Raw genomic sequence first — 72,089 nt, forward strand, 5'->3', positions numbered from 1 at the left:
TGGGTGAATTTAACCACTTCCGGATGCTCCAGGATGCTTAGATTCGACACAGGTAGACCTCATAGTGGTCTGATGGACTGTCATAGAAGACAGGTTCATAAGGCATTCATAACCCACATAGGCTTCAGGTTGAATTTAGAGGTGCAGGCAATGTATTCCTATGGGGAGAGAAGTCAATGCAAACTGTTTGAAGCAAACACCTTCTTTTAACTGCTAAGGGTTAATGCCACACGGCCAAGGTTAGGCTTGCACGGATCGGGAGGACCTCAGGAACGTACCTGAGGTCGAATTGTGCTTCTCACCCTAGCAGTTCTCTCACTGTCACCCAAAACAAATGACATTTTGGGCCTACTTTTCTCATGGTCGCTGCGCTCAGACCGAGCGAGCTACGGGATATCTCGTTGAACTCTGCACGGCCTAGAGATTATGTTTATGCCCTTGCCTGCTCTCTGTGTCTTTCAGCACCACACCTTTTCACTCCATCCTTGCTGTGTGTGTGTGTGTGTATGTGAGAGCTTTTCTTTGACATCTGCTGGCGGAAATTACTGATTTACAGTTTAGGAGGGTTACCTAGTCACACATGTGAAGTTTTGGAAAGATGTGACTTTTTTAACCCTTCAAAACAGACAGTGTGACCCAATTAAAGGCACTTCCGGTTGGCACAGGAAGCTATAAGTAAACACATGTCTTTATTGACATAGCCACTTACAGAATCCTGAGTTTTAAGTCTTTAAGTTAAGAATTGACTGATCTACACAGGTTTGAATACAGTGATTTTCATAATGACAGGTTATGTGTTTCAAAACACTTTTAGGGTGAGCTAGCTTGATAGTTAACGTTTGCTTTAGTTTGCGCGCCAGCTCTGCAAATTCAGCAGGTGTGTGTGAAGGCTTCCAACAAAACGAATGACCTGCAGTGGATCAAACCATTGTGAGGCAAAGGGCGGGAGTCGCAATCTTTTGAAACTTAAAAACGCGCTATTAAGTGTCTATAATCAGCATAAGTGCTTTCATTGCGTTCATTGATGGGGTGATCCTGGAAATGAGTCACTAGTTCTGTGTGTAAATGGGCCCGTTTGATATTGTATAGAATGCTGTTTAAGTCTATTTTCTATTGTATACTGGGTTTCCCCAATGTAGTGTTTTTTGCTAAATGTGCAAGTGATTATATACATATATGACATTTGGAGTGTAGAGTGAAATGAAAGACAACCCCCCCTCTCCAAAAGTTGGGTCTGTGCTGTTGTGAGTTGAAAAGACTTGGATAAATTCATGATGAGAGGGGGTCAACTACCCCCTCTGCTGGGTAATCTAAGAAAGCAACTGGGGGAGGAAAGGGGGAGTGTACAGGGGGTTGGGGGGAAAAGAAGGGTGTGGTGTGGGTCCAAATTGTGGGTAGAGCCTATTCTAAATTTAGCTGCTCACACCAATTCTTAAAAATGAGGTCTGCTGTGGTTGTTGTTCAGTGTATCAGGTCTGTTGTGTGGAATTCATCATGTGGTATCTCCAAGAGAAATGGGCCATGTGTGGTGATGTAACCGTTAATGACTTTGAGGTTCCGTTTTCGATCTGGTGAAAGGAGGTGTGAGTGGTTAATAATGGGGATGTAAATAATTGCATTAGGGAAAAAGTGACTCTTGCTTCCTTGTGCATTGATGCATTCTGTTTGATGTTTTGTATGGGTCATTATCCATATTGTTTATGCCCACCGAGAGAACCACTATGCATGCTGGTGTCTAAATGAACCTCTGTTTTCTCCAGGACCTTTTTGAAATGGTAAAATGTTGCTCCAGGGTAACTCTCCACTTGTATGGGTTATGGGTTATGAAATGGAGGGATTCTATTAACATTTGAGTCTCCCAAGACTAGTATTGGTTTATTTCCCTTAAAATTCCAATCTGCCACCTTGCCATTTGGTGTAATACTTAAAGGCCCGTAGATGTCCTCCTAGGATCATAAATTAAACTGAGGTAAGCTCCAAGTTGCCTCTTTTTCTGGGTGGCAGTGCAGAAGTCGATGTGGTGAGAGATTCATTCAACCATAGTGTTGTTAAATATGAACATAAACGCCATATTGTGCATTTAAATGGTTTCATTGTTTTGTTAAAGGAAAGGAAAAACCTAAAAGAGGAAGTGCCAAACTAAAACCAAACAAACCATAAATATATAGAGTAGAAATAAATTATGAATAAAACCATGTTCTTCTCCATCCATTTTCCTGTCTGTTAAAACCCATTTTCTAATACAGGCCATTTGGTGTTATTGTCTGTAGGTTCTGGATCCACTCCCGTGCTGCCCACAGGTCCAGAGGCCCACAGGTCCAGCCTATATGTGACTGTAACCCTGATATGGTAAGGTGAGTGATGGGGTGCTCCTGGAAGTGGGTTATGAGTAAATTGTAGGTTGATGTGGGCACTTGGCCAATGCAAGTTCAAAACAGACAGTGTGACCCAATTAAAGGCACTTCCGGTTGGCACAGGAAGCTATACGTAAACACATATCTTGCTTGGGGTATTCTCTTACAGAATCCTGAGTTTAAAGTCTTTATGTTAAAAATTGACTGATCTAGACAGGGTTGAATGCAGTCATTTTCACATTTGCAGGTTATGTACATCAAAATACCTTTTGGGTGAATTTAACCACTTCCGGATGCTCCAGGATGCTTAGATTCGACACAGGTAGACCTCATAGTGGTCTGATGGACTGTCATAGAAGACAGGTTCATAAGGCATTCATAACCCACATAGGCTTCAGGTTGAATTTAGAGGTGCAGGCAATGTATTCCTATGGGGAGAGAAGTCAATGCAAACTGTTTGAAGTAAACACCTTCTTTTAACTGCTAAGGGTTAATGCCACACGGCCAAGGTTAGGCTTGCACGGATCGGGAGGACCTCAGGAACGTACCTGAGGTCGAATTGTGCTTCTCACCCTAGCAGTTCTCTCACTGTCACCCAAAACAAATGACATTTTGGGCCTACTTTTCTCATGGTCGCTGCGCTCAGACCGAGCGAGCTACGGGATATCTCGTTGAACTCTGCACGGCCTAGAGATTATGTTTATGCCCTTGCCTGCTCTCTGTGTCTTTCAGCACCACACCTTTTCACTCCATCCTTGCTGTGTGTGTGTGTGTGTGTGTGAGAGCTTTTCTTTGACATCTGCTGGCGGAAATTACTGATTTACAGTTTAGGAGGGTTACCTAGTCACACATGTGAAGTTTTGGAAAGATGTGACTTTTTTAACCCTTCAAAACAGACAGTGTGACCCAATTAAAGGCACTTCCGGTTGGCACAGGAAGCTATAAGTAAACACATGTCTTTATTGACATAGCCACTTACAGAATCCTGAGTTTTAAGTCTTTAAGTTAAGAATTGACTGATCTACACAGGTTTGAATACAGTGATTTTTATAATGACAGGTTATGTGTTTCAAAACACTTTTAGGGTGAGCTAGCTTGATAGTTAACGTTTGCTTTAGTTTGCGTGCCAGCTCTGCAAATTCAGCAGGTGTGTGTGAAGGCTTCCAACAAAACGAATGACCTGCAGTGGATCAAACCATTGTGAGGCAAAGGGCGGGAGTCGCAATCTTTTGAAACTTAAAAACGCGCTATTAAGTGTCTATAATCAGCATAAGTGCTTTCATTGCGTTCATTGATGGGGTGATCCTGGAAATGAGTCACTAGTTCTGTGTGTAAATGGGCCCGTTTGATATTGTATAGAATGCTGTTTAAGTCTATTTTCTATTGTATACTGGGTTTCCCCAATGTAGTGTTTTTTGCTAAATGTGCAAGTGATTATATACATATATGACATTTGGAGTGTAGAGTGAAATGAAAGACAACCCCCCCTCTCCAAAAGTTGGGTCTGTGCTGTTGTGAGTTGAAAAGACTTGGATAAATTCATGATGAGAGGGGGTCAACTACCCCCTCTGCTGGGTAATCTAAGAAAGCAACTGGGGGAGGAAAGGGGGAGTGTACAGGGGGTTGGGGGGAAAAGAAGGGTGTGGTGTGGGTCCAAATTGTGGGTAGAGCCTATTCTAAATTTAGCTGCTCACACCAATTCTTAAAAATGAGGTCTGCTGTGGTTGTTGTTCAGTGTATCAGGTCTGTTGTGTGGAATTCATCATGTGGTATCTCCAAGAGAAATGGGCCATGTGTGGTGATGTAACCGTTAATGACTTTGAGGTTCCGTTTTCGATCTGGTGAAAGGAGGTGTGAGTGGTTAATAATGGGGATGTAAATAATTGCATTAGGGAAAAAGTGACTCTTGCTTCCTTGTGCATTGATGCATTCTGTTTGATGTTTTGTATGGGTCATTATCCATATTGTTTATGCCCACCGAGAGAACCACTATGCATGCTGGTGTCTAAATGAACCTCTGTTTTCTCCAGGACCTTTTTGAAATGGTAAAATGTTGCTCCAGGGTAACTCTCCACTTGTATGGGTTATGGGTTATGAAATGGAGGGATTCTATTAACATTTGAGTCTCCCAAGACTAGTATTGGTTTATTTCCCTTAAAATTCCAATCTGCCACCTTGCCATTTGGTGTAATACTTAAAGGCCCGTAGATGTCCTCCTAGGATCATAAATTAAACTGAGGTAAGCTCCAAGTTGCCTCTTTTTCTGGGTGGCAGTGCAGAAGTCGATGTGGTGAGAGATTCATTCAACCATAGTGTTGTTAAATATGAACATAAACGCCATATTGTGCATTTAAATGGTTTCATTGTTTTGTTAAAGGAAAGGAAAAACCTAAAAGAGGAAGTGCCAAACTAAAACCAAACAAACCATAAATATATAGAGTAGAAATAAATTATGAATAAAACCATGTTCTTCTCCATCCATTTTCCTGTCTGTTAAAACCCATTTTCTAATACAGGCCATTTGGTGTTATTGTCTGTAGGTTCTGGATCCACTCCCGTGCTGCCCACAGGTCCAGAGGCCCACAGGTCCAGCCTATATGTGACTGTAACCCTGATATGGTAAGGTGAGTGATGGGGTGCTCCTGGAAGTGGGTTATGAGTAAATTGTAGGTTGATGTGGGCACTTGGCCAATGCAAGTTCAAAACAGACAGTGTGACCCAATTAAAGGCACTTCCGGTTGGCACAGGAAGCTATACGTAAACACATATCTTGCTTGGGGTATTCTCTTACAGAATCCTGAGTTTAAAGTCTTTATGTTAAAAATTGACTGATCTAGACAGGGTTGAATGCAGTCATTTTCACATTTGCAGGTTATGTACATCAAAATACCTTTTGGGTGAATTTAACCACTTCCGGATGCTCCAGGATGCTTAGATTCGACACAGGTAGACCTCATAGTGGTCTGATGGACTGTCATAGAAGACAGGTTCATAAGGCATTCATAACCCACATAGGCTTCAGGTTGAATTTAGAGGTGCAGGCAATGTATTCCTATGGGGAGAGAAGTCAATGCAAACTGTTTGAAGTAAACACCTTCTTTTAACTGCTAAGGGTTAATGCCACACGGCCAAGGTTAGGCTTGCACGGATCGGGAGGACCTCAGGAACGTACCTGAGGTCGAATTGTGCTTCTCACCCTAGCAGTTCTCTCACTGTCACCCAAAACAAATGACATTTTGGGCCTACTTTTCTCATGGTCGCTGCGCTCAGACCGAGCGAGCTACGGGATATCTCGTTGAACTCTGCACGGCCTAGAGATTATGTTTATGCCCTTGCCTGCTCTCTGTGTCTTTCAGCACCACACCTTTTCACTCCATCCTTGCTGTGTGTGTGTGTGTGTGTGAGAGCTTTTCTTTGACATCTGCTGGCGGAAATTACTGATTTACAGTTTAGGAGGGTTACCTAGTCACACATGTGAAGTTTTGGAAAGATGTGACTTTTTTAACCCTTCAAAACAGACAGAGCTCCGAGGCTTTCAAGAACCAAAAGACTGGAAACCATTTTTTTTATATAGAGAGAGGAGACAGCAATGTTTTAATGAGGAAATACGCTTTTTTTTTATTCAAAGGCTGTCATGAGGACTCGTGTGATACAAAAAAAGTTACTGTGTAACCTGGGTTGCAATTCATTTCGCTTCAACATTGCGTGACGGTTTGTACTGAATTACACGATTCCTCAGCCTTTGACAGACGTTTGCTCCCGTTTGGTGGATGTGACCTGATCAATGTGTGTGACAATCTAAAATTGCAAACCATAACCCATATATACAACTCTCCTTCAGTGGCCTCCAACTGCTCTTAAATACAAGTAAAACTAAATGCATGCTCTTCAACCGATTGCTGCCTGTACCTGCCCGCCCGTCCAGCATCACTACTCTGGACGGTTCTGACTTAGAATATGTGGACAACTACAAATACCTAGGTGTCTGGTTAGACTAAACTCTCCTTCCAGACTCGCATAAAACATCTCCAATCCAAAGTTAAATCTAGATTTGGCTTCCTATTTTGCAACAGCATCCTTCGCTCATGCTGCCAGACATACCCTCGTAAGTCTGACTATCCTACCGATCCTTGACTTCGGCGGTGTCACAAAATAGCCTGCAACACTCTACTCAGCAAATTGGATTCGGCCTATCACAGTGCCATCCGTTTTGTCACCAAAGCCCCATATAATAACCACCACTGAGACCTGTACGCTCTCGTTGGCTGGCCCTCGCTTCATACTCGTCGCCAAACCCACTGGTTCCAGGTCATCTACAAGACCCTGCTAGGTAAAGTCCCGTTTTATCTCTGCTCGCTGGTCACCATAGCTGCACCCACCAGTAGCACCCACCAGTGGCCTATTTATTGCCTTTACCTCCCTTCTCACCTCATTTGCTCACATTGTATATAGACTTATATTTCTACTGTATTATTGACTGTATGTTTGTTTTACTCCATGTATAACTCTGTTATGTGTCGAACTGCTTTGCTTTATCTTGCCCAGGTCGCAGTTGTAAATGAGAACTTGTTCTCAACTTGCCTACCTGGTTAAATAAAGGTGAAATTAAATACAAATATATCACTGCCCTTTGGGCCAGCATAATCACAATGGGTTCCAATCGGTCGTTCAATAAAATACGTTTGCAACCCTGTTACCTGCTATCCATTTGAAATCACAAAAATAAGTCAAACATTTAGCTTGCTCTACATATAAAAGCCTAAGCTACCATTTATATATATTTTTTTACACTGGAATGGGTAGTTCATGTTTTTCTTTTTATTAATAAAGATTAGACCATTTCAAAACATACAAGTATGGCAATGATAACAATATGAATGGCTGCAAACATTCAGTCTTATAACTGTATCAATAGCCTCAGGAGGAATATTTAGTATTCTACATTACCAAAAGTATGTGGACACCTGCTTGTCAAACATCTCATTCCAAAGTCATGGACATTAATATGGAGTTGGTCCACCCTTCGCTGCTATAACAGCCACCACTCTTCTGGCAAGGATTTCCATTAGATGTTGGAACATTGCTGCGGAGACTTTCTTCCATTCAGCCACGAGCATTAGTGAGGCCTTGTGCCTGGTGGCATTGTCATGCTAAAACAGGAAAGGGCCTTCCCCAAACTGTTGCTACAAAGTTGGAAGCACAGAATCGTCTAAAGAAACCAATGAAATACAGCACCAGACCTCTATTCCTCCTCCATGAACGGTGCAGGTAGCGTTCTCCTTGCATCCACTAAACCCAGATTTGTCTACTCCAGAGTCCAATGGTGGCAAGCTTTACACCACGCCAGCCGACGCTTGGCATTGCGAACGGTGATCTTAGGCTTGTGTATGGCTGCTCGGCCATGGAAACCCATTTCATAAAGCTCCCGACGAACAGTTCTTGTGCTGATGTTGCTTCCAAAGGCAGTTTGGAACTCGGTAGAGTGGATTTCTTTTTTTACATGCTTCAGCACTCGGCGGTCCCGTTCTGTGAGTTTGTGTGGCCTACCACTTTGCGGCTGAGACGTTGTTGATCCTAGACATTGCCACTTCACAATAACATCACTTACAGTTGACCGGGGCAGCTCTAGCAGGGTAGAAATTTGACGAACCGACTCTCTGGAAAGGTGGCATCCTATGACGGTGCCACTTTGAAAGTCACTGAGCTCTTCTTTAAGGCCATTCTACTGCCAATGTTTGTCTATGGAGATTGCATGGCGGTGTGCTCGATTTTATACACCTGTCAGCAATGGGTGTGGCTGAAATAGCCAAATCCACTAATTTGAAGGGGTGTCCACATACACTATATATATAAAAGTATCTTTAATATCCTCATCTCCAGTTAATAGGCACATATTCAGACAAGTATGACATCCCTGGCTGCAAAAAATAATTATTTATACATTATTCCATTCAAGATTTAACTGGCATTGATTGGCTGCAAGGCTCAATTCAATGAAATAATACTGTGAATCATCCTCAGAGAATAAATCAAGAAATGTCAGAAGAATGACACTTGTGCAAATTATGAATGTGCTGCATGCTTTTTTTGCAAAGCTTTGTTTCAATTGCTTCTTCAATCCAGTCCGATCTGTAGATTTTGGTACATTTCCAAATAAACACTGATAGGATAAACCTTCTTCGATGCTGATGAGCACTGCCTCTGACTGATGGTTCCTTTGAACAAATCATATTCTAACATAAAAAGGTCCCTTTTTTTAGTCACTGTACAACGTTAAACCAAGCTTGACATTTTTACACAAATTAAACAATATGGCTATAGAGAGAACAGGTTATAGTAGCGATTTAAAAAAAACAACACTTGTCCATTGATTGCTTGACCTCACAGGCAAGAACATTGCCTTGACTTGCTAATGATAGGTTATGCAAGTTTCCCCAGCTTCAAAGATGTTCCATTAGCCTTTTTGTGTTGACACAGGTAGTGCCATTCTCAGTCTCTTGAAATGTTTAAGTTGACACTTCACATTTACTAACATCCATTTTTGTACATTCATAGGTGTCTTTAGCTGAGCTGTGAAATGTAACAAGATTGTGTAAACTGGTTTTAATCATGTTAGTAACGACGTGTACCGCAGTTCTTGTATTTATATTTAAAAATAAAAAATGCGAGGAGTTCTGATTTAGAGTACCCAAGATGGCCGCCTAACGAAAAGCCATTCAATTTTCAGTATTGCTCTGGGTCTTGTAGGCCTGCTTGCGGAGGTGATTCTCGATCTCCTCGCGGAACACCAGCATGCCCAGGTGGGAATGAGAAGCCTCGTTCATGGCTTTGGACTGGATGCACATGCGATACTGTTCTGGAGTCAGCTCGTCTGCACACTGCTTCTCGTGCCACAGGTGGAAGAGGCCAGATACCGGCGTACGCGTCACAATCAGGTCGCTCCGCAGGTACTTCCTGTACAAGTGGACATCTTCCACACCCCAACCTTTCACTTCCAGGTCAAAACCTCCTAGAAAATACAATTGAGGGGTAAAATATAAATTGTCACAGTAAAAATATGTAGCAAGCACACATAATACTTATCAGTCAACACTGCTTACCTATATTGAGGAAGTCCGAGCGGTACTGACATGTCATTCCAAAGCCAAAATCTCTCCAGAATCCAGCATCTTTCTTGTGAATCTATACGGAAAGTACACTTGTCATTGGCGAGTTGACTAATGTCAACATTAAGTAACAATTAAATAAAAAAAATATATAGACAGTACCAGTCAAAGGTTTGCACACACCTACTCATTCCAGAGTTTCTTTATTTGTTAAATTTTCTACATTATTGAATACTAGTGAAGACAAAAACTATGAAATATCATGTAGTAACTAAAAGTGTTAAACAAATGACAGCTTTGCATACTCTTGGCATTCTCTCAACCAGCTTCATGAGGTAGTCACCTGGAATGCTTTTCCAACAGTCTTAAAGGAGCTCCCACATATGCTGAACACTTGTTGGCTGCTTTTCCTTCACTCTGTGGTCCAACTCATCCAAATCCATCTCAATTGGGTTGAAGTCGGGTGATTGTGGAGGCCAGGTCATCTGATGCAGCACTCCATCACTCTCCTTCTTGGTCAAATAGCCCTTACACAGCTTGGAGGTGTGTTTTGGGTCATAGTCCTGTTGAAACACAAATGCTAGTCCCACTAAGCGCAAATCAGATGGGATGGCGTATCGCTGCAAAATGCTGTGGTAGTCATGTTGGTTAAGTGTGCATTGAATTCTAAATAAATCCCAGACAGTGTCACCAGCAAAGCACCATCACACCACCTCCTCCATGCTTCACGTTGGGAACTACACATGCAGAGACCATCCATTCACCTATTCTGTGTCTCACAAAGACACGGTGGTTGGAACCAAAAATCAAAAATTGGACACATCACACCAAAGGACAGATATCCACCGGTCTAATGTCCATTGGTTGTGTTTCTTGGCCCAAGCAAGTATCTTCTTCTTATTGGTATCCTTTAGTAGTGCTTTCTTTGCAGCAGTTCGACCATGAAGGCTTGATACACACAGTCTCCTGTGAACAGTTGATGTTGAGATGTGTCTGTTACTTGAACTCCGTGAAGCATTTATTTGGGCTGCAATCTGAGGTGCAGTTCATTTCAGATTTCTGAGGCTGGTAACTCTAATGAACTTATCCTCTACTGCAGAGGTAACTCTGGGTCTTCCTTTCCTGTGGCGGTCCTCATGAAAGCCAGTTTCATCATAGCGCTGGATGGTTTTTGTAACTGCACTTGAAGAACCTTTCAAAGTTCTTGAAATTTTCCATATTGACTGACCTTCATGTCTTAAAGTAATTATGGACTGTTGTTTCTCTTTGCTTATTTGAGCTGTTCTTGCCATAATATGGACTTGGTCTTTTACCAAATAGGGCTACTTCTGTAAACCACCACTACCTTGTAACAAAACAAATGATTGGCTCAAACGCATTAAGGAAATACATTCCAGATACAAACTTTTAACAAGGTACACCTGTTAATTGAAAAACATTCCATGTGACTACCTCATGAATCTGGTTGAGAGAATGCAAACTGTGTGAAAAGCTGTCATCAATGCAAAGTGTGGCTGCTTTGAGGATACAGTGAGGGGGGGGGGGGAGTATTTGATCCCCTGCTGATTTTGTACGTTTGCCCACTGACAAAGAAATGATCAGTCTATAATTTTAATGGTAGGTTTATTTGAACAGTGAGAGACAGAATAACAACAAAACAATCCAGAAAAACACGTCAAAAATGTTATAAATTGATTTGCATTTTAATGAGGGAAATAAGTACACTGCTCAAAAAAATAAAGGGAACACTTAAACAACACAATGTAACTCCAAGTCAATCACACTTCTGTGAAATCAAACTGTCCACTTAGGAAGCAACACTGATTGACAATAAATTTCACATGCTGTTGTGCAAATGGAATAGACAACAGGTTGAAATTATAGGCAATTAGCTAAAGGAGTGGTTTTGCAGGTGGTGACCACAGACCCCTTCTCAGTTCCTATGCTTCCTGGCTGATGTTTTGGTCACTTTTGAATGCTGGCGGTGCTTTCACTCTAGTGGTAGCATGAGACGGAGTCTACAACCCACACAAGTGGCTCAGGTAGTGCAGCTCATCCAGGATGGCACATCAATGCGAGCTGTGGCAAGAAGGTTTGCTGTATCTGTCAGCGTAGTGTCCAGAGCATGGAGGTGCTACCAGGAGACAGGCCAGTACATCAGAAGACGTGGAGGAGGCCGTAGGAGGGCAACAAACCAGCAGAAGGACCGCTACCTCCGCCTTTGTGCAAGGAGGAGCACTGCCAGAGCCCTGCAAAATGACCTCCAGCAGGCCACAAAATGTGCATATGTCTGCTCAAACGGTCAGAAACAGACTCTATGAGGGTGGTATGAAGGCCCGACGTCCCCAGGTGGGGGTTGTGCTTACAGCCCAACACCGTGCAGGACGTTTGGCATTTGCCAGAGAACACTCAAGATTGGCAAATTCGCCACTGGCGTCCTGTGCTCTTCACAGATGAAAGCAGGTTCACACTGAGCACATGTGACAGAGTCTGGAGACGCCGTGGAGAACGTTCTGCTGCCTGCAACATCCTCCAGCATGACCGGTTTGGCGGTGGGTCAGTCATGGTGTGGGGTGGCATTTCTTTGGGGGGGCCGCACAGCCCTCCATGTGCTCGCCAGATGTAGCCTGACTGCCATTAGGTACCGAGATGAGATCCTCAGACCCCTTGTGAGACCATATGCTGGTGCGGTTGGCCCTGGGTTCCTCCTAATGCAAGACAATGCTAGACCTCATGTGGCTGGAGTGTGTCAGCAGTTCCTGCAAGAGGAAGGCATTGATGCTATGGACTGGCCCGCCCGTTCCCCAGACCTGAATCCAATTGAGCACATCTGGGACATCATGTCTCGCTCCATCCACCAACGCCACGTTGCACCACAGACTGTCCAGGAGTTGGCGGATGCTTTAGTCCAGGTCTAGGACGAGATCCCTCAGGAGACCATCCGCCACCTCATCAGGAGCATGCCCAGGCGTTGTAGGGAGGTCATACAGGCACGTGGAGGCCACACACACTACTGAGCCTCATTTTGACTTGTTTTAAGGACATTACATCAAAGTTGGATCAGCCTGTAGTGTGGTTTTCCACTTTAATTTTGAGTGTGACTCCAAATCCAGACCTCCATGGGTTGATACATTTTATTTCCATTGATCATTTGTGTGTGATTTTGTTGTCAGCACATTCAACTATGTAAAGAAAAAAGTATTTAATAAGAATATTTCATTCATTCAGATCTAGGATGTGTTATTTTAGTGTTCCCTTTATTTTTTTGAGCAGTGTATTTGACCCCTCTGTAAAACATGACTTAGTACTTGGTGGCAAAACCCTTGTTGGCAATCACAGAGGTTTCTTGTAGTTGGCCACCAGGTTTGCACACATCTCAGGAGGGATTTTGTCCCGCTCCTCTTTGCAGATCTTCTCCAAGTCATTAAGGTTTCGAGACTGACGTTTGGCAACTCGAACCTTCAACTCCCTCCACAGATTTTCTATGGGATTAAGGTCTGGAGACTGGCTAAGCCACTCCAGGACCTTAATGTGCTTCTTCTTGAGCCACTTTGTTGCCTTGGCTGTGTGTTTGGGGTCATTGTCATGCTGGAATAGCGATCCACGACCCATTTTCAATGCCTTGGCTGAGGGAAGGAGGTTCTCACCCAAGATTTGATGGTACATGGCCCCGTCCATCGTCCCTTTGATGCTGCTAAGTTGTCCTGTCCCACCCCCAAAAACACCCCCAAAGCATAATGTTTCCACCTCCATGTTTGACGGTGGGGATGGTGTTCTTGGGGTAATAGGCAGCATTCCTCCTCCTCCAAACACGACGAGTTGAGTTGATGCCAAAGAGCTCCATTTTGGTCTCATCCGACCACAACACTTTCACCCAGTTGTCCTCTGAATCATTCAGATGTTCATTGGCAAACTTCAGAAGGGCATGTTAATGTGCTTTCTTGAGCAGGGGGACCTTGCGGGCGCTGCAGGATTTCCGTCCTTCACAGCGTAGTGTGTTACCAATTGTTTTCTTGGTGACTATGGTCCCAGCTGCCTTGAGATCATTGACAAGATCCTCCCGTGTAGTTCTGGGCTGATTCCTCACTGTTCTCATGATCATAGCAACACCACGAGGTGAGATCTTGCATGGAGCCCCAGGCCGAGGGAGATTGACAGTTCTTTTGCATTTCTTCCATTTGTGAATAATCGCACCAACTGTTGTCACCTTCTCACCAAGCTGCTTGGCGATGGTCTTGTAGCCCATTCCAGCCTTGTGTAGGTCTACAATCTTGTCCCTGACATCATGGTGGAGAGTTTGGAATCTGATTGATTGTATAAAAGACACCTGTCCACAGAAGCAAACTGAGATTAGGAGCACTCCCTTTAAGAGTGTGCTCCTAATCTCAGCTCGTTAACTGTATAAAAGACACCTGGGAGACAGAAATATTTCTGATTGAGAGGGTGTCAGGTCAGGTCGCAATTGTAAATGAGAACTTGTTCTCAACTTGCCTACCTGGTTAAATAAAGGTAAAAAAAATTTTTTTTTAAATAAAATAAAATACTTATTTCCCTCATTAAAATGCAAATCAATATATAACATTTTTGACATGTGCTTTTCTGGATTTCTTTGTTATTCTGTCTCTCACTGTTCAAATAAACCTACCATTAAAATTATAGACTGATCATTTCTTTGTCAGTGGGCAAACATACAAAATCAGCAGGGGATCAAATACTTTTTCCCTCACTGTAAACAAATCAAAACATATTTTATGAGTAACACTTTTTTGGTTACTACATGATTCCATATGTGTTATTTAATAGTTTTGATGTCTTCACTATTATTCTATAATGTAGAAAATAATGAAAATATGTAGGTGTCCAAACTTTTGACTGGTATTGTGTGTGTGTAAGTTTGGGGCCACTTACAAATGTCCTTGTTTTGAAAGAAAAGCACATTTTCTGTCCATTTAAATAACATAAAATTGATCAGAAATACAGTGTAGATGTTGCTAATGTTGTAAATTACTTTTGTAGCTGGAAAAAGCTGATTTGTTATGGAATATCTACATAGGCGTACAGAGGCTCATTATCAGCAACTATCACTCCTGTGTTCCAATGGCACGTTGTGTTAGCTAATCCAAGTTTATAATTTTAAAAGGCTAATCGATCATTAGAAAACCCTTTTGCAATTATGTTAGCACAGCTGAAAACTGTTGCACTGATTAAAAAGAAGCAATAAAACTGTCTTTTAGACTAGTTGAGTATGTGGAGCGTAAGCATTTGTGCTTTTGATTACAGCTCAAAATGGTTATAAACAAAGACTTTCTTCTGAAAGTCTATTCTTGTTCTGAGAAATGAATGCTATTTCATGAACGCTATTCCAAAAGCCAATACTTTGCAGAGCCACCTTTTGCAGCAATTACAGCTGCAAATCTCTTGGGGTCTGTCTCTATAAGCTTGGCACATCTAGCCACAGGGATTTTTTCCCGCTCTGCTGGAAGCAATTTCCAAACGCCTGAGGGTACCACGTTCGTCTGTACAAACAATAGTGTGCCATTATAAACACCATGGGACCACGCAGCTGTCATACCACTCAGAAAGGAGACGCGTCTCCTAGAGATGAATGTACTTTGGTGCGAAAATTGAAAATCAATCCCAGAACAGCAAAGGACCTTGTTAAAATGCTGGACGAAACAGGTACAAAAGTATCTATATCCACAGTAAAACTAGTCCTACAGTGCCTTCCGAAAGTATTCGGCCCCCTTGAACTTTGCGACCTTTTGCCACATTTCAGGCTTCAAACATAAAGATATAAAACTGTATTTTTTTGTGAAGAATCAACAACAAGTGGGACACAATCATGAAGTGGAACGACATTTATTGAATATTTCAAACTTTAACAAATCAAAAACTGAAAAATTGGGCGTGCAAAATTATTCAGCCCCCTTAAGTTAATACTTTGTAGCGCCACCTTTTGCTGCGATTACAGCTGTAAGTCGCTTGGGGTATGTCTCTATCAGTTTTGCACATCGAGAGACTGAAATGTTTTCCCATTCCTCCTTGCAAAACAGCTCGAGCTCAGTGAGGTTGGATGGAGAGCATTTGTGAACAGCAGTTTTCAGTTCTTTCCACAGATTCTCGATTGGATTCAGGTCTGGACTTTGACTTGGCCATTCTAACACCTGGATATGTTTATTTTTTAACCATTCCATTGTAGATTTTGCTTTATGTTTTGGATCATTGTCTTGTTGGAAGACAAATCTCCGTCCCAGTCTCAGGTCTTTTGCAGACTCCATCAGGTTTTCATCCAGAATGGTCCTGTATTTGGCTCCATCCATCTTCCCATCAATTTTAACCATCTTCCCTGTCCCTGCTGAAGAAAAGCAGGCCCAAACCATGATGCTGCCACCACCATGTTTGACAGTGGGGATGGTGTGTTCAGCTGTGTTGCTTTTACGCCAAACATAACGTTTTGCATTGTTGCCAAAAAGTTCAATTTTGGTTTCATCTGACCAGAGCACCTTCTTCCACATGTTTGGTGTGTCTCCCAGGTGGCTTGTGGCAAACTTTAAACAACACTTTTTATGGATATCTTTAAGAAATGGCTTTCTTCTTGCCACTCTTCCATAAAAGGCCAGATTTGTGCAATATACGACTGATTGTTGTCCTATGAACAGAGTCTCCCACCTCAGCTGTATATCTCTGCAGTTCATCCAGAGTGATCATGGGCCTCTTGGCTGCATCTCTGATCAGTCTTCTCCTTGTATGAGCTGAAAGTTTAGAGGGACGGCCAGGTCTTGGTAGATTTGCAGTGGTCTGATACTCCTTCCATTTCAATATTATCGCTTGCACAGTGCTCCTTGGGATGTTTAAAGCTTGGGAAATCTTTTTGTATCCAAATCCGGCTTTAAACTTCTTCACAACAGTATCTTGGACCTGCCTGGTGTGTTCCTTGTTCTTCATGATGCTCTCTGCGCTTTTAACGGACCTCTGAGACTATCACAGTGCAGGTGCATTTATACGGAGACTTGATTACACACAGGTGGATTGTATTTATCATCATTAGTCATTTAGGTCAACATTGGATCATTCAGAGATCCTCACTGAACTTCTGGAGAGAGTTTGCTGCACTGAAAGTAAAGGGGCTGAATAATTTTGCACGCCCAATTTTTCAGTTTTTGATTTGTTAAAAAAGTTTGAAATATCCAATAAATGTCGTTCCACTTCATGATTGTGTCCCACTTGTTGTTGATTCTTCACAAAAAAATACAGTTTTATATCTTTATGTTTGAAGCCTGAAATGTGGCAAATGGTCGCAAAGTTCAAGGGGGCCGAATACTTTCGCAAGGCACTGTATATCGACATAACCTGAAAGGCCGCTCAGCAAGGAAGATGCCGCTGCTCCAAAACGGTCATAAAAAAGCCAGACTACGGTTTGGAACTGCACATGGGGACAAAGATCGTACTTTTTGGAGAAATGTCCTCTGGTCTGATGAAACAAAAATAGAACTGTTTGGCCATAATGACCATCGTTATGTTTGGAGCAAAAAGGGGGAGGCTGAAGAACACCATCCCAACTGTGAAGCACGGGGGTGGCAGCATCATGTTGTGGGGGTGCTTTGCTGGAGGAGGGACTGGTGCATTTCACAAAATAGATGGCTCCATGAGGAAGGGAAATTATGTGGCTTAAGGACAACATAGTCAAGGTATTGGAGAGGCCATCACAAAGCCCTGACCTCAATCCTATAGAACATTTGTGGGGAGAACTGAAAAAGCATGTGTGAGCAAGGAGGCCTACAAACCTCACTCAATTACATCAGCTCTGACAGGAGGAATGGGACAAAATTCACCCAATTTATTGTGGGAGGCTTGTGGAAGGCTACCCGACACATTTGACCCAAGTGAAACAATTTAAAGGCAATGCTACCAAATACTAATTGAGTATGTAAACTTCTGACCCACTGGGAATGTGATGAAAGAAATAAAAGCTGAAATAAATCACTCTTCTATTATGCTGACATATAACATTTTTAAAATAAAGTGGTGATCCTAACTGACCACTCAGATTAAATGTCAGGAATTGAGAAAAACTGAGTTTAAATGTATTTGGCTAAAGTGTATGTAAACTTCCGACTTCAACTGTACATACATACACTATTTTTTCAGGTACTTACAAGTTGACTTTCAATGGGGGGAGCCAGCTCCAGATTTCCATAGACTATGGCAGGATTATACAAACTGAAAACCACCGGATAAAAGACTCTCTTGTCTACAAGAAAAGGAAAAAAAAGGGATGGGTTTTACATATAGTATATTTTGGTATAAATTACATCCAAAATACATATAGTACATGTTTAGAAAAAAGTCACAACACCTGCATTAAGTACTCATAATTAGAAATTAGGAAACATGGATGTGTAGGCTAATGTTTTGGTAGAAGGCACCTACTTGGAGCGGTGTGAAGACGGCAGGTGTTGAGATAGTCCAGTGTGAAGTAGATATCCACATCACAGAAGAACATCAATACGTCACCCTTCTTCCAGGTATGGGCACCGATGTCCAGACCCCTGCCTCTGGAAAACTCCTCGTCCACTGGGATAAGTGTGTAGTTGGAAAAGCTTGCCTCCCTAAAAACCAACAATACCATTTAAATAGAGGTGTTGTTTGAGCCCGAAACTCCCTTTTCTATAGAGCCAGGGGTAACATCAGTCAGTCACACTCAACCAAGCAACTCAAAACATTGGGTAGATTCCTTCCTTTGATGTCTTGACTAGAAAATAACATAACATATGGACAAGTGAGAAATGTACAGCAGTAAAATCACATAAATCCTTTCTTTCATATTAAAAGACAACAAACCTGGACATTTTTTCCAAGTAAGACGTCACCTCTTGTAAGCCCTCTTGTCCAAAGTAGACCACTGTAAGATGCACTCGCCTATCGTGTTCTATGCACACTTCCCTGCAAACAAAAAAAACTGTTACCACAATCTTCACAAATACTAGGCATAGGCTGCATATTGCCCTTTTCACGTGACTCACCACCACTAACCTGAAGTTATGTAGGAACTGTGAGAATGCCTCTGTTCTGCCTGCCAACGGCACAATGATATTAATGATGACTCCATTTGTTTCTACAGACGTGCTTCTGACTTTCATTAAAGGACCAAAAGGACGGAAAAGAGTGACATGGCGGAAGTTGTCGGAGTCCTCTTTTGCAAAGAAGAGCTCGTAGAGTGTGCCCTTGTCCCGTTCTGTTCTGTACAGCCCTGCCCACATAAAGGGGAAACATCAGTTTTGTCAAACATAGGGAACAAATATTGTTCAACTTTACAGGCTAGATTACATTTTTGCTTGCATGAAACAAGCAGATAGTAATCTGCATCAGGGGTTCCCATGCTGGCCCTCAGCCACTCCACATACACCGAGTATACAAAACACTAGGAACACCTTCCTAATTTTGAGTTGCATCCCCCTTTGCCCTCAGAACAGCCTCAATTTGTTGGGGGCATGGACACTACAAGGTGTCAAAAGCGTTCCATGGGGAGGCTGGCCCATGTTGACTCCAATGCTTCCCTTCACTGTGTGAAGTTGGTTGGATGTCCTTTGGTTGGTGGATCATTCTTGATACAAACGGGAAACAGTTGAGCTTGAAAATCCCAGCAGCGTTGAAGTTCTTGACACTCAAACTGGTGTGCCTGGCACCTACTACCATACCTTGTTCAAATGCACTTACATTTTTTGTCACCTGGATTCACCTGGTCAGTCTATCATTGAAAGAGCAGGTGTTCCTAATGTTTTGTACACTCAGTGTATGTGGCAGCACTAGCACATCTGATTTAATTAGTCATTCTATCATCAGATCCATAATTAAATCAGCCTTGCTGGTAGTGGAATAAATAATATGTGGAGTGGCTGGGGGGGCCCCGAGGATCAGGTTGAGAACCACTGTTATACATTACCCCAGTATAGCGCTCTTACCCTCAGTAAAGTGGCTCTCGGTGTAGGTCTGCCTCTGCATGGGCACATCATCCTCCTGGCCATCCTCCTCATCTGGGTTGTTTATGACGTCCAGGGCTGCCTCAATGACCTCCACCAGCTCATCCCTGCGGTCCTTCCGCACAGGCTTCTCCTCTGGGTGCCTGGTCAGCCCCATCTCCAGCTGATACACCTTACTAGAGGTGAAGCTCTCGAAGGGGACCAGGGCGTACTCGCTGGGCAGTCGTGCTCCCGTGTTCACCTCGGCTTTGTCGATCTGGGAGTGGAGGAATTCGAGAAGATCCCCAGGCTCCTGGTCCTTGGTTTCAACAAGCCCCTGGACCCCGGGACCTTCCTTTCTGTCCTGCAGGACCTTGAGTTTCTCACTCATCTCCTGGAGCTCCTGCTTGAGTTGGGCGATCTGCCGCTTGAGGCTGGCGGAGCGGCTGAGGTACCGCTCCTCCTGCTCTTGCAGCAGTGCCTGGTAGTACTCCTTTCCATGGGACTCCGCTCCCAGACCAGGCAGGACCAGGCTAACATCAGCTGGGGGAGTGCACTCCAGCAGGTAAGCAAAGAGGAGGAGGACCAGCAACAGGAAGAGCCCCAGGAGCATCCAGCGCATCCGGCCCTGCAGCGGCAAGCTTCGCCTGGGCATCACACTCGCATGCAGTCTATGGGTGACAAGTCTGCATTCCCCTTCAACGTCAGGGAAATCTACTTTAAGATGTACAGAATTAGGCCCAATGCATATTCTAGGATTGTTCAAAAGTTCCCTTTAATTAACAAGTTATATTAGCAACTCAAGTTGGATGTTTGTTCGAGTGCAGCTATAAAAAGCTATTTTGTTCATTCATGTCACATCATTCAGATAAAGTCAGGAACACCTTGTGTGTCTTGTTTGATGGGGAGTTACATTGTGAGTGGTATCCATTTTCATTCCTTCCATCAGTGTGTATTTAGAACCTTTAAAAGAAAATGCAAATCAGTAATCAATATGCTGACAACAAATCATGCAAGAAAAGAAATGCTGGTGAAATAAATGCAATGTTGACCTAGGTATGATTTCAAGAGGAACTTTAATTTCATGATATTTTACTAGGTTATACGAGGTAACTAGAATAGACTGTCCTCTGAACCACTTTCCCTCAATGTGATTTTTATTTAAGACTCGATCTCAGGGCTGTCATACAAAGCAGCAATGTCTACTACTATTCTGCTAGCAGGACTAACGATGACGTCACTTTCCTGTGGTAAACTTCAAAATAAAAGCCTGCATTTCAAAACTTTGCAAGGTGGAAAACTAATTCAAAAGATATTACATTTTAAACAATGACGATTTCTCTTGTGCTATTTAGCAAATGCATCTATTTTTTTTTTTACATGTCTATTTAAGACAACTATCTAAAAATACAGACTGCTATTTATTTTTTTATTTAACTAGGCAAGTCAGTTAAGAACAAATTCTTATTTACAATGACGGCCTACACAGGCCATACCCGGACGACACTGGGCCAATTGTGCACTGCCCTATGGGACTCCCAATCACGGCCAGTTGTGATACAGCCTGGATTCGAACCAGGGTGTCTGTAGTAGAGGTCGACCGATTAATTAGGGACGATTTCAAGTTTTCATAACAATTGGAAATCTGTATTTTTGGGCGCCGATTTGCCAAGTTTTTTTTTTTACACCTTTATTTAATTTTTATTTAACTAGGTAAGTCCGTTAAGAACACATTCTTATTTTCAATGACGGCCTAGGAACGGCCTTGTTCAGGGGCAGAATGACAGATTTTCACCTTGTCAGCTTGGGGGATCCAATCTTGCAAACTTACAGTTAACTAGTCCAACGCAATAACGACCTGCCTCTCTCTCGTTGCACTCCACAAAGATTACGCCTGTCACGCGAATGCAGTAAGCCAAGGTAAGTTGCAAGCTAGCATTAAATGTATCTTATAAAAAACAATCAATCATAATCACTAGTTAACTACACATGGTTGTTGATATTACTAGATATTATCTAGCGTGTCCTGCATTGCATATAATCTGACTGAGCATACAAGTATCTAAGTATCTGACTGAGCGGTGGTAGGCAGAAGCAGGCGCGTAAACATTCATTCAAACAGCACTTTCTTTGCATTTTGCCAGCAGCTCTTCGTTGTGCGTCAAGCATTGCGCTGTTTATGACTTCAAGCCCATTGACTCCCGAGAAGAGGCTGGTGTAACCGAAGTGAAATGGCTAGCTAGTTAGCACTCGCTAATAGCATTTCAAACGTCACTCGCTCTGAGCCTTGGAGTGGTTGTTCCCCTTGCTCTGCATGGGTAACACTACTTCGAGGGTGGCTGTTGTCGTTGTTCCTGGTTCGAGCCCAGGGAGGAGCAAGGAGAGGGACGGAAGCTATACTGTACACTGGCAATACTAAAGTGCCTATAAGAACATCCAATAGTCAAAGGTTAATGAAATACAAATGGTATAGAGGGAAATAGTCCTATAATTCCTATAATAACTACAACCTAAAACTTTTTACCTGGGAATATTGAAGACTCATGTTAAAAGGAACCACCAGCTTTCATATGTTCTCATGTTCTGAGCAAGGAACTGAAACGTTAGCTTTCTTACATAGCACATATTGCACTTTTACTTTCTTCTCCAACACTGTTTTTGCATTATTTAAACCAAATTGAACATGTTTCATTATTTACTTGAGGCTAAATTGATTTTATTGATGTATTATATTAAGTTAAAATAAGTGTTCATTCAGTATTGTTGTAATTGTCATTATTACAAATAATTTTTTGGGGGACCGATTAATCGGTATCGGCTTTTTTGGTCCTCCAATAATCGGTATCGGCGTTGAAAAATCATGATTGGTCGACCTCTAGTCTGTAGTGACGCCTCTAGCACCGAGATGCAGTGCCTTAGACCGCTGCGCCACTTGGGAGCCCAATTGTAATCGTTAATAAGGACTGGGGAGTTTTTCAGGATAAAAAAGAAAGAGGATGGGGTTAAGCACAGGCAAAATATTTGAGGCAAACCTGGTTCAGTCTGCTTTCCACTAGACACGGAGATTAATTCACCTTTCAGCAGGACGATAACCTAAAACACAAGGCCAAATCTACACTGGAGTTGTTTACCAAGAAGACACCGTGTGAATGTTGTGTGGCCGAGTTACAGTTTTGTCTTAAATCTGCTTGAAAATATATGGCAAGACCTGAAAATGGTTGTCTAGCAATGATCAACAACCAGCTTGAAGAATTTTGAAAGGAATGGAAAAATGTTGCACAATCCAGGTGTGGAAAGCTCTTAAGAGACTTACCCAGAAAGACTAAAAACTGTAATCGCTGCCAAAGTTGATTCTAACATGTATTGACTCTGGGTTGAATACCTATCTAAGATATATTAGTGTTTTATTTTTCATGATTTTGTTTCACAAGTGTTAGAATTTTTCCACGTTGACATTACAGAGTATTTTGTGTAGATCGCTGACAGAAAATTACAATTAATACAATTTTATAACAACAAAATGTGGAAAAAGTGAAGGGGTGTGAATACTTTATAGTGTCATTTCATGAGGGCACTAAATGATACAGAGTATTGCTGACCTTTTACTAGACTCATTCCATAGGCCACAACACAAATCACTGTATATTAAATACATATTGGCTTATAGTGAAAAATCTATTATTTGTGCCGATGTAAAAGAGGGGTTGGGTACTCAGTAGGGTTTGTACAATCTATATAAGGTGTAATTTCATGGGGCAGTGAATAATATGGAGTGTTGCTGGCCTTTTACTACACCCATTTGATAGACAAAGCAAATCACTGTGTTTGAACTATATATTGGCTTATATAAAAATACAAATAAAAAAATATATATTATTTGCGCTGATGTAAATGTGGTGTTGGGAGTACTCTTTTAGCTTACCCTATTCACTGACCGGTGTAATAAAATGCCATTCCATGCTACCGACTTCCATGCACACTTGCCATGGCCTAACTGAGGTGCCAAGTACTGATTATAAGTAGGTGATTAGTTGAGAAGCCAACTGCTTCAAAGACACAATGAAAACAATGATGGACTGGCATACCTCTTAACAACCTAGATTAACCTAATGCTGATGAGCCGGCTGCATCTTGGCTTTATACATTTAAATCAGCCCAAGGCCAGCCTTAACATGTGCCAAAAATTGCACCAGGACAATTGCTTGGCCTGACAAATAAATAGTTTGCCCCTAGGGCTTAGGTTCTGGATTGAAAGTCATAGGAATCTGTGTTGTTTTTTGCCTCCTCATAAAATATGTGCTCACTAAGAAATGCCTAAACTCATGGATCATACAGCCCATGTCTCTCAATTGTCATTCGTGAGAAAATACAAGTTACTATTACTTTGCCTTTGTCTTATTAGAAATCCTGTCTTATTTTAAGCAACAATCATAAGTAGAAACACTTGTTTCAGTAAAAAGCTGAGGGATGGTGCTGGAGAAATGTACCACTCAAATTCATAGACAGAGCTTATGGATGCAATGACTAACCATCCATGATATCAAAGTTATAGTTTTAACCATGTTTTGCGGCTACAGTTGAAGTCAGAAGTTTACATACACCTTAGCCAAATACATTTAAACTCAAATATTTTTAGTATCTCACATTGTTCTGGTAATTTTCACATAGAAATTTCATCGAGAGGAAGGATGTTTGACATGCTTTTTACATTTCTATCTCAATTTTTGAGAAGATGAAAGTGGACATTTTAGGCTCTTTTTAGACCAAAACACACCTCCTGAAAGACCCTATCTGTGAACTGTGTAAGATTTAGATTCATGGAATAAATCCAAACAGATTGTGATATGAAGTAATTCACTTGGAGAAGGTCTCACCACACCCAATGATGGTGAGGAATCACGTTTGGCGTGACAGGAACTACCAAAGCAATTAACATTCAAATAGAACATGCTAATGATCAGAATTGTTATTCAGGTTGGGGCATAGATCAAACAGGTCTATGCTGGTCCCCGAGTTAGGAACATGGCTACACTGCAACCAAAGATTTCGATAACTAACTCAAGATAGACCACAGCCTGTCTTTTCCAATGGGAACAAGTGAGTCATAGTGGACAGAACAAGGAATGATGTGGGCAGAGCCAAGCACGAGCTAGCGAGATTCTACTGGCCCGTTCGAACATACATTTGCATATTTCCGTTAGGGAATGCCTACTCTGTGAAGTGCGCTTGTGCAATAACTCAATTCGCCTTTGCGCTCCTTCTGAACAATGCTATTTTTTTTTTACTTTGGCAAAGAGTAAAGTCTACAAAACATTGTCCACTCTGTTCGTAACATAGTCTAGTTTTGGGAAAAGAGAACTTTGAGATCAAATGTTTAATTGATGAGAAAATTAGTATAATGTTGGCCATAATCCATCTGGTTCCATCTTTCCCCACTGCCGGCCACTGGGCTTCCTCTCACTACTATAGTTGGTAGTGAGTGGAAACCCGACGCTTCACCTTTATACATCCGGGGAAATATCGGTCTCATTGTTCTATCTGTTCTGCTGTAGCAGCACTCCGTATAATTCAGTGCCCCGTGAAATGACATCATATAACTCTACAGACCCTACTGAGTACTCCCAACCCACATTTACATCGGCACAAATAATAGTTTTTTCACTATAAGCCAATATGTATTTATTATACAGTGAATGGAGTGGGTGGAGTAAGGAGCCACCAGAACTCTGTATTAAACCAGTTGTCCTGCACAATATACCAATTTCAATTTTGTAGACTATTGAGTAATTCCAATTACATATTGTAACGACCCTAGGTTTATAAGCGCGGACATCGATTTGCGGCACAGTCGATAGCGCGCCGGACCTCGGGCTCGAAGGTCAAGGGTTCGAGACCTGCTCCCTGCCTGTTTCATTACAATATATTTGTATTTGATTAAAAGTGTATTTCTTGACATATAGCCTACTACACAATAGCTTTCAACACATCAGTATTGGTGTAAACTTTAAATAAATATTTTTATTAATATTAAAAGTACGTCAAATTATCCAGTGGTGGTTGCAATGCTATGAAAAACAGTTGTACCACACCGGAGTGACAAAAAAGATCTACCTTCCCAAAGTGTAGGATGTCTTTGTAGTGGGCCTATTATTTTGAAATAAAATTCCGCGATCCTGCTGCCAGTAGAACGTTAATGCAATGTATGCTTATGTAACTGCACCTCTAGGAAAATAGCTAGCTAAAAAGCTACACTACAACGTTAGCCGAGCCTATATGAGCTTGTGGCTAGATAGATAACAACCAAACTACAAAGGGAACCAGAGTTGGCTAGCTGGGAAGCTAGCTAACACCTAGATACGTGTAAACAACGGCTTGATTGGAGCTGGTAGTGTTGTTTAGCTAGTTAGCTAGCTATATATCAACAAATATTTGCGTCGAACAGTAAATCATATTTTTAGCAAATACTTACTCATATAGTCAGACCTCCTTTCAAGGAATAAAACGCAGTAACATCAAAAGGGATGCTAAACAACGCCACAGAGGAAAGTGGACTGATCGAAAAAAACTATACTTCCGGGCGGCCAAGGCGTTTCTGTAGCTACTTCAAAATAAAAGTTCATACATTTGCAGATAGCAATAGGCGAAATCTTCATAAAAAACTAAATGAAATTTTAAACAAGTGAAAGCCGTATGACACAGCCAGCAATTAATAAAAGACAACTCAAGTTAATCAATCAATTATTAAAGTTAATTAAAAGTATAATAAATGCAAGTGCATTTAAAGGGGCTGCAGGTAGCCTAGTGGTTAGAGAGTTGGACTAGTAACCGAAAGGTTGCTAGATTGAATCGCCGTGCGGACAAGGTACAAATCTTTTGTTCTGCCCCTGAACAAGGCAGTTCGCCCACTGTTCCTAGGCCGTCATTGTAGCCGTCATTGTAAATAAGAGTTTGTTCTTAACTAAAGGGGTGGCAGGTAGCCTTGTGGTTAGAGCGTTGGGCCAGTACCCTGAACAAACCCACTGTTCCTAGGCCATTGTAAATAATAATCTGTTCTTAAACTGGCTTGCCTAGTTAAATAAAGGATAAATACAAATAAAATGGTGCCTTATTTCCCATCCAGGCCGCTTTTAACATCTGAAAAGACATTGACAAACTTTGATTTGAGTGATAACTTATTAAGAATAAATAAGGAAAAGTATTTTTCACTCAGTTGGCAGTGGTACATGATGCCTTTATGTACAGTTGAAGTTGTAAGTTTACATACACTTAGGATGGAGTCATTAAAACTCATTTTTCAACCACTACACACATTTCTTGTTAACAAACTATAGTTTTGGAAATTTTGGATGACACAAGTCATTTTTCCAACAATTGTTTACAGACAGATTATTTTTATTTATATGTCACTGTATCACAATTCCAGTGGGTCAGAAGTTTCAATATACTAAGTTGACTGTGCCTTTAAACAGGTTGGAAAATTCCAGAAAATGTCATGGCTTTAGAAGCTTCTGATAGGCTAATTGACATCATTTGAGTCAATTGAAGTGGATGTATTTCAAGGCCTAAACTCAGTGCCTCTTTGCTTGATATTATGGGAAAATCAAAAGAAATCAGCAAAGACCTCAAAATTGTAGACCTCCACAAGTCTGGTTCATCCTTGGGAGCAATTTCCAAATGCATGAAGTTACCACGTTCATCTGTACAAACAATAGTACGCAAGTATAAACACCATGGGACTACGCAGCTGTCACACCACTCAGGAAGGAAACGCGTTCTGTCTCCTAGAGATGAATGTACTTTGGTGCGAAAAGTGCAAATCAATCCCAGAACAACAGCAAAGGACCTTATGAAGATGCTGGAGGAAACGGGTACAAAATTATCTATATCCACAGTTAAACAAGTTCTGTATTGACATAACCTGAAATGCCGCTCAGCAAGGAAGAACCCACTGCTCCAAAGCCACCATAAAAAAAGCCAGACTACGGTTTGCAACTGCACATGGGGACAAAGATTGTTATTTTTGGAAACATTTTCTCTGGTCTGATGAAACAAAAATAGAACTGTTTGGCCATAATGACCATCGTTATGTTTGGAGGAAAAAGCGAGAGGCTTGCAAGCCGAAGAACACCATCCCAACCGTGAAGCACGGGGGTGACATAATCATGTTGTGGGGGTGCTTTGCTGCAGGAGGGACTGGTGCACTTCACAAAATAGATGGCATCATGAGGCAGGAAAATTATGTGGATATATTGAAGCAGTGTCTCAAGACATCAGTCAGGAAGTTAAAGCTTGGTCACAAATGGGTCTTCCAACTGGACAATGACCCCAAGCATGCTTCCAAAGTTGTGGCAAAATGGCTTGAGGACAACAAAATGAATGTCATCACAAAGCCCTGACCTCAATCCTATAGAAAACTTGTGGGCAGAACTGAAAAAAGTGTGTGCGAGTAAAGGAAGCATACAAACCTGACTCAGTTACACCAGGAGAAATGGGCCAAAATTCACCCAACTTATTGTGGGAGGCTTGTGGCTGATTTCTTTTGATTTTCCCATGATGTCAAGCAAAGAGGCACTGAGTTTGAAAGTAGGCCTTGAAATACATCCACAGGTACACCTCCAATTGACTCAAATGATGTCAATTAGCCTATCAGAAGCTTCTAAAGCCATTATTACAGCTGATGAGAGAAGGGGAGGCTGTCAAATATAAATAGACTGCACATATTTGAACTTTTTATTGATTGCAACATAATCATGTAATAACAACATAACAATTCATAACATTCATTTGTTTTCAAAATCATAGATAACTGTTGCACAAAGATTGCCATTACGAGGAATCAAATGGCAAGCTGCAGTTTTGACATTCCCACATTTTATATTTTATAGTCTCACGTCCTAACGACACAGTAGCACTCACTTTTGATACTTTTGGTGTCAAAGAAAGAACGTCTTCAACTAAACGTGGTTCTCTTATTTTTCTTTGGCAGGTATACTTGGAAACGTTAAAGGGGAAGGACAAAAGCAGCTTTTACATTTCAAAGAACATGATTCTATCAAGTAGAAACTTTGCAGCTTTTCTGGATGAACTCAGTGTCCACTCTTTGTCCACCTTAACCTCACAGGTCTACGATATAGGACAGGTGATGGTACAGAACTCCCCTTTAATTCATTGGCTGGAAACAAGATCTTCACAGTCGCATACTACTAATTAGAGGCTATCGTAGAAGCGGCACAGGCACTTGAAAGACATTAACATTGACATACAACCTGGTATACGGTCATGCAATGATACTTGACCAACATGACCTTGAGGTAATGATTAACATACCAAAGAGTTGCTTGAAGCATGGTTTTTAAATCGCCCAGTTTTAACTTGGAATACTCGTGCAACAGAAATAAAAGGGAACCAACTTTAGATTGTATATGTACAGTTTTTATATAAATATACACATCTACCCAATTAGGAATCTTTATTTTCTACAATAGTTTTTGCTTTTAACTATCAAGGTTGTCCACAATTTTTGCGGGTGAAGGCAAAGCCATCCAGTTTGCATAAACACTATCATTGGCATATCTTGTAAAGACTGGGTTAGTGGCATCAAGTCTGTTGAGCAGTACCGGGCTCTTCTCAGGCCAGTTCGGGTATGACATGCCTAAAAATGAGAACATATCATTTTTCTGCACTGAGTAAAGAAAAAGTAGAATGCAGACAGTAAGGCTCTCAAAAAGAAACTCATTTTTTTCCCCTTTACATTTTTGACAGAAGTGAATTATAGACTGATGTTTGACTATGACATAAGAACATGATAAGGCTATCAATTTAGAATTCTACGAAGAAATCACTTCACAGACAATAATGATGTCCATAGTTCCTGTACAGTTTAACTGAGAAAATGTACTGGATTGATTCAATATGATTTCAAAGAAAAAGAACACAACAATTATTGGTACATTATTGATAATGTATGTCATGATCTCTAAATGTTTTCCTTGGCTCATGCACCATTGATAATTGTTTTCTCAATATAAAGCAGATACAATAATTGCATCACTGTAACAGGATACATGGACACCAAGTTAGTCATGGTAACTATGTCACTGGCAGCCATCTTATTGCTAAATACTTTTATGAACTATCAACTGGAAGTGCCTAGGATCAGTGGGATTTGTTTGGGAATTTGTTATGAAATACTTTTAGAAAGTATTGTTTATCTATGTTAGCCACAAGTTTATTTCAAAAGCCTTACTGTTTCTCTATTCAACATTGTAGAAACAATCTATATGCTTAATAGGTAGCCTATATACACACAAACAATTCAGATAACTTAAAACAGTTTGGAATCCAAACTAAATAGATAATGATTGATTCAGCAAGGACCTGTTTCAAATGTCAAACTGTTTTTGAATACTATTTTCCAAATTAATACAGACAATGTGGAATGTTGGAATGTGTTCTGAATGTTTATGTCATCCAAAATGTATGAGTGTCCTAATGATCATATACATATGTGGATATGAATGTGGATTACAATATGCCATATAAGGGAATGTTATTATAGAAATGTTTACTATTTACAGATGTGTCATTACTTCGGTCAGGTTTCATGTACATCAGAAGCAGGTCCAAATAGTAATCATCAGACACAAGATGATCTTTTTCCACTGACTCTCATTTTCTAAGAAATGGGAGACTTTTTCAGGAAGCATGCCTAGATCACAGTCACACACGGTCTACAGGAAGCCAATCACAACATGTCAAAAAAAAGAGTTTGTGTATCCTGTCTCTAAAATCGAGTAAATGCATGGGAAATTCTACCATAAAGCTTGTTTTCAATCCATGTGGAGGGAATGGTTCGTGGGAGAGGGGCGTTATTACAATCCACTAGGGGTGTGTCCTCTTCGGAGAGGGCGTCGTCGTACAGCAGGGCGTCGGCTGGCGTGGATGCCGCCAGGTCCAGGTAATCCTGACAACAGGAGAGGAACACCTAATATGGCTCATCACTAACATCAGGAATGTGGATCATAATGCTAATACATTCACATCCTCTCATGCAGCTCAGACCTAACATAACCTCATAGTTAGGATCGTAGGTCCAATGACAGACACTTGATAGGAAACAGAAAATATTTGAGAAATATATTTCCTACTTGTGTGTGAGATCAAAAGTACTAAAAGTACTCTGTTCCAAATCCTAAACACATCCTTCACATGTTTGCACTGTATTTGGCATCCTCAACATTACAGTATATTTGGCCTCTTTACCTCAACTACAGCCTGTTAAAGTTATTGTTGGACGTCTTGTTCTGTTTACTCCATTTATAACAGTGTGTGTACTGTAACTACCACTGAACAGTGTAATGACCACTTTAGACAGAGAAAGAGTGTTGGTTGTTTTGCTTGATCCTACCCGGTTTTTCACCATCATCTTCTCCAGTTCTTTACTGATGTCTGCGAATATGGGCCTTTTGTCTGACTCCTGTTTCCAGCATCGAAGCATCAGATTATACCTGCAGAAACACATTCATACACCCCCGTATGGTCAGAGGTAAAACAACTAAAGGGGTGGTTTACCTACAATTTAGAATATATAATTATAATAAACGAATGGGATGGCTCGCCTACAATTTACAATAGATCCCTACAACATCAGAATGAATAGGGGTGGATTTTCTGCTGGTAGGTCAAGCCATGGATGTCATTATCAGTGTGTAATAGAGTAGCAGTGAGTTTTACTGTGGGTACAATGACGCTGGGGTAAAGTAAAGTGGCAATCGTACATTTCTTCCGTGCAGTTCTCTGGTTTCTCCATCCTGTAGCCAGTCTTCAGGAGGTTAAAGAGGCGTTCAGGGGCGATGCCTGGGTACGGGTTTCCGCCCAGTGTCACAATCTCCCACAACAGCACACCAAAGGACCAGCTGTCAGGAGACAGAGTAGAACACCACATTAATAGCACCACCTAATGCATGGATGAAATAGTGATTCTGATGTTTGCTGTGTGTTTTATCCAAGTGAAATTGAGAAGGTAGGTTTTTGATCATGCAAGCATTGTTGGTTCTGGATATGGACATATGTATGACAGATGTTTTAAGTTGATTGTGAAAGGTACTCACACGTCACTTTGTGTTGTGTAAATGTGATCAAACAAGGACTCTATTGCCATCCATTTCACTGGGATTCGACCCTGAAAAGAGGAGACAAAAAAGAAGAGAATTGAAATTGTGATGTCAGTTCTGTTAAATAAATGTATGGCCACACTTTATCTGGATAGCCTGGATTATCCATCTGTAGATGTTCATACTATCAACAAAGTATCTGTTGATAAGCAACTGCTTTCTAATGTTATGGTTCGGGTTAGGGTTAGGTTTAGAATAAGGGTTAGTGTAAGGATTAAGTTTAGGGTTAGGATAAGGGTTAAGGTAAGGGTTGGCGATAGGGTTAGGGTTAGTAGATAGTTAGTTGAAATGTCACTGATTATTTTGGTCCTTGACCCCATTTTGATATCCAACAATGGTTGCGACCCCATCATGTAAAACAAAGTGAGCAACAGACAATGTTTAACAGAAACCACTCAGTTTATTACAACCACATCTAGTGGCTACTGGAGGTTACTGACGTAACCCCGGTTCTATGGACCAACCGCGATTTTTAAAAATGTATTTAAAAAAGTTTATTTTCACATTTATTTAAAATTATTTTAAAATTTATTTAAAAAATTTCTCTCGCGACCCCATTTTCAAATTTTGCGACCCCTAGTTTGGGAAACACTGCTGTTGAGCATCTACAGATCGATTATCCAAATAAAGTGTTACCAAAATTATAATAATTGAGACAATTTCGAAAACAATATAATTGAGAGAATTTATTTTTATTTTTTATAATTGTGTATTTGACATTTGGGACCCCTACCTTGCTCCTCTTCACATAAGAGTCTTCCTCATACACGTCCCGGGACAAACCAAAGTCTGAAATCTTCATCTTACGCCCCTCTGCAACTAGGACATTTCTTGCAGCGAGGTCCCTGTGAACAAGCTATTGGAATACATTAGTCAATACAAGCTTCTTACAGCCACTCAAGCTCAGCTCCTTTCTTTACAAAACACTGAGTCACATTGAACTTGAGCTAAGTGTAGCATGGAATTCTAACTTCCAGTTCAGTCACATTTTCAATGAGTTATGCATTGATGTCAACTGGAGACTAATTGAACTTTTGACTTAAGTGGAAGTGAGGATACGCCCAATAGCGAATATTTTGAAGGTAATTGCTATACAGGCACCTTCATTTCAGCCAGGTACTGCATACCCCTGGAGATCTGCCAGGCGAAGGAGATCAGGTCGCCCATGGTGAGTGCCCTCTCATCTGGGTTCTCCAGGTAGCTCGAGTTGCGGTTGGCATCGTTGCCCGACATGTAGCTGGGTCCTACCTTTCGGCTCTCACGCAGGAAGTTGCGCAGTGACCCAAATTTGGCATATTCTACAATCAGGTACATTGGACCTAGATGGAGAGACACACCACTTTAGAACACACACTTGGGCCTACAGTGTCTGGCAGTTTTGAATGAAAGATGCATCAGAAGTATACCAGGTATAACACCGGAAGGTTAAGCATTGCAAGGACATCATGTTTTCATTAATAACTGGGTCCACAATGAATTGTACCACAACTTCATGATGACTTTGAGTATAATTTCATCAGACTGGGCCTCCGAGGCATTGCTACCATAAAGGACGTGATCTGAAGGCAATATTCTCTCCATTGGTGAAGGTACCGTTACTCAGCAACATTGATACCCTCCTATGGTGGGTTAGGGTTAGTAGATAGTTAGTTGAAATGTTACTGATATTCTGTAGATAGTCTGTAGAGCAGGGGTTCCCAAACTTTTTTAGTCCGTGACCCCAGAGTGGCTCAGAGTGGATGGTTAAAAAGCCTTTACCATCCTGGCTGCAAGCTCCGAACATCTTGATGACGTGCGGATGGTTGACTTGCTTCAGTAAGGTGAATTCGGACAGGAGGTCACGCAGTTCACTATGTGAGGCATGGTCTGTTGCAAAATAAAAGAGGGAATTATGAAATACTTCACCTTATATCGATCATGGTCTGGCCAAAAGTCACATCATAAAAATGGCTCTTCTACTGTATATTCAGTATGCACACACCTAGGGACTGACTCACTGCATGACAATCATTTTTCCTATTGTTTGCTCTAGTCTTACCTTTAAGCATTTTCACAGCTACTGTGGTGTAGCCAGCCTTTCCTTTCAGCCGGAATGCAGTCGCCTTGACAACCTTCCCAAATTCCCCTTCTCCTAAGGTTTTACCAAGCACCAGGTTTTTTCGTGGAAATTCCCATTTGGGATCCTCCTGTTAAAGCAATTAAGTAACACTTTAAAAAGCATAAAGTTGCTGGGAATTTGGGGAAAGTTTCAGGAATTTGGCAAACGTCGTATTAGCTAAGGCCTTACAGGTATTTTGAAGGTGTCAATGGCCACTTGGTTCTCCATAGAGTCCAACGAGCCACGGCGCACATTGTTAGCAGAGTAGCTGATGGGGTAGGACTGTGGGGGCCGCCGGAAGGTCATTTCAGCCGAGGCGATGGGGGGCTTGGGGGAGTTCTTGTGGTAGCGATGGATGAAGTAGGAGGACAGGAGGATGGAGACGATGAAGGAGAGCAGCACCGCGGTGGCAATGATGGTTTTGCAGACGTCGTCACACATGGCCTCTGGATCAGACAGGGTAGAAGGGGTCAGGGGTCAAAAAGAGACACCATGTAAACCATCCTTAGACAACAATGGGCAAACTGTAATTTCACCTTTGATTGACATATCATATCTTGAAATATCTCTTGGAATGCTGTTTCATTACCTACGTATATGGGTGGTATTATGGGTCAATACATGGAAACAACTCACCCTCTATATCATCCTTCTCACAGAAGCATTTTTCAGAGTAGCAGTAGCAGGTTCCATAGCCAGCTCTAATGCCAGACATGATGCCCTTCTCATGACCTCCGATAATGGGTTCAACTGAGAGAGACAAACACATGCGAATTTCTTGAATTCAACAATACAACATTTTTTCAATGAAACAAACAAAAAAAAAAAACACTTGAAATACTGTCAGAAGAATGAGGAAAGTATTGAAACACATGTTTTCAAGAAAGTAGACAAATATAAATGGCTGCAAAGGATTGAGACATTTCTTACTTGTGCAATCCTGAGGACATATTGACGCGTCTTTGCTTTCGACTGCATCACAAAAGCCATCAGGGCACGTGCGGAGGTCAGGGGAGCAGGTGGAATAGCTTTCTGATATTCCTGAAAGATAGAGGAGAAATAGTACAGTCAGTTAAAATAAAAATAGTTAATTGATAGAAGAAACCAACAATATATGGATAGCATCATTTCCTGTGCCCATCAAATACCCCTAATTATGTACCGCGTGGATACCTTTTTCAGAGCCCTGTCTCCATTGGCACCTCCCTGTGGTAGCCCCTAGGCCTCTGATTTTCTCACAGTCCCCACGCTGTCGCCCCTCTGCACAGGAGAGGAACCAATGGTTCTCTGTATCCTGTTTATCAACTACACAACATAAACACAAAGTTCATGAAGACAGCACACATGTCCACTGTATCCTTCACTATGATGCAATTGTCAAGCAAGGTCATACCAGTCTCAGACTTGGAAAAAAAGCTATGGATAAGGCTAACATAATTTGACATGTCTTCACTACACTGCTACTTTTTCATAGTTCTAGAGAAGTATACAACAACATGTCTCATATTATGAGGAATGAGCCTTGAAAAAGGGGCAACACTACGACATCCATATCAGGAGGTCAGGCAGAACTGACGACTTCCAAACATGGATGCCATATTACTCATTCATTGGTAATCTCTGTGGCCAAATCAGCATCAGTCTTGAGTATTGCTGGGAAAGTACTTACTATCTCAGGAGTGTACTTACTATTGCTATCGAGCACAATGAGGATCTGAGTGCTAGCCTGCAGCTGATTCTGCTGCTCTTGAGCAATGACCACGTACTGCAGGTCCTGGCACTCTGACCTGCGGAGAGCCTCTGTGTCGTTCACATACAGCACCCCCGCCATGTCCTTGAGGCTCTGTGCGATGCTAATCGCCGTGAAGCATGACTGTATGTCGCCGGACACATTTTTGTCTGTCTTGTTTGTTACCGCTAGCCGGTATATGACATTGATGCCCCGGAACTTCAGGCAGTTGTCCACACAGATTCTACCAACCTAAAATGAGAAGGAACATTGTGATCATACGGGGGGGGGGGGGGGGGCTGAGCTGAAAACAGTTGTCTGCATCATAAGCCTTTTATTAGCAGTATCCCTGTTGTCATGCAAAGAGGGCTATGTCAACAATAGGTACCTGGGCAAAGACGTTAGCTCTACGTGTTGTGGTGAAGAGATATGTCACATTGGTGAAGCGGATGGGGACAGGTAAGATGGTGATATTGTAGTGCAGCATCACAGTTCCCTCTGGACCGGGGTATGTGGTGTCATTGACCAGGTAATCCAGCTGGAGGGTCCTATTCTCGGTTACAGACAAATGCTTCTTTAGTGCAAGCCCTAGATACCACACAAAGGGGGGGGGGGGGGGGGGGGGGGGTTGTTTATTTAATGAATCGATCAAAAGATTTTGTGAAAGTTTGTCACATTAAGAGCTAGTTTCCTGGATACTTATTAAACATGGTCGCAGACTGAAAACCGACTAGGCTTAATCTGTGTCCGGAAAACCAGCCCTAAGACTGATTGTGTAACTGGACAACTCACAGAACTCATGAACAGTGCCTCGGACGTTGCCAAAAATGGCCTTCTCTTCTTTGAAAGAGTGTTCTATGGTGAACATTTCATTTATCCATGAGTCATTGGTCATCATATATCCGACAAATCTGTTCTGACTCTGGTTTTTGGGATACCTGGGTGTTGTGTCTCTATCATAGACAAATAAATTGCCAAAAGAACTTCCCTGAAAAACAACAACAACAATGGTGTCAATTATACATTTTATAGTAATTGATTGATATACAGTATGGTAGTAAGTTAAATAAAGTCACCTCCATGCGATCAAACTCAAGCACCACATCCTCTGTGTCTGTTTCATTGACATAAGGTGCATTGTCATCTTCGTCGTAGATGTTGATATGTAGTGTAACAAAGAACTTGTCTATCATTGTGTCAGTCTGCACTGTGCAGACCAGCACGGGACTGTACGTCTCTCTCTCCTCGCGGTCCAAAGGAGCGGTCACTATCAACTCAGTGGTGTTGTCATTTATAGCAAATGGGGCTGGAACATCTAGAGCCAAAAGGAACACAAAGAGGGGATGTAAAACAACATACCGTGTTAATCTCATGTTGCCAGACTTTGTAGTCTCATATTCACTGAGCTACTGGAGCAGCAAGGAAAAAGGTAATTGAAAATAGAAACATTTCTGTAAGAGTAAGAACATGGGGTAACCTCACCATACAAGGTTAGTAGGGACCTGCCAAGAGTCTGATGTTTCTCATAATATCAAGCACAGACACAGTGTGGGTGGATGGAGTGTAGCATGACTAACCTGATTCCACACTGTAGGAGATGGTGTAGTTGGGGCAGACATTTAACCTGGTGAGCTGTCTGAGCTGGCGGATGGCCCCGGGGAACCTGTTCTCCTTAATGTGGGAGTTCAGGTCCTTGTCAGGGAAACACAGATTCTCCAGCTCTGGTCTGGTCTGGCCACACGGTGGCACTGTGTCATTGATGAAGGTCAGGCTGACCCGTACGGTAGGGAGGCCATGGAGGAAACCCTTCACGGGTCTGGTCGCCGCCTTGACAGTCAGCGGCAGTATCCAAAGCTTATCTGATCAGCAAGAGAACCAAAGCAGAAACAAAGGCCCCCATTTTAATCTCCCACAGTGCATTTTGTTCTTGATGACTGGGCACTTTCTGGGCTATTATGCAATTACATTACTGTCCTGATTCTGAAAGCAGATCCCTGAACATGACGTATCACTGTGAAGCTCAACATTATTGGTATGCACAAAGCGTGCAAGCTGAGCAACTTAAATAATTTCCCCACACACATTTTATAATATTAAATATACCTTTATATTGGAAACATGTTGGAGTGTTGTGTTCAATGGACAATTGACAATTGGTATATGCAAAGTAAATAGACTGCACAGTCAACTTCATTAAATATCCCATAAACAATGTGGAAAGAATACATATTTCTGTCTCTATTTAACCCACATCGATAGTCAAAGTCACTCCACTCCAGGGTCTTATTCATGGAGAGTATCCCTGTGGTCTCATCCAGGTGGAACCACGGGGCATAAGTTGGAGGCTTCAGGGGGGTGTTCCACCACAGGTAGAAGTGGGGTTGTTGAGAGTCGCTCTCCACCATGGCGTGAACCTGGAGCACGGGTGTGCCTGCATACTGCCCAACATACACAGTCTCCTTGTATTGATTCTGGGGGAAGTAGAGCCCAACTGACCCTGCGAAAAGAAAGAAATACCATGTGTTAGGAATAGAGGTAGCTCGAGCTTAGGCGCACAGGCAGACAGCACACTTCTACATCTCATCTCTAGAGGGCAGCAGCAACTGGGGCAGATGCTGAGAGTGCATGGAATGCTCGATGAGGTCATCCTGCGTTTGTTTGAATATCTTTTTGTTTTGGCATGACCTTTTGTTCATTTTTGTTTTTGTCACCAACAATTGAACATTTATAAACTGGTGTATCGATTGCAGAAAAAAACAAATAAACAGTGTTGGCAAAAACACACAGGGATATTTTTTTAATTGTTTTTTATCTTGTTTACAGGGTAGATCAGCTTTAATATTGCAGATAGATTGTGGTTTCTATCAATGTAATTGTCGGGATCATTTCCAATCCCCCATATATTTTTTGGGGTAAATATACAGTACGAGTCAAAAGTTTGGACACACCTACTCATTCAAGGGTTTTTCTACATTTTTTACTATTTTCTACATTGAAGAATAATAGTGAAGACATCAAAACTATGAAATAACACATATGGAATCATGTTGTAACCCAAAAAGTGTTAAACAAATATATTTTATATTTGATATTCTTGAAAGTAACCACCCTTGGCCTTGTTGATAGCTTTGCACACTCCTTGCATTCTCTCAACCAGCTTCACGAGGAATGATTTTCCAACAGTCTTGAAGGAGTTCCCACATATGCTGAGCACTTGTTGGCTGCTTTTCCTTCACTCTGAGCTCCAACTCATCCAAAACCATCTCAATTGGGTTGAGGTTGGGTGATTGTGGAGGCCAGGTCATTTGATGCAGCACTCCATCACTCTCCTTCTTGGTCAAATAGCCCTTACACAGCCTGGAGGTGTGTTTTGGGTCATTGTCCTGTTGAAAAAGGAATTATAGTCCCACTAAGCACAAACCAGATAGGATGGCGTATCGCTGCAGAATGCTGTGGTATCCATGCTGGTTAAGTGTGCTTTGAATTCTAAATAATTCACAGACAGTGTCACCAGCAAAGCACCCCCACACCATCACACCTCCTCCTCCTATCTTCACGATGGGAACCACACATGCGGAGATCATCCATTCACCTACTCTGCGTCTCACAAAGACACAGAGGTTGGAACCAAAATTCTCAAATGTAATGTCCATTGGTTGTGTTTCTTGGCCCAAGCAAGTCTCTTATTTTTATTGGTGTCCTTTAGTAGTGGTTTCTTTGCAGCAATTTGACCATAAAGGCCTGATTTACACAGTCTCCTCTGAACAGTTGATGTTGAGATGTGTCTATTACTTGAACTCTGTGAAGCATTTATTTGGACTGCAATCTGAGGCTGGTAACTCTCTAATGAACTTATCCTCTGCAGACTCTGGGTCTTCCTTTCCTGTGGTGGTCCTCATGAGAGCCAGTTTCATCATAGCACTTGATGGTTTTTGCGACGGCACCTGAAGAAGCTTTCAAAGTTCTTGAAATTTTCCGGATTGACTGACATTCATGTCTTAAAGTAGTGATGTTCTGTCATTTCTCTTTGCTTATTTGAGCTGTTCTTGTCTCAGATGCATTAAGCAGGAAAGAAATTCCACAATTAACAAGGCACACATGTTCATTGAAATGCATTCCAGGTGACTACCTCATGAAGCTGGTTAAAATAATGCCAACTGTGTGCAAAGCTGTCATCAAGGCAAAGGATGGCTATTTTGAAGAATCTAAAATATAATGTTTAATGTTTTTTGGTTCCTACATGAGGGTCTCTACTGTGATTTTTGCTTATTCAGCCTGAAACGTTCACTTATGATTGACGATTGGCACACCTGTTAATTGAAATGCATTCCAGGTGACTACCTCATGAAGCTGGTTGAAAGAATGCCAAGAGAATCTCAAATATAAAATATATTTTGATTTGTTTAACATTTGTTTTTAGTTACTACATGATTCCATTTCTGTTATTTCATAGTTTTGATATCTTCGCTGTTATTCTTCAAGGTAGAAAATAGTAAAAATAAAGAAAAACCCTTGAATTAGTAGGCGTGTCCAAACTTTTGACTGGTACTGTACATATATATATTATTTTAAACAAATGGACAACAACACTTAGGCTTCTACTTCCAGTTTATACATACTATATACATTTTACGGAAACAGTATATTTTACATTAGTTATGTTTTGTTTGTTTTTAGTGCCATCCTTCAGCTACCCTTAACCCCTCTCATCTATCTCTGAAGACCATCCAGTTTTGATTTCTATTTGCCATATATTTTTCAACTGTGCTGTGATGTTTCACAAAAGTTCTGAATCTTTTTGAATTCTCATTGTTTCTACAGATTGTAAATGAAAGATACATTTTCTTTCTAAGAGTATTATTGATTGATTGACTAAGACTTTTCAAATCAGCAAGCAGTGCTATTTGCAGAGTTAGCTCCAGGTAAATGTTGCAATTCTTCATCCATTCCTGAACCTGCAACCAAAAACATGCTACATATGGACCGTACCAAAACAAATGATCTAATGATTCTGTCTCTTTGCAGCAAAATCTGCAGAGCTAGGATGGTTGTATCCCCCATATATGTAACATTCTACTAGTTGCAAGAAGTTTGTATAATCATTTACATAGACAAATTATATGTTTTAAATCCAGTGTCGTTTCGTGTAAACCATGTGCCATGGAATCGGTACATTGAAAATCTCTTCCCAACTATTTTGCAATCTGTATTGCACGGCAGTCAATTTTTTGGTCCTTAAATTAAACTGGTATACTTTTTTATTGATCATGATTTTCTTTAACCAATTCCGGTCTTTAATGCAGGGCCAACAGACAAGTTCCTTACTTTCTCTCACTTCCACTTGCCTCTTCCATTTTTGCAGTTATGCTGCAATTAGTTGGTTGTAATTTGGATAGAGCATACATTTGCATGTATTTTTGTAAACTGCCTGTGTGACATAATTCCACCAGTCCTATTTATGATATGATTTACAAAGATTATACCCTTTTTATGTATTTTTTCTCAAACAATGTTTTTTTTAAATGATCAATTAGTAGATTTATATTTTTAAATGATCTAGATCCTCTATGAGGCTGTGGAGGGATCCAAGTTGTGGATTTAAAAGAAAGCATAAATGATCAGCATACAATGACACCTTTGTTTTTAAGCCCTGGATTTCTATCCCCTTGATATTATTGTTGGATCTGATTTTAATAGCTAGCATTTCGATGGCCATAATAAATAGATATGGCGATAGTGGACAACCTTGTTTTACTCCTCTTGACAGGTTAATACTTTGCGAGAAATTATTTACTATTTTACACCTAGGGTTATTTTACATAACTTTAACCCATTGTATAAGAGATTCTCCATTATAAAATATATAAATTGCAGTCGTACTTTATCAAAAGGCTTTTCAAAGTCAGCTGTGAATACCAGGCCTGGTTTTCCAGATTTTTCAGTGTTCTAGGGATATTCTTTGTCAGTGGCAGCCAAGACCTGTAACTTTTTTTTGTAAAAAACAATTCTCCCCAATTTCGTGGTATCCAATTGTTAGTAGTTACTATCTTGTCTCATCGCTACAACCCCCGTACGGGCTCGGGAGAGATGAAGGTCGAAAGCCATGCGTCCTCCGAAACACAACCCAACCAAGCTGCACAGCTTCTTAACACAGCGCTCATCCAACCCGGAAGCCAGCCGCACCAATGTGTCGGAGGAAACACTGTGCACCTGGCGACCTGGTTAGCGTGTACTGCGCCCGGCCCATCACAGGAGTCGCTAGTGTGCGATGAGACAAGGATATCCCTACCGGCCAAACCCTCCCTAACCCGGACAACACTAGGCCAATTGTGCGTCGCCCCAAGACCTGTAACTTAACAGTTTTTGTACAATCCAAGAGCCAATAGATATATTTATCAGGACAGTGTGGTTGGGTTGAAGTATACCGTGACCCCTGATGTCATATGCTCAATGTAATAGGCTATTTCTCACTTTCCTGATACTAACATACCATGATAAACATATTCTGAATGTAGCCTTTAAACCTACCATGTCAGTGAATTTTGCAATGCTGTGACATTTTCTTTAACTGCCTAATTTGAGGGTGTGCCTGCACATAAAGCATTATCAACTATCAGACATCTCCTCCCTGATAGGCCTATTTAAATTATGCCACTATACATGTCAAATGAAAATAACATCCATGTATTTAAGCTACCTAATGAGACTGTATCCATACAATAGATATATTTTATATATTTTATTCCTACGTCAATGGAAATTGAAAAGGATGTCTCAAATGTCACCCACGCAGCTTGTCTAATGAATTTCTCACATGGTTAATAAGGATGTGGTTTCCGTTTCTCCTTGGTTTCACCTTGGGAAGGTTAATTACAGGGACTAACATGATACTGTGAAGAAATGAATCATAAATCATTACCTGCCAGCCGAGAGGGGGGGGGGTTGGGGCCAATGTTGGCTAATCTATAAAGCGCAATAGCAGGCTATGCATATTTTACAGGAAAATGGAGATGTGAGTGTTCGGCCTGTAATTATATCTCCTGTTGCGTTCCTGTCCCACGTTGGTGGGGGTGGCCATTTAGGGAACGCACTAATGTCATTAGCAGACAGCGAAACTAGATTTTTCTATTTCTGTTGGTGCAGTTGAGGCCTTGGTTCTGGTTTCAGACATTAATTTAATTTCACTATGTTTGGATGACAGGAGGTCAGATTGATAGATAAAATGTTGCCAGTCTTCCTGAAGGATGGAGATACAGTCAGCCAAGCTACAACCCTCTTTATTAAAAGTCTTGCTGAAACAAAAACAAACAGCAGTGCTAAGTGGTCCACTTGTCTGAAAAATCCTGGCCAAATTCTGCCCAAAAGCATTTTCATATTGCATTTGAATATTGGCCTGGATATCCCTTCATACAATTCTGCTATAGGGCTAGATTTCACTCCACATCTCAAATTTTAGTGGGGAACGTTATCCAACACAAAGATCAATTCAAATAAAATCCAGTCATAGCTTTGATGTGCTTGAAAAAGGTAGAACCCACAATATTTGGACATGAATTCGGTCATGGATTAAGAAAGTGAAGAGGTTCCAGTTTTTGCAAAGCAACATAATCATAAAGTATATTCTTCAAATATCAAGTAGTAAGAAAACAAGTACCACTGATCATATCTTTCAGGTGGACAGCATAGTAAGAAATGTGACGTGTCATCCTGCAAGCATCCAGCATCCAAATCCAAGCATTATCCAAAGACCATCAGAGGGAGACATTTCCCTTTTTCAGATCCAACAACTAAATCACGTACCCTGCCCTGAAATCCAAGGCAATAAGGAACATGATAACGGTGTAGGTAACACTGCAAAATAAAGTGTTAGAACATCCTTTAAAAAAATCTGATCCTTAATGCTTGAGCGATGTTTACACAAAGGAACAACATCATCGTGAAACCAGAATTCAGTAGTGAGGGCTGACTGTGGCTCGAGACTGGCCATGGTGGGTGAACCATATGCTGGCTACTCAATTGGTTTATATCAGTCAAAATTCGATTTATTTCCAGGATGGAGGCCAACAGAAAAGTAAGCCGTTTATATCAAAGCTAATTAATTGAATGCATCAAGCACACTTCGGAGCAAATAGGTTTCTTTGTTCAGTGATACCATGACAGTTTTCTACTGGAGTGACTCGGGACCCCTAAATGCTACACTGTGATGATCAAAAACCCAGAGAAATTCAATGTTAGCCACAGTCACTCCAGCAGATGTGCTCACTGCGTTGACCTCTCATAACCACGACAAGGATTATGACTGCAAACGCAGAGATGCAATAGGGACATATTGATTCCAGCTCAAAGGCATAGCTAGGACTTACGGCCAGAAGGTCTGACTTTTAGAAAACAACACTTTGGTCTCATAACCCCCAGAATCTGGTGGGTGCTATACATTTGTGTAGGATGGGGTGAGTTACCCCATGTAAATGCACAGAACTAAACACCATATAAAACACACCGTAAATGTAAAGCATTATGCATTATCAATTAGAAATTCCTCAGAATAGTTTTTTTTTCTTCTCATTTTCATCCATTCCTTAAAGGTTTTTAAGAACACTACAATTGCACTATCATTATGGTAAACTTTTTCTTTATATTGACTTCATAACCAGGACATGCTATGGGTATGAATTAATTGGTTCTCTTGTCTCCTCCTTTAATCGAAGCCTAGACAAAGACAATAATCCATTGCAGGACATAAACAAAAAACTGTAAACATGTCTGCATGCTCAGTGGTGAGTGACAGATAAGAAAGATGCTTAGGATTGGACCAGTCTGACATACAGACAGACTGGGGACGTCCAGGACAAAGACAGAAACTCAATTATCTAACGACGCACATCGCCAGAGAGATTTACCATCTATGAGCTCATTTGCTAAACTAGAGAAAGAGCCCCAGCCCCAACAGTTCTCTGTTTACTAATCTGCCCGAGGAGTGAGGACAAAACTGAACAGGAGGCAAGCACAGAGAGGCTTGGGGGGGGGGGGGCATCTATCTACCACCCAGAGCTCCACGTTGAAAATTCTCCACAAATTCTGTGCAGATGATGAGATCTGACCTTGGGGATAGCCTCTGCAATAGAAGCAGACCAGGGTTCAAACAGTATTTTAAGCATTTGCTTGAGCCTGCCTGGAATTCCAGATTGGAAGGGTTGGCAGTTTAAACAGCTAAAGTATTTGAAAGATTTAAAATACTATTTGAATCCAGGTCTGAAGATATGTGGGTCTAGCAGGGGTCTTGAGTCTAGGCAATACGTTTGTTGTATGACTGTGACAAGAGCAAAGCCCATGCCCTTTCTACCAAGGTCAACATTAATTCATAAATCTGTACCCGAGAAATGACCCATTGGAAAGTCAAGCATCTGGCAGCGGGCCAATCAATAGCAATACTAATCAAAATGCTCATTGCTTTAACTAATGAGCTACAGAAAAGCTTAGCATTGCATGTGTAACAGATGTCCCACGAAGACAAGAAGACAGATCTCGGCACCAGTGTAACAGATGTGATCGTACTTCATAACTATCTTATGTTGTGTTTTTAAAGAAAGGAATGCCCAGCCAGCGATACCAGTTGATTGTTGTTTATTCTGACGACAGACACAAGAAAGCACATTAGAGGTACAGGACAAGTGGAACAGCGGTCTAAGGCACTGCATCTCAGTGCTAGAAGCATCACTACAGATCCTGATTCGCCTCCAGGCTGTATCCCAACCAGCCATGATTGGGAGTCCCGTAGTGCGGCGCATAATTGGCCCAGTGTTGTCCGGTTTAGGGTTTGGCCGGGGTAAATAAGAATTTGTTCTTAACGGACGTGCCTAATAAAATAAAAACAGTACATTGATGGCTGTAGATTCGTGATTTGTCGTTTGCATAGAATTATCAGACTGAGCATTTTGTAGTCAAACATAACACTGACAAAAATAGTACAAAATACAATAAATATACTGTATGTACCTAACGATTGACAGAAGGAAGCACATTAGATGTACAGGACAACAGTATGTTGATGGTTGTAGATTCATCATTAGCCTGTTAGAATGGAAATAACTAACCAAGTTAGGCAGTGGGCTCCTGAGTGGCGCAGCGGTCTAAGGCACTGCATCTCAGTACAAGAGGTTTCACTACAGTACCTGGTTCAAATCCAGGCTGTATCACATCTGGCTGTGATTGGAAGTACCATAGGGCAGCGCACAATTGGCCCTGCGTTGTCCAAGTTTGGCTGGGGTAGGCAGTCATTGCAAATAAGAATTTGTTCTTAACGCACTTACACAGTAGGAATATGGTGCGATGTGGACAAAAGTTGGATTCAGATGATAATTTGATAGCGAGGGACACATTTCACATTATGTCTGGTAAGTACAGTTCCTAGACGGGAAACCTTTTTTGGGGTGTTATAGTTTCATATAGTTTATATAGTTTTTTTTTCTATCACAACCCACCAGAACGATGCACAACTCCAATACACAGACTCCCGAATCGATGTTGTGTAACAGGTACCGTACACATAGCCTACTATATATACACACATCAAATATACATACTGAACTCATACTGAACACATTGTAAATATGAAAGTAGAAAATAGTATTTCAGAACGTGACCTACCGCTTGCATAGAAATATCAGACTGGCAAAAATGGACGTTCGCGATCTCCCCCTATCTGCAAGCATCACCAATGGCATAACATATGTAAATTCAACCAACCAATAGGAATAGATAAGCATTGAATACATGTAGTTGCAAGTGGAAACATAATCAACCCATTTCCAACGACATAAAATAGGGCTCTTTGCCTCATACTATATACAATACACTGTATATTTTTGTCCAAACCAAAACTACAACTGTGAAATCTGAAAGTCTGTTATAATAGAGTCATATGGATCATACTCATCATGCTCACAGATCTGCTTGTGTATAACCCATCATTCCATGCAGAGTAAGCATAGAAATCAACAATGATAGAATATAAATCAAATTCAAAGTTCAAATGAATCTGTCATAAAGACTCTGAAAGCTGTCGTGATCACTCTGTTTCCAAATATAAAACAGTAATGAGAATAATTACTAAGGACTATGCAAGATCCAATTAAGTAAAAGGCAAAAAACATTGATTTTGATTAATGTTGATTAATTGATTAATGTTATAATTGATTAGAATGTTTTTGGTTTATATTGTCAATATATAGAATTGTTTCATCATACTGTGGAGTCCAGCTTGTTGTGTGCGGAAATAACCATTCATCAAAACAGTTTTAATTTAATTCAGTTTTAAGTACAGTACTTCTTTTTGGGTCCCCAAAAATGTTTGAGTGTAATTCAAAAGTAATGAACAATGATAATATTTAACTTTATATGATTTGAGACAGCAATGCCACTGAACATTAAAAAAACACGCTGATAAGCTAAATCTCACTATGAAGCAACATACTAGTGATAAGGATAGGCCTACCTCAAACTGAGAAACGATTCAAGAACCATAACAATGTAACGTGATCATTTCATACACATGAGAACGAGCATGACACAGACACAGTGATGTTTTTGGTTCCATTAGTGTTTTGGGTTCAAGTTACTGCATATTGGATTGAATTTGAGACCGAATTGGTTTTGTCCATGGAGCTAATTAATTAATTAATATTCATCCATTACAAGCAGTATAACCACATCATGAGGCAGTGTGTCCAGTAAGCACAGATACATGATTTCTGTAGACCAAATATGCAAAAATGCCATTGTGTTCTGGAACTGCTTTCTGTGGCCTCTCTCTGTGATGGCTTTGCAATTTAATAAGAAATTGAGTTAGTAAGGGGTAAGGGGATATTTTACTATTTTAGCCAATTTCTTTGCTTGACGCACATAGATAAACTACATGCAGGTAGATTAACTTGAATCGTAATACAATAACCAATTATCCTCATAACGTAGCCCAATTAGCCTCAAAGATTACAAGAACCGAAATGCAATGTTCCATGTTCATAAGTCATCAATAAATCTAATATAACGTCTCCTTAGGGATTAGCTAGCCTCGCTGCAACTACAAATTCAGTTGAAGGATTCCTCTGGGAATGACTAGGACATTAGAAGGTAAACAGAGGACACATCATGCAGCAGAGCATCTATTGTGATGTCTTCATTATCATCAGGCCACTTACGTGAAATGTCCAGATACAGTATCACCACCGTGGCTGTTGAAAAGCCAGTTTCAAAAATCTACTGTTATGCTATTATGCTGTTTTTACAGTAACCTTATGTTACAGTAACCTCCAGGTTTGTTCCTTCTGTGGAGTTTTTCCAGGCCAATGTGCCTGCTTTCTCTTTGGGGTCTAGGCCGGGTTACTGTACTTTGTGACAACAGCTGACGTAAAATAGGGCTTTATAAATACATTTTATTGACTTGAGTACAAAAAAAGTATGAAAAGGTATTCACTCACTACTGTAAGTCGTTCTGGATAAGAGTGTCTGCCGAATGACTAAAATAAAAAAATATCAATGTTTTATTGATTATTGATTGTTTTATGGATTGTTTTATTGATACCTGTATTAGTAGCCTCCACATTGTCTGTGTCAACATCATAAGCAATGACTGCTCTGCCTCCTCTTGGCATTTTCTCACAATTTACCACCTCTCAAGATTCATGCTTGCTTGGTCACAGCAACAGCAACTTCCTTATCGATGGGTCACTGATTTTGACAACCAGTATGTTGTATTTTAAAATAACAGTCAGTTGAAATTCTATGGGGCAATTATATTGCTAAATATTTACATGTCAAAATCTATGTCAATGTGTTCCATACTATTGTTTAAAAAATGCCTTTACATGCAGGCTTGCCTTGCATATTCAATCGAGTTGGCATGCTATCTATGTCATTTATGTAATCATAATTCCCTTGAACATAAAGAGAGGATCCATAATTTCATCAAACAAATACAAAATCTTATTAGTCCAAAGGGTCAAAATGCCACTGCCAAAGACGTCGCAACGCTGAGCCACTCCTACACCCATCTCTACCCTGGCTTGTCAAAGAGATAGTGAGAAAGAGGCTTAACACGAACCCAGCTTTAGTCTTTGTGGTGTTCATTGTTGTAAATGATTGGTTAAACACAGCACGCATCACCGACCAGAGGAAAATAACTTGTCAAGACCCATGTGAAAAAAAAGAGCACTAAATGCCCCGAGGACACAATTTCAATCAATGTCTTCTTGTCCTTCCACCAAAGCAAATTAGATTGTGCCCGTGCAATGGGTTGGAAATGTGACCCGTAACTCTCTGAAGGATCAGGGGCAGTGCCAGAGCAGGGAAAGGTAGTTGCAGCAGTAGACTACCTTAAACATACATAGACACTGGGCTTGGTCTCTCATAATGTAGACATATGGCAATAAACCAATTAAGTATAATCCAATGAGTACCTCTGTCTTCGAGAGAGAAGCACATTTAAATCATTATGGTGTTTTTTGGGTGACCAATTGTATGACTTTACCCATGACAGAAACAGTTCACTTACACAATATTAATACAGTAAATATGATGAGGATGATCACATCTTAAAGCTGGAGTCTATAGAAAAACAAAGGCTGCGGTTCCGAAAGTAATACCATTTTTGAAACAAGCGCCATTCTCCATTCATCATTGAAAGTCGCCGGAGTAGCCTGTTCTCTGGGCAGCCGAACAAGTAGAGCGGAGACTGTGCTTAAAGAAGAAAATCCTGCACATGTGCAGAAGCTTCAGATTTTCTGCTATCGGTAAGAGACTTCCAGAGAATTCGGAAAAACACCGCCACCCCTTAAAAATGATGTATGCTTATAAACAATTCCTATGGCCAAACCAAAAATGTCAATAGAACATCACATTTAGGTCATCTCTAAATTGTGTGTTGCCGCCATGTGCAAATGTGATGAAATAACAGTGTTAACACTGAGATTGAGGACAGTGTATCAACTCCTATGACACATGCGACCTACTGCCTATGGGCAAAGTCGTTACTGACCCAAGAGTAGAGCACAGCTGAGCTTTCGTCTCAAACTCGTTTGTTGATGTGGCGAACTGACATTGAACACAAAACGTGTTTTTCTCCTAGTGTACGTACAGTACTGTAGATTTTCACCAAAGAAAAATACACATAAACCAAACTATGACTGGAATAAAAAGAAAGAAATGGGGTAACACTCCAGAAAATAACTTCATGTTTTCCAATTATACTAAAAGAAAACAGCAAGAGTGAAACATTTAAAACATTTATGTCTGCATAAGGAACCCAAGACACAAGCTTAACTAAATCATATAATGTAATAAGGGCCTAAATCAAATAGTGTCATGTATCAAATTAGATTTATTGGTCTGGTCCTTCTCAAAAGTGGTAGATGCTGATGAAAATACTGGCGCTAATGCAAGGAGGAGAGGCTGGTTAACCAGCTGCTAACAAAATGTCCTGTGGGAGGTGGAGGGGGCTGATCACTACCACTTGGGTTAGGGTTACAAGGGTCAGAGGTCATCCCAGGGCGACAAATAGGGTAATACCTTCAGAACAGCAGATCCACAGATCGATGCTTTTCTACCTTAGTTGTCCATGCTGCTGTTGTGTTCATGTAGTGCTTTCACATGTGCTCACATGTGACTGGATCCTGGACTTCCGGATGGTCAGACCACAGGCTGTGAGGATTGGCAACAAAACCTACTCCACACTGGCTCTTAACACAGGGCCCCCCCCCAGGGGTATGTCCTCAGCGCTCTGATGTACTCCCTGTTCACCCACGACAGCGTGGCTCTGCACTACACCAGCTCCATCATCAAGTTGGAGCAACAACCTCTCCCGCAACGTCAGCAAAACAAATGAGTTGATTGGTGACTTCAGGAAGCAGACGGAGGGAACATGCCTCGATCCACATCAATGGGACTTCAGTTGAGAGAGTCTGCAGTTTAAGTTCCTCGGGTCCACATCACTGAGGACTTGACATGGACCAACAACACCACCACTCTTTTCATGAGGGCGCAACAGTGTCTCTACTATCTAAGGCGGCTGAAGAAATTCGGCATGCCACCCCGGGTCCTCTCCAAATACTACCGCTGCACCATCGAGAGCGTCCTGACTGGTTGCATCATGGCCTGGTATGGGAATTGCACTGTCCACAAACGCAAGACCCTCCAGCGGGTGGTGAAGATGGCCCAGTACATCACTGGAACCGTGCTCCCAGCCATCCAGGACATCTACTCAAAACGGTGCCTGTTGTCCTGTGTGGCTCAGTTGGTAGAGCATGGCACTTGCAATGCTAGTGTTGTGGGTTTGAATCCCATGGGCAACTAGTACAAACACAATATTAAAATGTATGCACTCACTACTGTAAGCCACTCTGTATAAGAGCATCTGTAAATGACAAAAATGTTATGAGGTCTGATACCAACAGTGTCAGTTGTTAAGCAACTTTGCCATAACAAATAGTTATTGACTCAACTACTTATTGACTTTTAATTAATTTGTAGAAATGTTGAAGAACATAATTCCACTTTGACATTATGGGGTATTGTGTGTAGGCCAGAGACAAACACATATAAATGTGATCCATTTTAAATTCAGGCTGTAACTTAACAATATGTGGCAAAAGTCAAAGGGTGTGAAAACGTTCTGAAGGCACTGCATACATTCATGCTACACACACATCACAACCGCTGCTACCAGACTCTTATTCTGATTTCTAAATACTGCACAATTGCCCCCAATCCACCTTTCCCCAAAACATGTGTAAATATATATATATATATATATATATATATATAGAGAGAGAGAGAGAGAGAGAGAGAGAGAGAGAGAGAGAGAGAGAGAGAGAGAGAGAGAGAGAGAGAGAGACAGAGAGAGAGACAGAGAGACCGACCCACCCGCCCACCCACCCACCCTTTGGTCATAACAGGCTACCTTCAGTTCCCAGAGAATTGTTGTCAAATTATCCTCCTGAGACACTTTACATAATTGTTTGGGGTGAAAGTAAAACATGTTATAAAAAAAATATTAAAAATACATATTGATCTTTTATTGTAAGTGCAAAATTGTCCCCCGTAGTGGTCATTCGGACGTTAATAGGAAAACAATTACATTACAGTCAATGAGTACAGTAAGACATTTCTTGATAAGTTCTTATTTAATGTAAAAAAAAAAAAAAAGATTATTCACTTACTAGAAACCATATGAATATTAAACTCACAAAAATTATAATTAACAATTACGCACACTTCTTTTCAAATTACCCTAAAATTTGCATCAATTTTTTTAATAACCAGGAAGATATAGTTGTCAAGGTCACACCCCCACATGTGATATCATTGAAAAGCCCAGAATGTCCTCTCAAAGGGACAACAGGATTTAATACACTGGCTTGCATGGCCTCAGAGATATGGACCACTAGAGAGGACAAAAATGTATATCTGGGTCTCAGGACGATATGGAAAGGGTTTGGCAATTCTCCAGATCACTTTACACTTCCTGGCTTTCATTAAAGATGAAGCTCCAACATTCTCAATTTTGCTGATCTTGGTAACTTGAACTTGAAAACATTTGAACATCTGGGCATATCATATTTCCCATAGTATAGGAGCTGTTTGTTCAGGAAATACAGTACATTTTTTAATTGAGAAGAATAACACATTTAATAGGCTTTCTGGTAGCTAAGTGTACACAAGAGAGAGAACACAGTAATGTAATGGTAGCAAACATGGTGTCACGCCCTGACCATAGAGAGCCCTTGGTTCTCTATGGTGTAGTTGGTCAGGGCGTGACTAGGGGGTGATCTAGTATATCTATTTCTATGTTGGTGCTAATATGGTTCCCAATAATAGGCAGCTGTTTATCGTTGCCTTTGATTGGGGGTCATATTTAGGTAGCTATTTCCCCACCTGGGTTTTGTGGGATATTGATCGTTTGTTAGTGTGTTTGGGCGCTACGTCCTCACGGGCTTTGTAAGTGTTGTTATTTTGTTTGTTAGTTTCACTTAAATAAATATGGGGAACTATACTCACGCTGCACCTTGGTCCACTCATTTCAAAGACCGTGACAGAATATCCCACCAACAAAGGACCAAGCAGTGTGAAAATGAGGTACTTGAGAGGACACGAGACCCTTCCTTGGTGGGAGTCGCCAAGGAGCATGGAAGGACAGCGAAGATGCTGGGGACCACGGCCACAGAAACCCCAAGATTTTTGGGGGGGCACATGGAGCTGGCGGTGAAGCAGCGGAGAGTGCCAGAGCCTGTTTGGGAGTCGGAGGAGGAATTTGATGAAAGATTCTGGAGAGAGGTGGTAGCGATGAGAATGCTGCAGCACAGGAGTGCTGAAGAGCATGACACCAGTCCAGTGCCATTTGCACCAGTTTCACACATCTGGTCTCCAGTGCGCCTTTCCAGTCCGGTACGTCCTGTGCCAGCTTCCCGCACTAGCCCTGAAGTGCGTGTCACCAGTCCGGTGCCATCTGTGCCGGCTCCACGCACAAGGTCTACAGTGCGCCTCCCCAGTCCGATACGTCCTGTGCCAGCTCTCCGCACTCGCCCTGAAGAGCGTGTCACCAGTCCGGTGCAACCTGTGCCGGCCCCACGCATCAGGCCTCCAGTGCTCCTCCCCAGTCCGGTACGTCCTGTGCCTGCTCCTCGCACTCGCCCTGAAGTGCGTGTAACCAGTTCGGTGCCACCTGTACCGGCTCCACACACTAGTCCTCCAGTACGCATCCACAGTCCGGAGCTTCCGGCGACGGATCACGGTCCGGAGCTTCCGGCGACGGTTCACGGTCCGGAGCTTCCGGCGACGGGTCACGGTCCGGAGCCTCCGGCGACGGTTCACGGTCCAGCTCCAGAGCAGGAGCCTTCCTCTGCGCCGGTGGCCAGTCCAGGCACGGCGTCCAGTCCCGCTCCATGGCGGGAGCCTTCCTCTGCGCCGGTGGCCAGTCCAGGCTCGGCCTCCAGTCCCGCTCCATGGCGGGAGCCTTCCTCTGCGCCGGTGGCCAGTCCAGGCTCGGCCTCCAGTCCCGCTCCATGGCGGGAGCCTTCCTCTGCGCCGGTGGCCAGTCCAGGCACGGCGTCCAGTCCCGCTCCATGGCGGGAGCCTTCCTCTGCGCCGGTGGCCAGTCCAGGCTCGGCCTCCAGTCCCGCTCCATGGCGGGAGCCTTCCTCTGCGCCGGTGGCCAGTCCAGGCACGGCGTCCAGTCCCGCTCCATGGTGGGAGCCTTCCTCTGCGCCGATGTCCAGTCCCGCTCCATGGCTGGAGCCTTCCTCTGCGCTGATGCCCAGTCCAGGCACGGCGTTCAGCCCGGCACGATGGACGGATCCGGGGTCTGGGTGGGGGGCTACAACCTGCACTGCAGCCACCACTGACACTAATCCCCCCCCCCCCCCCCCCCCACACCCTGACTAGGGGGTGATCTAGTATATCTATTTCTATGTTGGTGCTAATATGGTTCCCAATTAGAGGCAGCTGTTTATCGTTGCCTCTGATTGAGGATCATATTTAGGTAGCTATTTCCCCACCTGGGTTTTGTGGGATATTGATTGTTTGTTAGTGTGTTTGGGCACTACGTCCTCACGGTCTTTGTAAGTTTTGTTATTTTGTTTGTTAGTTTCACTTAAATATGTTGAACTATACTCACGCTGCGCTTTGGTCCGCTCATTTCCAAGATCGTGACACATGGAAATGAGTCAGTTGATCTGAATTATATATTATATGACCACAACCATGTCAGAACTGGGCTGCCTGATAAATCAAATAGTGTTGATCTTTCGGCAACCTGTACATCGACTGCTTTCCTAACGCACATGGAAATATACATATGAACAAAGAGAGAAATGTTTTTTTTTCTGCCAGTGACTGAATATAAATACTATTTTAACCTTCTTCAAACCACGTAACTTGTGTTAAAAATTTTTTTTAGAACAGGCTTCTCCTGCACACCTCCTGTGTACGTGTGCACAATCTCTCCAACCAGCCACCATTTCAACACATTGATAGCCATTACAGCAGCACTGATCGCCAGTTTCCTTTCTTTGATTTAATAAGCTGAAAACATGCATGTAGATTAGCAGTAATTGGTTACTTGGGGCGGACATATTGTCCAGGGTATCATTACAAAAATAAGAACTGTTTAATGTCAAACTATTAAACTCTACAATGGCTCGAGATTTAAAGCTGCAATATGTAACTTTTTGGGTGACCTGACCAAATTCACATAGAAATGTGAGTTATAGCTCTGTCATTCTCATTGGAAGAATGTCTAAGAAGCGTTAGGTCGATTCTATGTCCATTATTTCGATTTTGTACAACAGCTTCAAACAGCTGAAAATACAATATTTTTGGTTATTGAAAAGATATTTCACAGTGGTTTCGAAGGTACAATGATTTTCTATACATTGCTTGTTTTGTCACAATCTAAAATTAGGCAAACTATTAGAAATGTAGCTAACAGGAAATGGCAGAGCGATTTCTACATTTTGCACCTTTAAAGCAGAGTCCCTGTACAGATGCATTGATCAAAATAAGTTATATAAATATATTAATTTTCAATTAAAGCTATTGTTATTGCTGTGGCTAGTTAATTGTTGAATTTTCTTTATTTCACTATGATCTGAAATAGTTGCTATCTGCATTTGAAAGATAACTTTCTACCTGTATAACATGTCATCTAATTTACAAGTTGGATAAAGGCCTATTTCAGGGGTTACATTACAAATAAATACAGTCAAACTCAGTCAAAAGACATTGTAGTTCCATCTCTCCACTGTTTGCCAAGTTACAGTCATGCTCTCTTAAGGGCCTCACCTCACCTTATTGTTGTGACCACCAGAGAGAGGCATATCCTAGCCCTTGACCAACCATACATTTTAAAGAAAAACCCCATCATGAAAAAAATATATTTTGCTGCCCTGTCTTCAGTTTGGGTTTTAGGCATAATTTGCTATTAGAATGGTGGGATTCAGTTGTTTAACTGGCTATATTCTCTATTCGGAAAACAAACGTACTGTTTACCCAGAGACGGGAGCACTTGCCGCACACCTGCCGTCAGACCGGCACCGGTCTTTGTTCTGACAGCCTGGCAATGTCTAGAATCCAACCAATGCGCGCGTAGCATTGGATGGTGTTTTCAGCTCCTCTGTAATTAGGACTAGGGCCTACAAAATAACTGATAAATGACTCTCGAAATCTAGGTTAGGCCTACTCAACTTGATAAACAACACATAATTTCATTGGCCTAAAAAACGTGGGGACGTTGGTTCAAAACAATGGAGTCTATAGGGCCATTTCTGTTACAATCTGCACATTTTATGACACTCCAATCGGTCATTTACGCCACTTATCGTTACTCCAGGCCCTCAAAACCATTTGGGCGTGGCTTATTGCGAGTTTACTTCAAAGATATCCCCTGCGGACTGAAAACAACATAAAGGCAGAGTGGTAAATTACGTAAAGAGCGTTACTAGATGCCTACTGCTGCCACCATGAAAAATAACCAAACAACATTTACACAACTATGACAACTTAAAGTATTTAATTAATTATCGTACTCAACTCTCCAAAGGGAGATATCGTAGCACGTGTATTAATTTCTCTCAAAAGTAAATTAAATAGAGCTAAAACTGGTTATCCTGTCTCATATTGCTGATATCCCACCGCCCCCTTCCATTTTATGTGCTCTAAATTATTAGAAATAGATTTTTCATTCAATCAAAAGGCCTACTTTTACACAATGGTCTTCCTTTGAACTACCATTCCGTTTAGAGACCTGGCCACACACTGCGATTTACAAAACCTTGAGCCATAGACTATACATATAGTCTGGTTGGGGAGAGTGTTAGTACAGTTGGGCAATGGGATTGTGAATGGGATTATACTATTATGATATATAGCTGTATGCATTATACTCACAGAGACCATGTACCATGCCATGCATATCACGATCTAAAGGACAATGTATGTATACTGTATGCCAGCAGCATTTCTATAGCATCTTATAACAATTTACTGTTATAAATAGACTACTTACTGACTGAATTCCATTCAAATCCCCAAACTAACCAAATTGAATATTCGTTTTAGTCCATAAATATGCTATCTGAATTTGCTTTGAGTATTAAGTCATAGGACCTCACAACTTTGTAATGTTTTAGGAACTAGCGTCCTGTATTTGAATTAGCAGAAAGAGATTTTGAATTTTGTGCACATTTAGTCGAATTGCCATTCGTCACATACATTTCAGTAGGACAAATATCATCTGGACCATTAACTCAAAAATATGTCATGAGATTGATGCTGAGGAGAGGACAAACAATGATAGGCTACACCCCACCTAGAACAGGTTTGTTTGCGTCCCTATAGTTAAACTTTCAGCCTCTAAACGCGTTTACGCACGTTTACGCACGGTTATTCATAGAATACACCGCGACAATAACGTTTCGGTTGACTACGTACATTTCCATTTGATTTCATCTGGAAAACCAATAAATCCACCTATTCTGTAAAGTGAAACTCATTTTAGTAATAACAAAGGTGTAAACTACATGTTGCTACATGCAAACTAGGCTATGTTTCAGATATATCATTCAGATATGGTTATTTAGATTTCAACTTTTATTTCCAGAAAACCATGAAATGCGATAGAGGCTAATTGAGGTTGACCCTTACCTTCACACAACAGCAGGAGGACCAGAACGATGTTTCCCAGAGAGAAACCACACGTTGGCCCCATAATCGCCAATCATAAGTGAAAGTTTCAGGATGAATAAGCAAAAATCACACGTAGAGACCTTATGGATAAACCAGATTACAGAATCAGTTTTCCCGCACGCAGCTCCTCCGGGCAAACAATGAAGTCCTCACTCACTGACGGCGTCCCTGTCCCATTGATAGGCTGGTCTCTGCAGTTTTTGCTGCTTGCCGGCTGTAGCAGGGGGAGGTTCAAATCAAGCTAATATGCTGCGATGTATTTTCTTGTCCAGCCAGAGCAGCATAAACCAATACCATCTCCGGCATAGGTGAAATTGCCACCGGGGTGGGGGAATATGTCTCCTCCCCAATATTCAGAACAGGTCGACTGCCCCCCCCCCCATTTTTTTTAATTTTTATAAATAAATATTTATTATAAGTTATATATGTGATATGTGCAGTACCAGTCAAAAGTTTGAACACACCTACTCATTCAAGGGTTTTCTTTGTTTTTACTATTTTCTACATTGTAGAATAATAGTGAAGACATCAAAACTATGAAAGTAGAGAGCCCCTCATGTAGTAACCAAAAAAGTATTAAACATTATATTGTAGATTCTTCAAAATAGCCATCCTTTGCTTTGATGACAGCTTTGCACACAGTTGGCATTCTTTCAACCAGCTTCATGAGGTAGTCACCTGGAATGCATTTCAATTAACAAGTGTGCCTTGTTAAAAGTTAATTTGTGGGATTTCTTTCCTGCTTAATCCGTTTAAGCCAATCAGATGTGTTGTGACAAGGTAGAGGTGGTATACAGAAGATAGACCTATTTGGGTAAGACCAAGTCCATATTATGGCAAGAACAGCTCAAATAAGCAAAGAGAAATGACAGTCCATCATTACTTTAAGACGTGAAGGTCAGTCAATCCGGAACATTTCAAGAACTTTGAAAGTTTCTTCAAGTGCAGTTGCAAAAACCATCAAGCGCTATGATGAAACTGGCTCTCGGTGAGGACCGCCACAGAGTTACCTCTGCTGCAGAGGATAAGATCATTAGAGTTACAATCCTCAGAAATTGCAGCTCAAATAAATGCTTCACAGAGTTCAAGTAACAAATCTCAACATCAACTGTTCAGAGGATACTGCGTGAATCAGGCCTCCATGGTCGTATTGCTGCAAAGAAACCACCACTAAAAGACCATTAAGAAGAAGAGTTGCTTGGGCCAAGAAACACTAGCAATGGACATTAGACCGGTGGAAATCTGTCCTTTGGTCTGATGAGTCTAAATTTGAGATTTTTGGTTCCAACTGACTTGTCTTTGTGAGACGCAGAGTAGGTGAATCTCTGCATGTGTGGTTCCCACTGTGAAGCATGGAGGAGGAGGTGTGATGGTGTGAGGGTGCTTTCCTGGTGACACTGTCAGTGATATTTTTAGAACTCAAGGCACACTTAACCAGCATGGCTACCACAGCATTCTACAGCGATATGCCATCCCATCTGGTTTGCACTTAGTGGGAGTATCATTTGCTTTTCAGCAGGACAACGACTCAACTCACCTCCAGGCTGTGTTAGGGCTATTTGACCAAGAAGGAGAGTGATGGAGTGCTGCATCAGATGACCTGGCTTCCACAATCACCTGACCTCAACCCAACTGAGATGGTTTTGTATCTGGACTGCAAAGTGAAGGAAAAGCAGCCAACAAGTGCTGAGCATATGTGGGAACTCCTTCAAGACTGTTGGAAAAGCATTCCTCATGAAGCTGGTTGAGAGAATGCCAAGAGTGTGCAAAGGGTGGCTACTTTCAAGAATCTAAAATCTAAAATATATTTTTTAGCACTTTTTGGTTACTACATGATTCCATATGTGTTATTTTATAGTTTTGATGTCTTCACTATTATTCTACAATGTAGAAAATAGTCAAAATTAAGAAAAACCCTTGAATGAGTAGGTGTGTCCACACCTTTGACTCGTACTGTATATAAAATGTAAAATTCATTTATTCTTGCTATGTAACTACTGTAAAAAAGTAAAAAAAGTGACATATAGGTTATTTTTATCCTCCAAAGAGGGGGTTGGTGGTTAGAACCCCCCAAAATGTGAATAAATAAAATAAATGGCACTTCTGTAGCTAAATATCTTATTAATCCAGTCAGTTTTTAAGCGTTACATTACCCGGTAGGATGGTGCATTGATCGGTTCTAAAGTTTAAAGCAATTCTTTTGCGTTTTGCCCAAACTCGACCTTTGAAGTAACTGTCCAGTGTTTCCAGATTTCTGTGAAATATGCCCTATAATTAGTTACAATATGAGTGAAATAGTTTTCCTTCCAAATGTTTTGAATTAAGTATGTTTAAAAGCAGATTTTCTGTGTTGGAATGGTGTGGGCGTTACCCCAACAACAGAATGGTGTGGGTGTGTAACGGTCATAAAAATTATGAATGCGAGTAGAACATTGATTGGCCAGCTCATCCTCCTCAGGAGGATGACATTAAAAACCGCATCTCACACTTATATCTCAAACAGACCATTTAAACAATGCTTGCTATTTCCTCATAGAGGAAGAAGTGTTTTTCTCTCCAATTTATGCTTTGGCCACAAATGTGAGTATTTGTGTATGAGTTACCAGAAGACGAACATTTAAAAGTTAGATTTTCACTGGACAGTTACTTAAAAGCTGCATCGTTTTCTCTCAGTCTCATGGCAAAATGTGTAGAGTAGTTGGAAATAAGTATTAAAACTGCAACCTTTTCTCTCATCCTCATAGGAAAATGTGAAGAATAGCATGAGAGGAGCTATAAAACAGGACATTTTTCTGCCTGCCCCATGGCAAAATGTGTAGAATTGTAGGAAATTAGCTTTAAAATGGCAACATTTTCTCTCAGACTTGTCACGTCTGCTCCTCCCCTCCGGCATTCGACGTCGCTGGTTTACTTACCACTGGTCCTGGCAACCCTTCATTACGCACACCTGTGCCTCGTCATCAGGCACACCTGGACCTTATCACTTCCTTGATTACTCCCCCTATATATAGCACTCAGTTGTTATTTCCCATCAGATGGTATTGTCTCTGTTTCCATGTTCAGATGCATTCCTTGGTTTTGTATCGTTACGTGTTTGTTTATATTAAACTCTCCACCTGCTTCCTGACTCCCTGCATCAACATTTCAAGACTCATGACAAAATGAGTAGAATAACATTATAAAACTGCACTTTGTTCTCTCTGCCCCATGGCAGAATTTGTTGAAAAGATAAGTAGGTCTGTTGAAAATACTGTATTGCCATCATAAAATACCTTGAAACGTATATATCTGAGCATTTCAAACCATCTGTTCACCATAGATTGATAACCAGTCAGCTCTGTGAGTGTGCACACTTACTGAACTTCTGCCAACATGTGGATGGCAGGGTTTAGCTGGATGCTGTGCCAAGGCGCCTAGTCCTCCGTTGACGTATCCATTCCACTGGGGGCCCAATAAAAAAAGACTCCCATTTGTTTCAAGGATATTTCATATGAGGTGTGCTAGGCAGTGATGGTGATGATTACCTTGATTTAATCTATTAGGACATTTCCCCTGGTGGCGTTACAGAACAATTATAATTGTTTTAAACCAACAGGCATTTCTTACACAAAGCATCCAAGCCTGTGAATGGGAGCTGTGCTCTGTCTTAGCTGTTCTCTGTGTAGCTCAGGCCCTAACCAAGGGTTATAGTGAGAGCTGGCCCTTGTTACCCTAAAACTTTTTGTCTTAGTCTAGGATTACTCTCAGGCTGGCGGGTTATCTTGTTTTCGGTTGGTTTCTGTGGAGTGATGCATTACTCTGCCCCAGGGCAGCACACCAGTCAATCACACAACAATCACTTCAATCAACGTCTGTACAGCCAAACACCAGAGAGAGAGAAAGGCACAGAGACAAATGCACACACAGAGAGAATCACACATGCCCGCATGCCTAACCACATGCACAAACGCACACACTGCAAGACTTTCAAAAAAGCAACGCAACATGTTCAATATCACAGTCATTTAAATCACATTATTTGTGTATTGTTAATGTAGGCTCGGCATTCATTTATGTGCTCCCTGTCACCTGGAGCTGCATGGCAAATGATCCAGAAACACAAGGAAAGCACAAAGCATAATGCCCCAGGTCTAGTCAGCCATTCCTCCTCTGAGGGGACAAAATGTATCTGTTAAAGTATCTAGAGGACTGACTATTGACTGTGTGGTAGAATAATACTACAGAATCCATGTCTGGTATCTATCTGAAACTTGTCTCCTAAAGAGGACTCTGAAGCTATATGTATGTACGTATGGATGTATGTATGATCTCTGTGGTGACTTGTATCTCAGTAGAGGGTGTACTCTAAATTACTCTATTAAAAGGGGTTTTATGTTCTTCTCAGAATTCCTGTCTTATTTACATTGGTCTTATCCCATACTTAAGCCTTTAGATGCTGTGACACCCCGTGGAGATTGGGCCTGGTGGTCAGATTTCTGTAAACTTGGTATTGTTTGATTGGTCAGTGGTGGTTGGTTTTGGGTTGAAGGAGTTACACCTTCAAATATTCTAAATGGAATTAAATGGTTTTGTTCTCTCTCTTATCCTGTATCCAGTCTATGGCTGTGGGAAGATGTTTGTGGAGGGGGTGCTGTCGAGGCTATGATCCATGCCTAGAATTATGAAATGTTAATGTCAGTATTGCCTCGTGACTTAAGCTTTATGCCTTGAATGTGAATCCATTCATTAAATAATACTTGCTTTGATATTCACTCCTCATGACCATTCCTTGAGCTTAGTGAGCTAAACGCATAATACTTAATTGCACATGGTTTACATGGGGTCAGATAAACATTTGATCAGGCTAATTGACTAGTCTTATTACGAGTCACATGTATATAATATGCATATAGATCAAATATTACCCACCACATGAACATAACAACTATACTTTGTGCTGCTCTCCAGTACATATAATAGTTTGAAGCAAGTGCTTCAAATGGAAGGAGACCCTAACATCTTCTAGAGAGTCAAGTTATACCTTAGAATACAATACAATCTAATACCATCAGACCAGCCTCAATGGCCTGGTGCCGGAGAAGAAAGCAGATGTCCTCAGTGCCCCTTACCGATTGTGTTTTTTTGTTTGTTTGTTTGCGTAGTTTGTAACTTACTTTTATAACTCATTTTGTACATTATGTTGCCGCTACCATCTCTTATGACTGAAAATAAGTTCTAGACATCAGAACTGCAATTACTCACCACGGACTAGCAGAATCATTTTTTCCTTTCACGACTCTGACGAGCCCGATGCGAAGGATATACTGCTTTCTCGGGAACTGGCCCTGATCCTTATGATCTGCTGAAGAGGAGGCGGAGAAAGAGGGACCAAAGGGCGGGCTGCCTTCTGAGAATTCGTAGGTAATCGAATAAACCCTAACTTCCCTCCATTCTGCTAGCAAACGTGCAATCTTTGGAGAATAAAGTCGATGAGCTACATTGAACATTACCAACGGGACATTAAAAACTGTAACATCTTATGCTTCACGGAGTCGTGGCTGAACGACGACACCATCAACATACAGCTGGCTGGTTATACGCAGGATAGAACAGCGGCGTCTGGTAAGACAAGGGGCGGCGGACTATGTCTTTTTGTAAATAACAGCTGGTGCACGATATCTAAAGAGGTCTTGAGCTCGACTGAGGTAGAATATCTCATGATAAGCTGTAGACCACACTATCTACCGAGAGAGTTTTCATCTGTGGTAGCTGTTTACATACCACCACAGTCAGAGGCTGGAACTAAGACAGCATTGAATGAGCTGTATTCCGCCATAAGCGAACAAGAAAACGCTCAACAAGAGGCGGCGCATCTAGTGGCCGGGGACTTTAATGCAGGGAAACTTAAATCCGTTTTTGTCAAATTTCTATCAGCATGTTATATGTGCAACCAGAGGAAAAATAACTCTGGACCACCTTTACTCCACACATAGAGACGCATATAAAGCTCTCCCTCGCCCTCCATTTGGCAAATCTGACCATAATTCTATACTCCTGATTCGCGCTTCCAAGTAAAAATTAAAGCAGGAAGCACCAGTGACTAGATAAATAAAAGAAATGGTCAGATGAAGCAGATGCTGAGCTACAGGACTGTTTTGCTAGCACAGACTGGAATATGTTCCGGGATTCCTCCGATGGCATTGAGGAATACACCACATTGGTAATTGGCTTCATCAATAAGTGCATCGATGACGTCTTCCCTACAGTGACTATACGTACATACGCCAACCAGAAGCCATGGATTACAGGCAGCATCCTCACTGAGCTAAAGGCTTGAGCTGGCAAACCAGGCAAGGCAAACCATTACAGACTACAAAGGGATGCACAGCCGAGAGCTGCCCAGTGACACGAGCCTAACAATCAAGATAAACTACTTCTATGCACACTTCGAGGCAAATAACACTGAAACATGCATGAGAGCACCAGCTGTTCCGGAAAACTGTGTGATCACGCTCTCCACAGCCAATGTGAGCAAGACCTTTAAACAGGTCAACATTCACAAGGCTGCAGGGCCAGATGGATTGCCAGGACGTGTACTGCGAGCATGCGCTGACCAACTGGCAAGTGTCTTCACTGACATTTTCAACCTTTTCCTGTCCGAGACTGTAATACCAACTTGTTTAAGCAGACCACCATAGCGCCTGTGCCCAAGAACACTAAGGTAACCTGCCTAAATGACTACCGACCCGTAGCACTCACGTCAGTAGCCATGAAGTGCTTTGAAAGGCTGGTCATGGCTCACATCAACACCATTATCCCAGAAACCCTAGACCCACTCCAATTTGCATACCACCCCAAAAGATCCACAGATGATGCAATCTCTATTGCACTCCACACTGCCCTTTCCCACCTGGACAAAAGGAACACCTATGTGAGAATGCTATTTCTTGACTACAGCGCAGCGTTCAACACCATAGTGCCCTCAAAGCTCATCATTAAGCTAAGGACCCTGGGACTAAACACCTCCCTCTGCAACTATATCCTGACCTTCCTGACGGGTGCCCCCAGGTGGTAACGGTAGGTAACAACACATCCGCCACGCTGACCCTCAACACAGGGGCCCCTTAGGGGTGCGTGCTCAGTCCCCTCCTGTACTCCCTGTTCACTCATGACTGCACGGCCAGGCACGACTCCAACACCATCATTACATTTGCTGATGACACAAAAGTGGTAGGCCTGATCACCGACAATGGCGAGACAGCCTATAGGGAGGAGGTCAGAGACCTCTTGCAAGGACAACAACCTCTCCATCAACGTGATCAAGACAAAGGAGATGATTGTGGACTACAGGAAAAAGAAGACAGCGCATGCCCCCATTCTCATCGACGGGGCTGCAGTGGAGCAGGTTGAGAGCTTCAAGAAACCAACAAACTAACATGGTCCAAGCACACCAAGACAGTCGTGAAGAGGGCACGACAAACCCTATTCCCCCTCAGGAGACTGAAAAGATTTGGCATGGGTCCTCAGATCCTCAAAAGGTTCTACAGCTACACCATTGAGAGCACTGAGAGACTGGTTGCATCACTGCCTGGTACGGCAATTGCTCAGGCTTCTGACCGCAAGGCACTACAGAGGGTAGTGCGAACGGCCCAGTACATCACTGGGGCTAAGCTTCCTGCCATCCAGGACCTCTATACCAGGCGGTGTCAGAGGAAGGCCCTAAAAATTGTCAAGGACTCCAGTCACCTTAGTCATAGACTGTTATTTCTGCTACCGCACGGCATGCTGTACCGTAGCACCAAGTCTAGGTCCAAGAGTCTTCTAAACAGCTTCTACCCCCAAGCCATAAGACTCCTGAACATCTAATCAAATGGCTACCAGACTATTTGCATGCCCCCACCCCCCTAGCTGTTATCATCTATGCATAGTCACTTTAATAACTCTACATATACAGTGCCTTGCGAAAGTATTCGGCCCCCTTGAACTTTGCGACCTTTTGCCACATTTCAGGCTTCAAACATAAAGATATAAAACTGTATGTTTTTGTGAAGAATCAACAACAAGTGGGACACAATCATCAAGTGGAACGACATTTATTGGATATTTCAAACTTTTTTAACAAATCAAAAACTGAAAAATTGGGCGTGCAAAATTATTCAGCCCCTTTACTTTCAGTGCAGCAAACTCTCTCCAGAAGTTCAGTGAGGATCTCTGAATGATCCAATGTTGACCTAAATGACTAATGATGATAAATACAATCCACCTGTGTGTAATCAAGGCTCCGTATAAATGCACCTGCACTGTGATAGTCTCAGAGGTCCGTTAAAAGCACAGAGAGCATCATGAAGAACAAGGAACACACCAGGCAGGTCCGAGATACTGTTGTGAAGAAGTTTAAAGCCGGATTTGGATACAAAAAGATTTCCCAAGCTTTAAACATCCCAAGGAGCACTGTGCAAGCGATAATATTGAAATGGAAGGAGTATCAGACCACTGCAAATCTACCAAGACCTGGCCGTCCCTCTAAACTTTCAGCTCATACAAGGAGAAGACTGATCAGAGATGCAGCCAAGAGGCCCATGATCACTCTGGATGAACTGCAGAGATCTACAGCTGAGGTGGGAGACTCTGTCCATAGGACAACAATCAGTCGTATATTGCACAAATCTGGCCTTTATGGAAGAGTGGCAAGAAGAAAGCCATTTCTTAAAGATATCCATAAAAAGTGTTGTTTAAAGTTTGCCACAAGCCACCTGGGAGACACACCAAACATGTGGAAGAAGGTGCTCTGGTCAGATGAAACCAAAATTGAACTTTTTGGCAACAATGCAAAACGTTATGTTTGGCGTAAAAGCAACACAGCTGAACACACCATCCCCACTGCCAAACATGGTGGTGGCAGCATCATGGTTTGGGCCTTCTTTTCTTCAGCAGGGACAGGGAAGATGGTTATTATTGATGGGAAGATGTATGGAGCCAAATACAGGACCATTCTGGAAGAAAACCTGATGGAGTCTGCAAAAGACCTGAGACTGGGACGGAGATTTGTCTTCCAACAAGACAATGATCCAAAACATAAAGCAAAATCTACAATGGAATGGTTCAAAAATAAACATATCCAGGTGTTAGAATGGCCAAGTCAAAGTCCAGGCCTGAATCCAATCGAGAATCTGTGGAAAGAACTGAAAACTGCTGTTCACAAATGCTCTCCATCCAACCTCACTGAGCTCGAGCTGTTTTGCAAGGAGGAATGGAAAAAATTTCAGTCTCTCGATGTGCAAAACTGATACAACAGTATCTCGGACCTGCCTGGTGTGTTCCTTGTTCTTCATGATGCTCTCTGCGCTTTTAACGGACCTCTGAGACTATCACAGTGCAGGTGCATTTATACGGAGACTTGATTACAAACAGGTGGATTGTATTTATCATCATTAGTCATTTAGGTCAACATTGGATCATTCAGAGATCCTCACTGAACTTCTGGAGAGAGTTTGCTGCACTGAAATTAAAGGGTCTGAATAATTTTGCACGCCCAATTTTTCAGTTTTTGATTTGTTAAAAAAGTTTGAAATATCCAATAAATGTCGTTCCACTTCACGATTGTGTCCCACTTGTTGTTGAGTCTTCACAAAAAAATACAGTTTTATATCTTTATGTTTGAAGCCTGAAATGTGGCAAAAGGTCGCAAAGTTCAAGGGGGCCGAATACTTTCGCAAGGCACTGTATGTACATACTACCTCTGACTCTGTACTGGAACCCCCCTGTATATAGTCTCACTATTGTTATTTTACTGCTGCTCTTTAACTACTTGTTATTTTTATCTCTTATTCTTATCCATATTTTTTTTGAAACGGCATTGTTGGTTAGGGGCTCGTAAGTAAGCATTTCATTGTAAGGTATTGTGTTGTTTTTGGCGCATCTGACTAATACGATTTGATTTGATTTGATAACCCAATTGGCTATAGGCTACACATTACAGTAAATTAATGGCTAGTAACTCATGCATGAAACATTAACCTGGCCTTAGTAATACACTATATATACAATGGTATGTGGACACCCCTTCAAATTAGTGGATTCGGCTATTTCAGCCTCAACTGTTGCTGACAGGTGTATAAAATTGAGGACACAGCCATGGAATCTACATAGACAAACATTGGCAATAGAATGGCCTTACTGAAGAGCTCAGTGCCTTTCAATGTGGCAACGTCATAGGATGATTCCAACAAGTCAGTTTGTCAAATTTCTGCCCTGCTAGAGCTGCCCCGGTTAACTGTAAGTGCTGTTATTGTGAAGTGGCAACGTCTAGGATCAACAATGGCTCATCCGCGAAGTGGTAGGCCACACAAGCTCACAGAATGGGACTGCTGAGTGCTGCAGCGCCAAGTTCCAAAACTGCCTCTGGAAGCAACATCAGCAAAATAACTGTTAGTTGGGAGCTTCATGAAATGGGTTTTCCGAGCAGCCGCACACAAGCCTAAGATCACCATATGCAATGCCAAACAGCTGGAGAGGTGTAAAATTTGCTGCCATTGATCTCTGGAGCAGTGGAAATGCGTTCTACGGAGTGATGAATCACGCTTCACTATCTGGTAGTCCGACGGACTAATCTGGGTTTGGCGGATCTCAGGAGAACGCTACCTGCCTGAATGTATAGTGTGCCAACTGTACATTTTGGTGGAGTAGGAAAAATGGTCTGGTGCTGCTTTTCATGGTTCGGTATAGAACCCTTAGTTCCAGTGAAGGGAAATCTTAATGCTACAGCATACAATGGAAACCTAGATGATTCTGTGCTTCCAACTTTGCTGACAATGCCCCTGTGCATAAAGAGAGGTCCATACGGAAATGGTTTGTTGAAATCGGTGTGGAAGAACTTGACTTGCCTGCACAGAGCCCTGACCTCAACCCCATCGAACACCTTTCGGATGAATTGGAACGTCGACTACGACCCAGGCCTAATTGCCCAACGTCAGTGCCCGACCTCACTAATGCTCTTGTGGCTGAATGGAAGCAAGTCCCCGCAACAATTTAGTGGAAAGCCTTCCCAGACGAGTGGAGGCTGTTATGGCAGCAAAGGGGGGCCCAACTCCATATTAATGCCCATGATTTTGCAATGAGATGTTCGATGAGCAGGTGTCCTCTTACTTTTGGTCATGTAGTGTATCATTAATAGAAATGTAATATTGTCTTGGCATACACCTGTAGAAATGTGATTTTGACCCACTGGAAAAACCCAAACCTGCCATTTTACAGTCAGTAGAATAATAGTGAAGACATCAAAACTATGAAATAACACATGTCGTAAACAAAATACAAATATATTTTAGATTTAAGATTCTTCAAAGTAGCCACCCTTTGCCTTGATGAAGCTTTGCACACTCTTGTCATTCTCTCAACTATCTTCATGAGGTAGTCACCTGGAATGCATTTGAATTAACATGTGTGCCTTGTTAAAAGTTCATTTGTGGAATTTGCTTCCTTCTTTTTAATGCGTTTGAGCCAATCAGTTGTGTTGTGACATGGTAAGGGTGGTATACAGAGGATAGTCCTATTTGGTAAGAACAGGACAGAGAAGAGCTTGGACTGTGCTCAGTGGGAGCTGCTATCCTGATGGGGTGGGAGGGCCAAGAGACCAGAGGTGGCAGAACAGAGTGCTTGGGTTGGGGTGTAGGGTTTGATTATAGCTGGAAAGTAGGGAGGGACAGTTCCTCTTTACTGCTCTGTAGACAAGCACCATGGTCTTGTAGTGGATGAAAGCTTCAACTGGAAGCCAATGGAGTGTGCGGAGGAGAGAGGTGGCATGTGAAAACATGGGAAGGTTGAAAATCATGCGGGCTGCAGCATTCTGGATAAATTGCAGGGGTTGTTGCAGTAGTCCAGACGGGAGATGACAAGTGCCTTGTATATGTATATATATAAAAAATATGATTTTATGCAACAAGCTTTTTAGCTGCAGGCCTATGTGTTTTTTAATTAACTGACTAGCTCACTCAGTTCAGGGAATAAAGTCCACGTCTTATGTATCATGTCGGTTGGTTCAGAGTGCCTGTTTGTTGAACCAGAGATGTGTCGGATGTGTTTCGGGATCTCTCTGACAGTGTATTTCTGTTAACTTTCCCATGCAATGTGTCACCCACCCTAACATTGCAGTAACCTCTGGTTTTCAGCCAGACAACTGTTCACCATCCCTGTCCATATTGCCTGTACCGCAAATACTACTTTAAATACATCTAAACAATGTTCTGTAAAAAAATAATAATAATAATTCAAAGAAAGAAAGGGTAATATTACTATATCAGGGGACAATTATATAGAAGCGAATGTGGCTCATTGCCATTAGAACGTATTAACAAAGCTAAAGTTACCATATGTCAGACTATAGGTATCCAGAGACATATGGTCGATGTGAATCAATATGGAAACAAGGAACTGCGGCATCGATCTCATGACATGTGGAACCACAACGTTATCCGAGGTTTTACTTTCTGGAGAGTTAGTATAGCATCAGATCAGTTTCATAGAAAGGCATGTGCCTTAGGAGATATTGGCATTTGTACAATACTGTATAAGTACACTACCGTTCAAAGGTTTGGGTTCAGTTAGAAATGTCCTTGTTTTTGAAAGAAAAACACATTTTGTCCATTAAAATAACATTAAATTGATCAGAAATACAGTGTAGACATTGTTAATGTTGTAAATGACGATTGTAGCTGGAAACAGCAGATTTTATATGGAATATCTACATAGGCGTACAGAGGCCCATTATAAGCAACCATCACTCCTGTGTTCCAATGGAACGTTGTGTTAGCTAATCCAAGTTTATCATTTTAAAAGGCTGATTGATCATTAGAAAACCCTTCTGCAATTATGTTAGCACAGCTGAAAACTGTTGTACTGATTAAAGAAGCAATAAAACTGGCCTTCTTTAGACTGGTTGAGTATCTGGAGCATCATCATTTGTGGGTTCGATTACAGGCTCAAAATGGTCAGAAACAAAGACCTTTCTTCTGAAACTCGTCACTATATTCTTGTCATGAGAAATTAAGGCTATTCCATGTGAGAAATTGCCAAGAAATTGATGATCTCGTACAACGCTGTGTTCAACTCCCTTCACAGAACAGCGCAAACTGGCTCTAACCAGAATAGAAAGAGTAGTGGGAGGCCCCGGTGCACAACTTAGCAAGAGGACAAGTACATTAGAGTGTCTAGTTTGACAAACAGACGCCTCACAAGTCCTCAATTGGCAGCTTCATTAAATAGTACCCGCAAAACACCAGTCTCAATGTCAACAGTGAAGAGTTGCAAAGAAAAATACATATCTCAGCCTGGCCAATAAAAATAAAATATTAAAATGGGCAAAATAATACAGACACTGGACAGAGGAACTCTGCCTAGAAGGCCACTATCCCGGAGTCGCCTTTTCACTGTTGACGTTGAGACTGGTGTTTTGCGAGTACTACATTTCTACAGCTAGGCACCACCCACTGGGCAAAAACTGGTTGAATCAACATTGTTTTCATGTCATTTCAACAAATTAATTTAATGTGATGACGTTGAATCAGTGTGGAAAACTGATTGGATTTGGAAAAAGTCATAAATAGATTTTTTTTTTACCCAACTTTCAGCCTAAATCAAATGATATGGTGAAATGTTTTGTCTATTTCACATTAAATTCACGTTAGATGACAACTCAACAAAATGTAAATCAAAACTAGACGTTGAACTGACTTCTGTGCCCAGTGGGTAGGTAGTGTACTTTACACGGAAATTACAGTGTTGTCCTTCGTTCAAGAAGGCAGGATGCTTCTCCTGGGATTTGAACCAAACACAAATGACCAAAACCACTACACCATGTTACACCATATCGTTACTGCTATTTAAGAACTTAGAGATGGAAAATATTGCATTATTTTATTACAAGAAGATAACATGCTTTAAACACTGAAATATGAAAATTACAGAATGAAAATTAACAGCTATTCAAGATGCAAATGATTACATTACGTATATTAAATAATTGCAGTACTTTTTCATGCTAATTTACAGAAACTTACATCGTGAAATAATTGTTTTAGTGAGCAATTACCCAGAGATGATTGAGAATGGTCCTCCCAGGAAGGGAGATTAAATCTTATCATGACAGATTCCCTTTAGTATCTCAGTAATACAGAGATGGAACATAGGAATTCCACAAGACAACATCAATCAATCATTCAAATTCTATTTAGCTAACCGACCCTTACAATATAGTTATTGCTGAGTGCTTGGAACAATGTAGGCCTAGTTCTAAAAGCTTAATTATTGCGTGTGCTGGGCCAACTGATATAACTCCACAAACAACTTTGCAGAAATGTATTGAAATACGAATTGAAATTAGTTTTATTTCTGGGACATTTTGAGCAGCTTTGATATCAGTGGGAAAATTGAGTGGATGTGTTATTGCCCAGATTTTGCATTAATATGAGTGCAAGAGGTGTTGTTCCTAATGACACTCCTTAGTGAGCTGTCAATCTTGACCCCCATTAAAGTGTTGTCACTTGGAGAGCAGATGGTACACACACTCCACCTAAGAGAGGTGGAGTGGCCATGGCAACAGACTCATAATAGCTACCCTGGTGTTGGGGAATCGCTGGCTCTAATTTGTTAAGTACCACCTCAGTATATTTGATTTAATCACTATATTCAGTGCCTAACACAACTGACACCAAATAAAACATCCCGGGGTGTCCATACAAGACAGTAAATCAAACATCTGCTTTCAATACAACTCCCGTTTTTGAGTAATTGAGCTGTAAGCATAAGGCCAGATTTCATACCATTATCAAGAAGAGACTATTGTGTGGTTATACCACATACAATATACCATTGAACACAATGTAATTCATTACACATATAAAATAATAATCCACGTATATACTGTCAAATCAAACTTTAATGTTAATTTAAAATCACAACACAC

At 41.5% G+C, this 72,089-nt stretch overlaps 2 protein-coding genes across 5 annotated transcripts; both read right to left on the reverse strand.

Moving 5' to 3' along the window:
- Positions 1-7,150: 7,150 nt before the first annotated feature.
- On the reverse strand, positions 7,151-26,037 carry LOC110502269 (chondroitin sulfate N-acetylgalactosaminyltransferase 2). 3 transcript variants are annotated; one of them, XM_021580175.2, is made up of 9 exons: positions 25,889-26,037; positions 20,304-20,382; positions 19,423-20,133; positions 18,494-18,710; positions 18,302-18,403; positions 17,891-18,069; positions 17,617-17,711; positions 9,455-9,536; positions 7,151-9,363 (listed from the first exon to the last, which is right to left on the reverse strand). In XM_021580175.2, exons 3-9 carry the CDS (start codon positions 20,072-20,074, stop codon positions 9,071-9,073), a joined length of 1,620 nt encoding a protein of 539 aa, XP_021435850.1. In that variant the 5' UTR covers positions 20,075-20,133; positions 20,304-20,382; positions 25,889-26,037; the 3' UTR covers positions 7,151-9,070. The 3 variants fall into 3 exon arrangements, with proteins under 3 accessions (XP_021435850.1, XP_021435849.1, XP_036815974.1); XM_021580174.2 differs by having other exon boundaries at positions 19,423-20,136; XM_036960079.1 differs by lacking the exon at positions 25,889-26,037 and adding an exon at positions 22,452-22,491 and having other exon boundaries at positions 19,423-20,382.
- A 2,098-nt stretch (positions 26,038-28,135) lies between these two features.
- Positions 28,136-57,429, reverse strand: LOC110502270 (proto-oncogene tyrosine-protein kinase receptor Ret). 2 transcript variants are annotated; one of them, XM_021580176.2, is made up of 20 exons: positions 57,110-57,429; positions 37,671-37,916; positions 36,997-37,278; positions 36,496-36,734; positions 36,212-36,407; positions 35,808-36,007; positions 35,380-35,671; positions 34,864-34,995; positions 34,621-34,731; positions 34,327-34,440; positions 33,880-34,136; positions 33,631-33,778; positions 33,351-33,458; positions 32,694-32,911; positions 32,326-32,448; positions 31,530-31,600; positions 31,197-31,334; positions 30,827-30,926; positions 30,235-30,382; positions 28,136-29,071 (listed from the first exon to the last, which is right to left on the reverse strand). In XM_021580176.2, exons 1-20 carry the CDS (start codon positions 57,171-57,173, stop codon positions 28,914-28,916), a joined length of 3,345 nt encoding a protein of 1,114 aa, XP_021435851.1. In that variant the 5' UTR covers positions 57,174-57,429; the 3' UTR covers positions 28,136-28,913. The 2 variants fall into 2 exon arrangements, with proteins under 2 accessions (XP_021435851.1, XP_036816240.1); XM_036960345.1 differs by having other exon boundaries at positions 28,136-30,382.
- Positions 57,430-72,089: the final 14,660 nt, after the last annotated feature.

The sequence above is a fragment of the Oncorhynchus mykiss genome, chromosome 23 (assembly GCF_013265735.2).
Source record: "Oncorhynchus mykiss isolate Arlee chromosome 23, USDA_OmykA_1.1, whole genome shotgun sequence".
Taxonomy (NCBI): Eukaryota; Metazoa; Chordata; class Actinopteri; order Salmoniformes; family Salmonidae; genus Oncorhynchus; species Oncorhynchus mykiss.

What these genes read in the sequence shown, in the direction of transcription:
- LOC110502270 (XM_021580176.2), bottom strand. Translation starts at nt 57,173, where the DNA reads ATGGGGCCAACGTGTGGTTTCTCTCTGGGAAACATCGTTCTGGTCCTC. An exon ending in AGCTGTGAAAATGCTTAAAG is followed by an intron (nt 33,459 to 33,630) that starts GTAAGACTAGAG and finishes ATTTTGCAACAG; the next exon opens with ACCATGCCTCACATAGTGAA. An exon ending in GATTGAAAACAAGCTTTATG is followed by an intron (nt 29,072 to 30,234) that starts GTAGAATTTCCC and finishes TCTCATTTTTAG; the next exon opens with GCATGTCATACCCGAACTGG.
- LOC110502269 (XM_021580175.2), bottom strand. Translation starts at nt 20,074, where the DNA reads ATGCCCAGGCGAAGCTTGCCGCTGCAGGGCCGGATGCGCTGGATGCTC. An exon ending in CGAGAGCCACTTTACTGAGG is followed by an intron (nt 18,711 to 19,422) that starts GTAAGAGCGCTA and finishes TTATGTGGGCAG; the next exon opens with GGCTGTACAGAACAGAACGG. An exon ending in CCGTCTTCACACCGCTCCAA is followed by an intron (nt 17,712 to 17,890) that starts GTAGGTGCCTTC and finishes CTTTTCTTGTAG; the next exon opens with ACAAGAGAGTCTTTTATCCG.